The following is a 72,089-nucleotide window of genomic DNA, read 5'->3' as shown; positions in this document are numbered from 1 at the left end:
TAAAGACCACAACATACAGGGGTATACAATGTACGGTTAAAAGCGGACACACACACACATCATAGGTTGAACTGGATGGACTGATGTCTTTTTTCAACCTCACTAACTATGTAACTATGTAACTATGATTGTCTCCATATTTGATAGTCATTTCTTTTGCATGTGTACGCTATTCTTTTTTAATATATATATATATATATATATATATATATATATATATATATATATATATAGAGAGAGAGAGAGAGAGAGAGCAAGAGAGAATAATATCTGTTGCAAAAAACATGAAAACAATACAGATTACTAGCATTGTTTAACATAAAAAGGAATGAGAAGCAAAATAAAAAGCCAGCAAGGACAATTGTCTTTAGGAATTCAACAAATCATACCAAATTTAAAATGTATGCTTTTGTGTAAATAACAGTTGTACAATTTGAATCAATGGATAACACTTACTTTTTTATACCTTACGCCTATTTGTATGACCGCGTATGCGTATTTAACATTTGCAAATTACCAAATTCAATATACCGGCTGCTTAAGCTTCCCAAGGCGTAGTATTGAATTTTCATGGTATTATTATGAGTCTTGCGCTGTCCGGAGGATCTAATTCTATGTATATATACAGTATATATATATATCTCTATAGTGCCCCTTATTGCTGCAGATACCGGTTCTGTAGACCATACAGTTTCAGATATAAATAGATGGGGGAGGGGTATCGCGCTTCAGGGGGGTGATAATAATTTAGCTAAAAGATACTTTATATCCAGTGATCAATAAATTAATATATCAATATATAATTCATTAAAGTGTGCAGTGTTCCAATATTCAATCAAACCCTTTAAATATCTAAAACCTAATATTTGTTCATAAATCTAAAAAAGGTACACATGTGATAAACCATAAATACACATAAAAATCAAACAATCTTCAATCTTGGTAATAAATATATATAAACAAAGTGCTCTGTGCTCTAAAATATATATAGGTGAGTGATAGTCTCTCAATATCCAGTGCTTAATTTAAAAGTGCTAAATTGTCCAAAAAACAAGTTTCATCAAATGAGGTACAAATTCTTCTAAATCCAAGTGTTGGACCTCCACCATACACCGTGTATTCAAGCAAGGTGATTTTCTGCTCCTAATCACCCCTCTGGGTGTGCAAGCCGCTCACCTTCAATGATATGGTATTGCGCCTTTATTTAATCAATAGATCCTCCTCTCCTTCCTTTTCTTTCTATATCCTCTCAAAATGGTACTTGGCCTGAAGTGATGTGGGTGGACGTGACGACACGCGTAGGGACAGTGCCGGAAGTGACGTTTGTTTGCGGAAGTAGGTCCGCGATTCCCTGCAATATATGCAAAGCGGAGAAACCATGTTTGTTTGTAAGTGTATCTATTTACTTTAATAAAATATTGGAATGTATGGCAATATCTGGGACCCCGTTGAGAGGACAGATACCCCGATCCAGGGACTGAGGCCAAGTACCATTTTGAGAGGATATAGAAAGAAAAGGAAGGAGAGGAGGATCTATTGATTATAACAATAAAGGCGCAATACTATATGACATATGTACCTTTTCACATGTGTACCTTTTTTAGATTTATGCACAAATATTAGGTTTTAGATATTTAAAGGGTTTGGTTATATATTGGAACGCTGCACACTTTAATGATTTATATATTGATATATTAATTTATTGATTACTGGATATAAAGTATCTTTTAGCTAAATTATTATCACTCCCCTGAAGCGCGATACCCCTCCCCCATCTATTTATATTGAATTTTCATGGTCTGGGCATGCGCACATGTCCTGCTTCATAGTCGTAGGCTGTGGGAGAATTTTTTTTCTTCTCAGACTTTCCTTGAAATTTCTTTTTAGACATAACTTTTTGAAAATGTTTTAAAACAGATCATGTCCAAACAATATACCACATCTTTAAGAACCATTTCAGCTATGCTATCATCCTCAAAACATTTTTTCCATGTCAATAGTGGTACTTTTAGCACGACTACTTATTTACTCCCTCGCTGCCGTATATTGCCGATAGTGAATTTGCGTTCGCGATTACATTTTCCCGCACGCTATACTGAATTCGGATTAGGAGTAAATCTACGGCGCTTTCGCCATAGAAACTAAAAGTACGCATGTACGCCAGCGTGGCGTTATAGTGAATTAGACCCAATGCCTCAATATTTTAATTAAAGGTTTCTTTCTTTAAAAATAATTTTCACACTGAAACCTATCACTAAATAACCAGACCACATCATTAATAAAAATGAAGAGAACGACAAATGTGACAAATGGTACTTTTTCATATTAACATATGTCAGTTTGTATTATTGAATAATATATGTTTTAACTTGGGGGATCTCCAACCACTGGCCACGAACCAGTGCCAGTCCGCAGCCTCTCTGCAGCCAGGCCACAAAAGCTGCTCTGTCACAGGTGTGGCAGGCAAGCAGAGAGATGACATCATCTCTCACCACCCGCACTCACTCTGGGACCAAGCCAATGTGCATGTGCCAGTTTCCCGCTCAGAGGCTGTAATGGTTGGGAGAGACTGCCAGAAGCCTTTCTCTGCTGTCACTGTTGCCTGCCACCACTATTAAAAAAAGAAAAAAATTGAAAATTGAATTTACATTTGAAAAGTCACAAACTGCATTTCGTATTTTTTAGTGGCAGACAACAGTGGGAACCTTCAGCTGGTGGCAGAATAGTGACAATATGCATCTGGTGGCAGGTGACGTAGCAAGTGACAATCCGCATCTAGTGGCGGGTAACATGGCAAGTTACCACCTGCATCTGAAGGTAGGTGACGTAACAAGTTGCATCTGGTGGCAGACGACATGGCAAGTGACAAGCTGCATCTGAAGGCAGGCGACATGGCAAGTGACTAACTGCATCTGGTGGTAGGCGACATAGCAAGTGACAAGCTGCATCTGGTGCCAGGTGACATGGCAAGTGACAATCTGAATCTGGTGGTAGGCGATGTGAAAAGTGACAAGTTGCATCTGAAGGCATCTGGTGTCAAGCGATGGTGGCAAGTGCAAGCTGCATTTGGTGGCAAGCGACAAGTTGCATCTGGTGGCAGCTGACGTGGCAAGTGACAAGCTGCATGTGGTGGCAGGCGATGATGGCAAGTGACAAGCTTCATCTGGTGGCAGGTGACGTGGCAGATGACAAGCTGCATCTGGTGGAAGGCGACATGGCAAGTGACAATCTGCATCTGGTGGCAGGCGACAGGGCTCCTGCTGATTCTGCATTATGGTGAGATAAACTATTTTATTTTATATTACAATGTAATAATAGAAATAATGCGCTTCAGTCATCCTGACACCATATCAACCATAGTGCCATGCTGATTGAAGCGCCAACACCAGCCATTGCCCCGACACAAGTTGCCCGCAAACCCCCCAGCCCGGGCCTTGGCCCAGTTTTTAACCATGTAGCTGGTCCCCAGTGCCAAAAAGGTCAGGGGCCGTTGTAACCTATATAATTTGTAATACACAAATATAAAACAAAATACTTCAACTCAAACTGATATGATTCACCCTTAACAAATAGCTGCACTTTTCCTAAAAATATACATTTGCAAAAAAATTCAAACTAAATCCCTATCCACAGGCCAGCCATTAGGCCTACTGATGCCTTAATGTAGAATAGTAACTTACTGCAAGTCATACTTACACATTGATTTCCCCCGTACCCCCCAAACCAATCCACCACAGCCTGACATAGTTACCAGTCAAACTTCATCCCATGCTTTTGTTGTAGTTTTGCTAAGGCGGATATATGCACTCCTTCATCCAGGGAAATATCATGTTAGCCCTCCCACTAGTGAGTGTTATACCTATTTGGGGGTATAGCCCTCACGCCACTGGATGTGATGGCCTGTCTAGTGTGTGTTTTATTTTATTTTATCAGAATTGGCAGCGGCTGGGGAATTTGAATAGTGATGAAAAGAAAAGGCTTCAAATAGAGAAACCTTGCCTCGGCGCTTGCCTGATGATTAAACCAATGAGTTTCAAAGTGCTATTTGTGCTCATATGTGTAAATCAATAAATATGTGCAATAAGTACAGCTTCTATGTATAAATGAGTACAACATATAAATAAATGAAAAATTGTACAAGTGAATATGCAGAATAAATTAGTTACATAAATAAATAATACCAAGTGCAAATTGTGCAATATATTCCAAAAAGTGCTCTGTGCACATTAAGTGAACGAATGGATGAACAGTCCCAGCACAATTGTGCAATATATTGAAACCAAAAAAGGCTCTGTGTACAAAGAATTGTGATTAGACAACTCTGCTAAAATGTCCAAAAGATGTTATATATACATAGTCTTTATAATTAAAGTGCAGGTGCTTGAAATTTATAGTTGCTCCTCAGCTGGGAGCTGAGCTGGCTTCCATCCGTGATGCGTGATCCACACGTGAAAGAATTAAATCACTCACCAGACTTTGTGGGTCATACCTGTCATATGACAGTACAACCGTTAGCGCTTGTGTGGTGTCCCCCACTGAGTATGGTATAGTAGATCCAGTTCAGCAGGTCTGGCCTGTATCTGCTGAGTTCCTAGATGTCTTTTCCTACCATAGGGTCATGCAAGGAAGCAAACTCCAGATAGTGTAGTATTTCTCAAAAAAATGTTTATTTCCACTTCTGGTACACACACATAAATAATGTGGCATAAAAAAGTAAAATCTCATAAAAACTCCTAAAAATTGTATGCATGGCCGTCCTGGTGAAGGGTGAGCTAGAGCGGGACGCGGTACCACAGCAATGTGCGTGTACCTTTTCCGGTTTGCGTTCTACTCGTCTTCCCTCTTACGTGTTTCGTCAGCACGCTGATGTCCTCAAAGATCCTTCCACTACTGTCAACTGCTATTGATCCCAATCTGGCGATACAGTGACATATATGTCATCCAGAATATTTATTTCTCATAATTACACTTTACCTTTTTAGATCTTTTTGTAATTTCTGTTTCCAGCCCATTTCTCCCGATCCACCCCCCCCCCTCCCCTCTTTACATAATTATCACCCTGCTCTGCCATTATAACTGTGGTGCTTAATTTGGTTTCCCTTAATATACAAAAGACTATTAAATATCTTAGGTCCATAGGGACATAGCTTTTCTCCAGGAAACTCACTTTCCTCCACCTCCTTAACCAAAATTCCTAAGCTCGCAGTTTCAATCTGTTTTGCATTGGTGAAACCTTTTATATGTATATTGTGCTCTGTGCAGTAAGGCCCCTTTGACACTTGTGCAGCCTAAAAGTCACGTGATATTGCTGCAATTTTTTATGCGATTTTGACTGAACTTGAAGCAATACCTGTGTAATCTCGAGGTCTATGGACCACAAAACACATCAAAGTCTAACCAAAGTCATGCAGGGACTACTTTTAAAGTCACTGAGAATTGATGTCGCACAATTTTGAACGGTACTCATTGGAAATCATGGAGTACCAAGTCGCAGAACAAGTCGCACAAGTGTGAAAGGGGGCCTAACTCTTTATATATGGTGCTACTGGGCACTCCCAGAATTTGTAAAACTCAATAAAATATATATAAAGAAGAATGCATTCATATTTTTACCAGCAGCCTCTGAGAAATGTCAATATGAAGATAATTCCTGTTTTCAGCATTATTGCCTAGCTCTAGGTACATTCAGCTGTGCTGACAGAAATCAATCCAGATCAATAATTAATGCTGGCCAGGATTAGCTTGTTTCTAACAGAGATGTACCTACCAACCAGGGCAGACTATTGGAAACAAGTATTATTTTCAGGAAAGATATCCTATCACACTGGCTGCAGTTTAATGCAAATGTCCGATGTACATTAGGCCTTTTGCACACAGACATAAAAATGTACTGACATTTATACGCAGGATCTTGCTGGCAGAGGTATGGCACAAAATTCCTGAGTTAAAAAAAAGCAAGTTAAAGTAAGTTTTGTTCAATAAAGACATTTCATATACATACATACATACATACATACATACATACAAGTTCATAAATGTGCCTATGTGAATACATGCATGAAATTCTTCTTCAGCCTCTCCTGGCTGCCAGTGTTTCAATTATTGTGTATATGCAAATATGTACTTGTGTATACTCATGAACACATTGCTGCATATTGCCCTGAGGAAGTCACGTGACCAATGACGTAACACGTAGGAGGAGCCAGTGACATCAAACTTGTCTGTTTTACTACGATCCATGTCAGGTAGTCGAGGAGCTGAAGCCGCTCACGGCACATAAAGATTTTACCTGATTGGATTCCATGCATTTTTTTTAGCTATCTAAAATGTGAGTGTTCTGGATGAAGTTTTTAATTAATAAATGTCTTTTTAAACATACTACACTATGAAATCACTCTGTCCACAAACAATCGTGGACCTTTCCCACTCTGAATAAAGGAGGATTCAAAGGGAAGCCATTGCACTCCCCCAGGTGGATTGGTTTACTAAATACTGCCCAATACCATTGTGCTGCAGATGAGCACACATTGCATTCAAAAGTGGATAGCAGGTGGATGGATCTTGCACATTGAGCAATGAAGTTTTTTCATGAAGAGGCACTGCATGCTTAACAGACTCACACATTTATCTTTTCTATTATTGGAAGAACATTCCACAAATTTTTTCATATATTTACTTTATGAGTTCATCTTTTCACATTGTTTTTGGCATTTTTTAATTCACGATGCACGTCTGGCACCAATCTTTTTTTTAAAACGATTCATAATTTTATTTTTGGTTTTAGGCTGTTTATGCATTTTTTAAGGATATATATTTGTTTATTGATTGCAAAATGATCATGGATATTTAAATATTATATATTGTTTTTTTTACACAGAATAGCGCAGCACTCTAACACTATTATTTATTCATTTTTTCAAGATTATGAGTACTTGATTTGGTGGTAGCAGCTATTCACATATTTACCTATTCACATTTTTACATTACTTTATCCTTTGTGGTCATATTACCTAACTAGCCAGCCATAACAGCGCACCAGTGCTCCTAAATTACAGATCATTACTGCTGTGTACATTGTTCCATAGACAACAATGCACCTGTGTTCCAATCCGTAAATAGAAACACTACATGGCTATGAATGCAAATTTTTGTTTTAGTTTGTCTATATGCAAGAGGCCTTAGGGCTCTTGCACACAGCTGCACATTAGGGTACATGGCCATAGAGTGTGAAATGTGCCCATTGTTGTGGCGTCTTGGAGTTCAGTTAGATTATTTATATCGATACACTATTATCAGTTATTTTGTTTTATCTATAGCAGTGTAACATTTTTTAAAACTTTTTTTCTTAGGTGTCATCTACTTAAGTAACCAACACATTAGGTAACCAGCAGGTTTCCTTCTATTCATTAATTTGATGTTGTTGCCCTCTAGTGGTTTACTTTTATTCACACAATCTGATATTAGCGTTTCTGTCTCCTAAATCCAGAGCTCTTCTCAAATGAGTCAATACATTTAAATGGTGCATTGAGCTAATATGACGTACGACCTTCAGTTTGGCCGTACAGACAACTAAATCAGTTGTGAAACTATCAAATAAAGCTATATTTACAAGAATGTATAACTTGCACCTAAATTTGTAGCTACGCTGTAAGAAAATATAAGCTGAATTCCTACTGCAGCCCTGCATTTTTCTGTGAACTTAGGGTCCATTCACACCATTTACATTGTACTGCTCTGGGCAAGGCAAGGCAATTTGTGTCATTTGCTTCAAATTCAGTTCACATGACCTCAATGCAGTTGTGTGTGCAGCATGTTGCGATACAAATTCCTGCATCTCAATGCCCCTGTAGTGAATAAAAGGAAATGGAATGTAATTTGTGACATATCAATAAAGTTCTAATAATAAAACGAAAAGTAAACAGTGCAATGTGCCAGAATCAGAGCATCAGCATTTTTCCTCCTGGTGCACACCAGCAGCCTTGCGTTCAGCTGGGCTGCTGGTGTGAATGAACCCTTACACATCAAGGATCTTGACTTGTGGATAATAAACTAAAAAAAAAAACACAGTATTCCCAATATTTAATTTAAGTTTTAGAAATTATGTGATCCAGGAACTCTTGAAGTGGAAATATGTAAACTAAGCAATACCAGTTTTAAACATAGGGTATCCTATACCTTCTGCAAAGCTATCCACAAACCATAAGTTTTTGACTGTCCACATGAACAGAATTTACTAATAGCATGTGGTAGAAGAACCTATCTTAAACGGAAAAAAAATCCATACACATCCACTACTTGTTGGCCCTATATTCTATTTTTTATTAAATAATTTTTACTGTGTTTTTATTTGCCTCCTTGTAACATCCATTGTTTCCCAGCAGGTGCATGTATCTAAGCTGAGTGACCATTTGGCTGTAAAATATTGTCAGGATCCATGGCTTCTCTTAGGGGTCTTAAAGATAATGGTGGGAAAACAGGAAAACCGCTGCACCTCTAGTTGCACAGACAATTGTGGCTCATTATATTGGACAGGTTCTTCAGAAAACTCACCTCTAGGCCCCATTATAGGGTCTCAATGAGTTTGAGGTGTTAACTGTTTAGGTGCAGACTGGCACTCCTGGAATATGCTGTTGTAGGCCAAGTCCTTGCTGGTGTGTTTCATTACATTGGACTAGTACTCTGTCCCCTGGTCGAAGGTCAAAATCTAACGCTTCCAACTTCTCGCCTCTTTTGAACTGTTTTTATAGTAAATGCTTGGCCTGGTTGTTCCTTCCCCTTAGTACTATAGGATGAGTTAATCTTTTGAAGATGGTTTATTTACCTACATTTCTTTATTTCTTCAGACAAACCTCAGTTCCTTTCCCCAAGTCATTCTTTAATAGGTTGGATGGTATTGTGTCCTTGTTTCTTTGGGCTGGAAGAACTGCCAGATTGTCTCATTCTACGTTGTGCCTTCCTGTTAATTGTGTAGGTCTGGCGTGCCCCAAGTTCTTGTGGTATTATTGGGCAACAGTGTAGATTACAAAGAGATGGTGGTTTTCTCAGCCTTAAAATAACGCAGCAGTGATTTTTTCTAGGTGGCCTTGCTGGGCTCCTATGCTGAGATAAATAATCTTGCCTATAGAGGGTTGACCTCGAACCCTGCTATTACGATTTCAATGAAGACAACGTTACAAGTTTGGGCCCAGGCTTGGGTCTGATGATGTCTGCTCCCCACATACTCCACTGTGGGGCAACCCAACACTCCCACACCTATTTTCAATACCAGACCCCTCTATCTGGGCTCAACACAGTATCAAGGTGTTACGATTTATTATAGTTTTGTTTGATGATCCTAAATGTGTATATACTATACTCTGCTTAACTCTTTGTTCTTTTGTTTTCTGCAACTGAGACACGCTATTGTGGCCCAACTCCCTAGTTCGATTACCCTTCAGATGGATCCACTGATGGTCCTTGAAAACTTTGGTGGTCCCCAGGGGTTCTGCCGCAAAACAATAAACAATATTGTGGCGGATGAATACCACCCAATGTTGTTTACAGTGTTGTTCTCAATGCATGCTGACAGTTAATACTTTCAGTGGGCATTGAAACCTGATGCCTCCTCTGTAGTTCTGGCTCCCCGGAGGCGCTGGGAGTAGTGCAGAGAGTGGGAGGTGAAAACGGAGGGGATTTCCAATGGCAGCGCTGATCACAGACTGTGGGAGTGAGCATGGAGCTCGAGCACAGGGCTGGACAGGGCCAGACTGGGAATAAAATTCAGCCCTGGAAATAATTTCATACCAGCCCCATAGCATTATTATACCAGCCCAACAGCATAACGCCATTATTTTCTTGTTCATAATAGGGTAAACCATGAGTTTTAAAGCACATTTGAAGAGTGTATTATATATAGATAAGACAGACATGAAAGCACATAGGGCTTTATAAATATAAGAGCAAAATTCTTTCCAGGCTCCCTCTCAGAGACTGCAGACACGATAAAAGACAAGAGATGGTCAGAGGCTGCGGACATGTTACAGGAGCTCGTTAGAGGCTGCGGACATGTTACAGGAGCTTGTCAGAGGCTGCGGACATGTTACAGGTGCTCGTCAGAGGCTGCGGACATGTTACAGGAGCTCGTAAGAGGCTGCGGACATGTTACAGGTGCTCGTTAGAGGCTGCGGACATGTTACAGGAGCTTGTCAGAGGCTACAGACATGTTACAGGAGCTGGTCCGAGGCTACAGACATGTTACAGGAGCTGGTCAGAGGCTGCGGACACAGTACAGGAGATGTAAGAGACCACGGACAGGATACAGGAGATGGTCAGAGGTTGCAGACATGGTACAGGAAATGTCATGGGCTGCGGACATGGTACAGGAGATGTCATAGGCTGTAGACATGGTACAGAAGATGTCATAGGCTGCGGACATGGTACAGGAGATGTCATGGGCTGCGGACATGGTACAGGAGATGTCATGGGCTGCGGACATGGTACAGGAGATGTCATGGGCTGCGGACATGGTACAGGAGATGTCATGGGCTGCGGACATTGTACAGGAGATGTCATGGGCTGCGGACATGGTACAGGAGATGTCATGGGCTGCGGACATGGTACAGGAGATGTCATGGGCTGCGGACATGGTACAGGAGATGTCATGGGCTGCTGACATGATACAGGAGATGTCATGGGCAGCGGACATGGTACAGGAGATGTCATAGGCTGCGAACATGGTACAGGAGATGATCAGAGGTTGCGGACATGGTACAGGCGCCTGAGGAGGAGAGGGGGGCAACTAGAACATGTTACACCCTGAATACTGGGGGAGCTACACTCAGATTGAAATTCAGCTGTTCCCTGCTGAACTAGAGAAATCTCAATGTATGAGTAGCCAGCTTTACCTTATTCCTTGCTCCTGTAGCTCCCTCCAGTGCTGTAACCTGTCCCCTTCAGCTTCTATGTAGAGTACTGGCTGTGGTCACACTCCAGCATCCCCATCATACTATACAGGGTTAATGTCCCTGCATTGTATGTGATGATGTCAGGACCTTGTGTGGAGGAAGAGAGCACTGGAGCTGGCTGCAACATGGAATAAGGTAAAAGAGGCATTTCTCCCCCTCCCCCTCCCCCTCCCCACACCTACACTGCAAGGGTGCACTTTTTTTATACTTTCCTATAGTTGGCTCTGTTATGTAATTACATTCATTGCTGTTTATACTTAGATTTTTCTAATAGGTTAGGAATATGCTTAGACTTCTGAGGTGATACATAGATGTATTCCATATACATACTTTAACTTATTATAAAAGATGTGTGTGTGGAATACATCTATGTATCACCTCAGATGTCCCAGTATATACCTAACCTGTTCAAGAAAGTCTCTCTCTCTCTGTCTGTCTCAGTAAACCTGCAATGTAAGATGCAGGGCAGGTTTACAGACAGCATAGTAGAGGGTGGAAGGCAGAGAAGGTCAGGACTCACGGGGAGAAGATGAAGGCTGCCATCTGTCCTCTCAGATCTTCATTCAGGGAGAGTTAGAATGTGCTGGGCAGGAAGCAATGATCGGGACTGCTGTCTGTGTAACCTCTTCCAGCTCCGCCCACCTGTACTGGAGCTCTGTGAAAGCCCCGACTCAGCCAGCTGACAAAAAGAGGCGTGGCTGCACTGCAAAAGCATATCACTACACCAGACACTAATGAAGTGGGCGGCACCCAGCCGGCGGCCGCTGCTCTTGTGAGAAAAAAAAAACATCCCACAGCAGCTCAATAGCCGATAGCAGCCCCAGGGCAGCCGGCCTGCCGGGAAATTTCCCGCTATCCCGGCAGGCCAGTCCGGCCCTGGGGCTGGATAAGGAGGGGAGATCAAATGATGAGTGTGTAAGGCAGCAGTGTGATGCAAAGTGCAGAAGAGGGCTGGGACAAGCAGATAGGGCAGAGAACCAGAGCATTGTGTGTATAAGGCATGTAAAATTCATGTTGGTGGTCCTCAGGATTCAAACTTGTGAGTTTAGGGGACAGTGAGGTCCAAAAGGTTGGCAACCACTGTACGAAGGACGAATGGGAGAATTATTGCCTATTACAATTTGTCCCCACATTGATATCCCCGAGAAATTGGTTCCTCCAGCTGAAATTTGTTAACAGAGCATAATATACCCCGCAATGGCATGCTGCTATATATCCAAATAGACCAGATACCTGCTTCCCTTGTGATCTTAAGATTGGCTCCTAACTTCACGTTTTCTGGACATGCTCTAAACTTTAATCCTATTGGCAAGGTGTAGTAGACACCAAAAATATTTGTTTGCTTTTACTGCTTGTAACATGATCTGTGAATGGGGGAGAGTCTGATGAGTCACATGATTCTCTCTCACATTTACAGATTGTGTTACAGGAAGAAAGCAATCAAAGAAATGTTCTCAATGGAGGGGAATGAAGGAGATGGTGGGTCCCCATCTGGAACCCCCTGTGCACTGGAAATTCAACAGGAAGAGGCAGGGGCAGCCCAGCAGAGAAGATTTCTGCAGGATCCCTTCATGACGTGAAACATTCTTTATTATAGGAAAGTTACCTCACTAAGTTTTTAGAGCAAAAAAAATTGCTTTTTGCTACACTTAAAGTGATTGTAAAGTCTTTTTTTTTTTTTAAATAACATGTTATACTTATCTCCTCAGTGCAGTTGGTTTTGCACAGAGTGGCCCTGATCCTCCTCTTCTCAGGTCACTCTTCTGTGCTCCTGGCCCCTCCCTCCTGTTGAGTGTACTTACAGCAAGCAGCTTGTTGTGGTTGCACCCGAGCCGAGTTACAGCTCCCTGTATCCATTAAGACACAGAGCCGTCACCTGGCCACGTTCCCTCTCTTTTCTGTTTGGTTGACTGACTTTGACAGCAGCCAGAGCCAATCGCGCCACGTTGCTGTCTCCATTCCAGGTCCAGGGCAGCTGAGACACTCCTGCAACATCGCCGGATAGAGCTAGGCTCAGGTAATTACAGTGAGGGACAAAAGTATTTGATCCCCTGCTGATTTTGTACGTTTGCCCACTGACAAAGAAATGATCAGTCTATAATTTTAATGGTAGGTTAATTTTACCAGTGAGAGACAGAATAACAACAAAAATATCCAGAAAAACGCATTTAAAAAAAGTTATAAATTGATTTGCATTTCAGTGACTGAAATAAGTATTTGACCCCTACGTAAAACATGACTTGTTGGCAAAACCCTTTTTGGCAATCACAGAGGTCAGACGTTTCTTGTAGTTGGCCACCAGGTTTGCACACATCTCAGGAGGGATTTTGTCCCACTCCTCTTTTCAGAGCCTCTTCAAGTCATTAAGGTTTTGAGGCTGAAACTCAGCTCCCCCACATATATTCTATGGGATTAGGTCTGGAGACTGGCTAGGCCACTCCAGGACATTAATGTGCTTCTTCTTGAGCCACTCCTTTATTGCCTTGGCCATGGGTTTTGGGGTCATTGTCATGCTGGAATACCCATCCATGACCCATTTTCAATGCCCTGGCTGAGGGAAGGAGGTTCTCATCCAAGATTTGTAGACATGGCCCTGTCCATCATCCCTTTGATGCGGTGAAGTTGTCCTGTCCCCTTAGCAGAAAAACACCCCCAAAACATAATTTTTCCACCTCTATGTTTGACCGTGGGATGGTGTTCTTGAGGTCATAGGCAGCATTCTTCCTCCTCCAAACATGAGCTGAGTTGATGCCAAAAAACTTGATTTTGGGCTCATCTGCTCACAACACTTTCACCCAGTTCTCCTCTGAATCATTTAGATGTTCATTAGCAAACTTCAGATGGGCCTGTACATGTGCTTTCTTGAGCAGGGGAACCTTGCAGGCGCTCCACGGTGTAGTGTGTTACCAATTGTTTTCTTGGTGACTTTGGCCCTCTTTGCCTTGAGACCATTGACAAAATTCTCCCGTGTAGTTCTGGGCTGATTCCTCACCATTCTCATGATCATTGAAACTCCACGAGGTGAGATCTTGCATGGAGCCCCAGACCAAGGGAGATTGACAGTCATTTTGTGTTTCTTCCATTTGCGAATAACCAACTGTTGTCACCCTCTTACCAAGCTGCTTGGCGATGGTCTTGTAGCCCATTCCAGCCTTGTGTACATTCTTGTCCCTGACATCCTTGAAAAGCTCTTTGGACTTGGCCATGATGGAGAGATTGGAATCTGATTGATTGATTGATTGCTTCTGTGGACAGGTGTCTTTTATATACAGTAGATAACAAGCTAAGATTAGGAGCACTTTAACCACCTCCCATCCGGCAATAGTATATATGCGTCCAGAGTTTAAAGCTAAATACCGGTGTTATGGCAGCAGATAGCTGCCATAACCCTGGTATTTTTTTAAATTGCAGGCGATCGGCTTTCCGAAAAGGGTGGTCCCAGCGGCGGATTCGCCGCGAGATCACCCTCCGGGATGGCGGAAGGGGTGCCCCCCCCTCCTGCCGCGTCCCGGTCCTTTTCCCCACTTACCGGACCCGCCGGCAGCGGGGAAAACGATCGGGTCCCGGATCCTCACAGACAGGATGTCGAGTGAGGGCAAGCTTGCCCTCACTTGACTCTATTGTCTTGGAGGACCGGAGCGACGGCTTAAAGGTCCCCTTTTTTTTTTTTTTTGTCATTTTTTTTTCCTTTCTATCTTTATTAGTGTACTTGTGAGATCTGAGGACTTTTTGACCCCAGATCTCACAAAAAAGAGGTCCTGTCATGCCTATTTCTATTACAAGGAATGTTTACATTCCTTGTATTAGAAATAAAAATGATCATTTTTTTTTTAAAAAAAAAAAACGGTGTAAAAATAAAAAATAATAAATAAAATAAATAGTAAAAAAAATAAAATAAAGCGCCCTGTCCCCGTTAGCTCGCGCGCAGAAGCGAACTCACATGGAAACCCCGCCCACATATGTAAACGGTGTTCAAACCACACATGTGAGGTATCGCCGCGATCGTTAGAGCGAGAGCAATAATTTGAGCCCTCCTCTGTAACTCTAAGATGGCAACCTCTAGAAATTTTTAAAGTGTCGCCTATGGGGATTTTTAAGTACCAAAGTTCGTCGCCATTCCGTGAGCGTGCGCAATTTTGAAGCATGACATGTTGGTATCTATTTACTCGGCGTAATATTATCTTTCACATTATGGAAAAAAATTGGGCTAACTTTACTGGATTCTTATTTTTTTATTAAAAAAAGTGAATTTTTTCCAAAACAATTGCGTTTGGAAGACCGCTGCGCAAATACGGTGCGATAAAAAATATTACAATAATCTCCATTTTATTCTCTAGGGTCTCTGCTAAAAAAAAATATATACTGTTTGGGGGTTCTAAGTAGTTTTCTAGCAAAAACAACTGATTTTAGCTTATAAACACCAAATGTCAAAAATAGGCCTAGTAGGCAAGTGGTTAAAAGAGTGCTCCTAATCTCAGCTCGTTACCTGTATAGAAGACACCTGGGAGCTAGAAATCTATTTCACTCATTAACATGCAAATCAATTTATAACTTTTTTTAAATGCATTTTTTGGAATATTTTGTTGTTATTCTGTCTCTCACTGTTAAAATAAACCTATCATTAAAATTATAGACTGATCATTTCTTTGTCAGTGGGCAAACGTACAAAATCAGCAGGGGACCAAATACTTTTTTCCCTCACTGCATTAGGGGGGGCTGCTGCACCCAGAATGTTTTTATCTTAATGCATAGAATGCATTAAGATAAAAAAAAAATATTCTGCCTTTACAATGCCTTTAAGCTTTAACCACTTTACCACTAGAGGATTTTGCTGTCTTACGTCTGGGCCACTTTTTGCGATTCGGCACTGTGCGACTTTAACTGACAATTGTGCGGTCATGCGACGCCGTACCCAAACTAAATTTACGTCCTTTTTTTCCCACAAAGAGAGCTTTCTTTTGGTGGTATTTGATCATCTGTGCGATTTTTACTTTTTGTGCTATTAACAAAAAAAAAAGAGCGTTTATTTTGAAAAAATAACAATATTTTTAACATTTTTTTTTATATGAAATTCCCCCCAAAAAATGTAAAAATCAAATTTTTTTTAAATGTTTGGCCAATTTGTTTTATGCTACCTATGTTTGGTAAAAAAAAAATCACAATAAGCGTATTTTGATTGGTTTGCGCAAAAGTTATTGCGTTTACTAACAAAGGGAAAGATTTCTGTAATTTTTGGTGTTTTTTTTTTAACGTGTAATGGCGGCGATCTGCGATTTTTTTTTGCGGGACTGCGACATTGCGGCGGACAGATCGGACCCTTGACTGACATTTTTGACACTTTTAGGGGTACCAGTGACATTACTGCAGTAATCAGTGCTATATATATGCACTGTTACTGTAAAAATGACACTGGCAGGGAAGGGGTTAATTTTATTGGAGAGGGAGGGGTTAATGTATGCCTGCTGCTTACTAACGTGTGTGGGGGAAGGTGACTGTGTGACACAAGGACAGATCGAGGGTTCAACTATGCTGAACCCTGCAATCTGACCCTGCCTGTCACTTAGGAGATCCGCCCGCTTGTGTTTACACAAGCAGGCGGATCTCCACACTCGATTCCCCGACGATCGGGGAAGAGCAGCGGCGATCGCCGCTGCTCCTCCCCTGGCCCGACTCCCGCTGTGACTGAATACAGCGGGAGCGAGCCTCCGGTGGCGCGCGCGCGCCACCGAGAGAGGGGAGTGTCTGGCGACGTAGGTCTACGTCGCCAGACGATAACTAACCACTTTGCCGCAGTAGGCTCAACGTGAGCAGACGGCAAGTGGTTAAATTGAATCTGTACATAGACTACGAGTACAGTACAGGACAAAGGACTGGTATTGTTAGACCATGGGTTTTATGATGCTACTTTGGAAAATGGCAAAATGATTTGCTAGTTTAGAAACATGCCTGACAGATGTGAAGAAGGCAACCTTTTACTGCCAGGCCTGTATGGTGTATGGACCTACAGCACTGCTTGCATCTGGCAAGGTCTGTACACCGTACGGACCTAATTTCTCCCTCTGCTATAAGCTCATGGTCACTTCAAAGACCATAAACTTATAACAGAATTGTTCAGAAGACTCTGCTAAACAATTCTTTAACTCTGATCACCGGATTACAATTTACTGATCAGAGTTATAAACCTAAAATGTGACTGACCCTGCATGCTGCCGCTTCCCTGTCCCCTCCCTTTCCACCTCTCGCTGCTTCCTGTCACCTAAAACTACTCCCCACATTCTCATTTCCTACCCCCTTCATCCCCCTTCTTCCTTACCAGCACTGATTCCCCCCCCCCCCCCACATCCGATCTGACCCCCTCCCCGCAAACCGGATCCCCTGCAGCTAACTTTAGAAGGTGTGACAGAACCATCTGACTTTGTATTATATTGTTGCTGCCTCCTTTTGTCTGTTTGTTCGGCTGTTCCTCGGCCCGTACAGCCCCCCTTTGTTCCCCTATGTTTTAGCCGCTACGCTCCAAATTCCTTTAAAGAGGTTGAGAGACACCATGTCTGCAAATTCAATGTGTATTAGCTACAGAGAGAGGGGGGGGGGGGATTGTTTCCAGCAGCCCCCTCCTAAAGAATGTCTACTGATTAACTAAGTGCTTTTGTCTAAAATAGGACAGTATGTTAATTGGGTCTGAGACTATTGATAAGTATGTTAATGAGCTCACCTGGCTGTAATTACACAGTCATTGTTCATGTGGTATTCTCAAAGTATATATAAGTGTTGTGTTTCTTGCAATAAAAGAGAAGAGAGTTACTCTTGATCGAACCTCACTACAGAGCCTTGTCTCGTACTTGGGGGGGAATAATTGACGTGCTTCATGTATGGCGGATTGGAGTGGTCGATAGCTGTTCGGGAGTGGATTATCCTAGACGACTGTAACCCCTTTCATACTTTGGGGTGTCGTAACAATTGGTGGCAAGCGACGGGATGAGTCCCACCGCCCAGAACAGTTACCGATGCAGTATGAGGAGCTGAAACGGATTACCCTCAAAAAAGTTATTGCGACGTAGAGAACGACCAGCAGGTAATTTAAAGAAACAAGAGATTATTGCTCAATTGTTGGAGATGGATGCAGCACAAGAAAGGGAGAGAGCTAATGTGACCGGCATCTTGGATTTAACACCCGAGGAAATACAATTTAACCGGGCAGTGCAAATAAGGCTGGCACATTTTGGCCCCAACCCTACAGCTGACATTGTGGAACGAGGGCAAGCAGCGGTAACAGCCCAACTGCAAGGAAGAGGAGCGGCAGCAGCGGAGGTACCCCATAATAATGTGGGAAGAAAGAAGGTACCTTTTGCTGCGTTTAAAACTTTTGTGGAATCTGAGGGGGAGATTAATGGATTCTTGGCAGACTTTGAAAGGCAGTGTACCTTACACAGGGTGCCCACGGACGAATGGGTCACCATCCTCTCTGGGAAATTGTCCAGCCGGGCCAGTGATGCTTTTCGGGCCATCCCGGAGGAGGAAATTATAGATTACCGGGCCGTTAAAGATGGCCTATTGGCCAGGTATGCAGTAACGCCAGAAGTATACCGGTGGAGGTTCAGAGAGACCCCCAAGCAAGCGAGTGACTCCTATATGGAGTGGGCATGCAGAGTACATCGTGCAGCAACCCACTGGATGGCAGGATGCCAAGCTGTATCTGGGGAGGAGATCTTACAAGTGTTTTTGTTGGAACATTGCTTCAACAAGTTACCTGCCGGGGTCAGAGAATGGGTCCGGGACCGTAAACCCTCCACTTTCCCGGAAGCCGCTCGATTGGCAGATGAATATACCGACGCTCGTAAGCTGGATGATAATGTGCCCAAAGCCCCTGCCAGGGTGGAGTACCGACAAGCAACACCCACCAGTACTACTATTTACCAGGCTCCAGCACACCGCACCCCGGCTTTGCCTGCAACCAACAGCTATGCCCAGCCACCCCGTTTTAACTCCAGGGATTATTCGCAACCCATCCGGTGCTTTGGATGCAAACAGCTTGGGCACAAAAGGCCGGAGTGCCCGTTGAACACAGCCAACCATGCGCAGTCATGGAGACGGCCAGCCGGCGGAAATCCACGCAACTTCCCGCCTGCTGCTCACTGCATTGAGCAGGAGGAATGTTGGGGCGTCCTCCATGAAGCAGACCCGGTCCAAGCCGCTCATCAAGACAACAGGCAGCAGCACCGGCAGATGGTTAAGCTGAACGGAAGGGAAGTCAGCGGGTTACGAGACACTGGTGCCACTATGACTTTGCTGCAGAAAGATTTGGTGTCTGAACATCAACACACCGGAAACGCTGTGGCTGTGAAGGTAGCAGGGGGTGCTGTTTTTTGCCTACCTGTTGCCCGAGTACACTTGGATTGGGGAGTGGGGGCTAGACATGTTAATGTGGGGGTTATGAAAGACTTGCCTGCGGATGTTCTTCTTGGGAATGACTTGGCCCCCCTTGTTTCTGCATATGCTCCCATGGGCCCCAATGAAGTTAATGCTGTGACCACTCGTGCCCAGACCCGCGCTGCAGGAACCGACCCACCTGCTACTGAGACCCAGGTAAGACCTTGTTCCCCGACGATTCCCTCAGATCAGGCCCCTTTGAGTTGGGATACCCCAGAGGAGTTTGGGAGGGAAACCCGGGCAGATCCAACCCTACAGAAGTATAGAGCTAAGGCAGATGCTAGAGAGGAAGGACCAGATGGGGAGCGGTATGAGTGGGTGGGGGATAGGTTATACAGGATCCCTAAACCGTCCCAGAAAAGTTTGGCCCCTTCTCCGAATCGACAACTGGTGGTACCTGCTAAGTACAGTCAGGAGATTCTGCGAATTGGGCATGATGTACCGTTAGCTGGACATCTAGGGTCCCGTCGCACAGCCCATAGAATTACGCAGAATTTCTTTTGGCCCAGTCTTAATCAGGCTGTGCGGGTATATTGTAATACGTGTGACACTTGTCAACGGGTAGGGAAGCGGGGGGACCACCCAAAAGCTAGGCTTATGTCTATGCCTATCATTGGGGAGCCCTTTGCCCGCATAGCTGTTGACATAGTGGGTCCACTGGCCAGAGCTAGTCCATCCGGTAAGAAATATATTCTTACCGTGGTGGACTACGCCACACGCTATCCAGAGGCAGTAGCGCTGTCTAATATAGAGGCAGAGACGGTTGCTGATGCCCTGGTTAAGGTTTTCACTAGAGTGGGGTTCCCTAAGGAGATTCTCTCCGATCAGGGGACCCAGTTTACTGCTGTGGTTACCCAGCAGCTGTGGAAGGTGTGTGGCATCAAACCGCTACTTAGCTCACCTTATCACCCACAGACTAACGGTCTCTGCGAGCGCTTTAACGGCACCCTCAAGCAAATGCTGAGGACCTTTACTGACGCTTGCAGAGACTGGGAGAGGTTCCTGCCTCATCTGTTTGCGTACAGAGAGGTGCCCCAGGAATCTACTGGGTTCTTTCCTTTTGAGTTACTCTACGGGAGAAGGGTCCGTGGACCTCTTGATCTCATCCGAGGACACTGGGAGGGAGAGACAGAGCAGGAGGGGACCCCCATAGTGCCGTATGTTCTGGAACTCTGGGACCGCATGGAGAGTCTGTCTCTGATGGTAAGGGAGAGCCTCCAGGCGGCCCAGGGGAGACAGAAGAGATGGTACGATCCGGGTGCCCGGCAGCGAGTCTTCCAGGTTGGGCAGAAAGTGCTAGTGCTCAAGCCTGTGAAGACAGATAAGATGCAAGCAGCTTGGCAGGGACCGTATAAAGTGTTAGCTCAGATGTGTGATACTACCTATGTCATAGCCAGCTGTGCAGATGAAAGGATTCAGCGATCCTTTCATGTAAACATGCTCAAGGAGTATCAGGAGAGACCAGAGGATGTCGCTGCAGTATGCGCTCCTGCTGCAGACGACCCAGAGAATCTACCCCTACCAGACTTGTTAGAAAGGGACCCCCAGACTGACCTTACTGCCTTAGTACCGCTGGGGGACCGGTTAAACCCCACGGAAAGGGCTCAGGCTCAACAGCTTCTGTGGGAGAAACAGGCGACGTTCTCCCAAGAACCGGGTTACACTACGCTAGCTGTACATAAGGTAGAGACCCCCGGACAGAACCCCCTACAACAGCCCCCCTAGCGCATCCCGGAAGCAGTCCGAGAAAGAATGCGGAAGGAAATACAGGAGATGACCCAGCTTGGGGTTATCGAGCCCTCCAATAGTCCTTGGGCCTCGCCTGTAGTCCTAGTGCCTAAGAAAGATGGAACTACACGGTTCTGTGTGGACTACAGGCGACTCAACGAGCGGACCACCACTGACGCCTATCCGATGCCCCGGGTAGACGACTTACTTGATCGTATTGCTAGGGGACGTTATCTGACCACCATAGACCTGTGTAAAGGCTACTGGCAGATTCCCCTGGCCGAGGATGCTATCCCCAAGTCGGCATTTATCACCCCGTTTGGCCTGTACCAATTTAAGGTCATGCCATTCGGGATGAAAAACGCCCCGGCTACCTTCCAACGTATGGTGGATGAACTCCTTGATGGCTTCCAGGAATTTGCTTGCGCATACCTGGATGACATTGCGATATTCAGTGAGTCCTGGGAGGAACACCTGGTTCATGTAGGGGTGGTGCTGGATAAGATTCGGGCCACTGGCCTGACATTGAAGCCAGAGAAGTGCCATCTAGGTATGGCAGAGGTACAGTACTTGGGTCACCGAGTGGGGTGTGGGAGCCAGAGACCAGAGCCAGCCAAGGTAGAGGCAGTAGCTAACTGGCCCACACCTATCACTAAGACCCAGGTGCTAGCCTTCTTGGGGACAGCAGGGTACTACCGACGTTTTGTCCCTGACTACAGCGCTATTGCTAAACCCCTGACTGACCTAACTAAAAAGAACCTCCCTAAGCAGGTCCTGTGGTCTCCAGCTTGTGAAGCCGCGTTCCAGCATTAAAACAAGCTCTTGTGAATGCCCCTGTCTTGGCTGCCCCAGTCCCTAACGAACGCTTTCTTGTCCACACAGATGCTTCCATGTATGGACTGGGGGCTGTGCTGAGCCAAGTCGGGGAGGATGGAGGAGAGCACCCTGTCGCATATCTCAGCAGAAAGCTGTTACCCCGGGAAGTGAGTTATGCGGCAGTGGAGAAGGAGTGTTTGGCCCTGGTCTGGGCCCTGAAAAAGTTGAGTCCCTATCTGTACGGGCAGGAGTTCTCCCTCGTGACTGATCACAACCCATTGGTGTGGCTTAACCGGGTTTCTGGGGACAATGGCAGGTTGCTACGCTGGAGTCTAGCCCTGCAACCGTATAACTTTACCATCACTTACAGACCCGGTAAGTACAATGGCAATGCTGATGGGTTGTCCCGACAAACAGACATCACTCCGGCTTCCTAGTCCTGGTCATCCCCACGTTGACCCGCAAGGGTCAAGCCGGGTCTGCTGGAGTGTCCCACAAGGAGGGAGCCATGTGACAGAACCATCTGACTTTGTATTATATTGTTGCTGCCTCCTTTGGTCTGTTTGTTCGGCTGTTCCACGGCCCGTACAGCCCCCCTTTGTTCCCCTATGTTTTAGCCGCTACACTCCAAATTCCTTTAAAGAGGTTGAGATACACCATGTCTGCAAATTCAATGTGTATTAGCTACAGAGAGAGGGGGGGGGGGGATTGTTTCCAGCAGCCTCCTCCTAAAGAATGTCTACTGATTAACTAAGTGCTTTTGTCTAAAATAGGACAGTATGTTAATTGGGCCTGAGACTATTGATAAGTATGTTAATGAGCTCACCTGGCTGTAATTACACAGTCATTGTTCATGTGGTATTCTCAAAGTATATATAAGTGTTGTGTTTCTTGCAATAAAAGAGAAGAGAATTACTCTTGATCGAACCTCACTACAGAGCCTTGTCTCGTACTTGGGGGGGAATTATTGATGTGCTTCATGTATGGCGGATTGGAGTGGTCAATAGCTGTCCGGGTGTTCGGGAGTGGATTATCCTAGACGACTGTAACCCCTTTCATACTTTGGGGTGTCGTAACAGAAGGGATCAAAGTGTTTCCCCCACCCTGTACCGGCCCCGCACCTCAGGATCCATCACTGCTCCTGCAGCATCCTCCCTCCCCTCTTGCTGGCTGCTGCTGAGCTCCGGCAGTGAGCTGCCAAGTTGAGAGCTGCGGGGGGAGGGGGGGGGTGTTAGCAGTGGGGGTGAAGCTGGGGCTTGGTAAACATGTTTTTACCAGCCCCTGTCCTGTAGTACTGCTGATATAGGCAGGGATCACTACGGATCTCTCTTATATTCCACTGACAGCTGATCATAGTAAATGGAGTGTTTACTATGTGTCAGACTGTCAGTTTATGAATGCATGGGGGTCTGTTTAGACCTCTGATAAACCACCAAAGATCCCCCCCCCCAAAAAAAAAAAAAGAAAAACACAAAAAAAAAATATGAAATATAATTGTAAAATTAAAAAAAAAAGAAAAACAACATGGAGCAGACTCTGTCAAGGAGATCCGCCTGCTCAGCGGTTAATCTGTCTGCTGATCCCCACTGAGCAGCTGGGTTACAGGTCCACATCTGCTCTGCATTAGCCTGCTGTTGGGATGAATGAGGGCCCCATCCATTTGTTTTTAGTGGACCTGATCGGATCGGATGCAGGCAGGTGCAAACGAACACATGTCCATTTCCATCAGCCTCTCCATAAAAAACAATGGGTGATCCGATTGGACCCATCTGAAAAAACAGACAGGCAGACCTGATCGGTCTGTTTGTGTGAAAGGGGCCTAAAGGCCCGTACACACGTACGGATCGTCGTCATACAAACGTCGGCGGACGAAAGATCTGCCGATTGTACGCGTGTTAGTATGGTGCCTCCGACAGCTGTCTGCGCACAATCCGCGGACAAGAGTCTTTCTTGCAAACATGAAAATTTTTGTCTGCGGACACCAGAACGGACGATTGTTCGCCTGTCAGTACAGAAATCAGCCGACAGACCGCAGATTTGCAAGACTGGGCATGCTCAGAAAATAAAAAACACAGGGAAAGTTAACCATTACATGACATCACTTCTGCAGTTAGCTGAAGTCTGCGGACAAAATTCTTGTGCTGTCCTTGTGCTGTCTTTGCACTTTTCAACAGACACCGACATCCCGGGGAGAAAAGACGAACGTTTGTATGACGACGATCCGTACGTGTGTACGGGCCTTAAGGCCTTGTTTACCCCGGGCATACACAGCATTCCTTTACATGGATGGACAGATGTTCATTAACAGGGGTTCCATGCATTTCTGTGCAGGCAGTCCCATTGATGTAATTTGGGACGTAGCAACTGCACGAACAGTGCCATTGCTCCCAATTTGACATTCATGTAGGTCCGCGTGCATGTCCCTGAACTTGCACTCTCTGCGTTTGGGTTCATGCACCCACACACGTCAGATTGGGAACAGAAGCTATGTCTGTACAGCAGTTGCCTCCCAATTGACATAAATGGGACTGCCTGTATGGGGGTGCACGGAACATCTGTGCATCCCTGTGCAGGTAAATATGGCCCTCCATGGGCGCATACACGTTAGTATGCCACATGTGAACCATGCTTTAGTAGTAATTTAGCAGGAATTGTGTAAGTTATGTTTATGTGCACTATTAATGATTTTAGTATACTTTTAGTGAAAATAACAATATGATAAACATTTGCGCAATTACTGCGGAGCCCAAAAAAAATCAGTAGCACTTTTATTTATTCTACAGGTCATGTGCTTTCAGAAAATGTATGGTTTGAAGGGTCTTTTTAAATTCTGAAAGCTGTAAGTGAAAAATGGTAACCTCTGGATTTTTAGAGTAAATTGTTTTTGTTTACAGTTATCACCATTTCACAATAAGGCGCAATTTAATAATGTACACATATTTGTTATTTATTAACCACTTGCCGACCGCTCACTGAGCTGGTACTGCGGCAAAGTGGCTCGTTATCGTCCAGCGATGTAGACCTACGCTGTATTCAGACACAGCGGGAGTCGGCCAGGGGAGGAGAGGCGGTGATCACCGCCGCTCTTCCCCGATCGTCGGGTGAGGAAATCCGTCCACTTGTGTAAACAAAGGGGGCGGATCTCCTCTGTGACAGACAGTGACAGATTACAGGATTCAGCATAGCTGAACCTGCGATCTGTGTCTGTGTCACACAATCCCCTCCCCCCACACACATCAGTAAGCATGAGGCATACATTTAACCCCTTGATCACCAATAAAGTTAACCCCTCCCCTGCCAGTGTCAGTATTACAGTAACAGTGCATATTTATAGCATTGATTACTGTAGTAATGTCACTGGTACCCCCAAAAGTGTCAAAAATGTCAGTCAGGGGTCCGATCTGTCTGCCGCAATGTCGTAGTCCCGCAAAAAAAAAAAAAAACGCAGATCGCCGCCATAAATAGTAAAAAAAAATAAACAATAAAAATGACAAATCTTTCCCGTAGTTAGTAAACACGATAACTTTTGTGCAAACCAATCAAAATATGCCCATTGCGATTTTTTTGTAGCAGAAAACAAATTGGCCTAAAATGTTAAAAAAATGTTAAAAAAATTTTGATTTTTAAATTTTTTTGGGATTGTTATATATCAGAATGTAAAAAATATTTTTTTTTTTTCAAAATTGTCGCTCTTTTTTTCAAAAAATAAAAAAAAATCGCACAGGTGATCAAATACCACCAAAATATATGACAAAAATTGAATATATTGGATATTTTTTACCTGTCAAAGTAGAAAATGTCAAATTTTTTCACAAAATTTTCGCAATTTTTTTATTAATATCGCAAAAAATGAAAAGCGCAGAAGTGATCAGATACCAACAAAAGGAAGCTCTGTTTGTGGGGAAAAAAAGGACGTAAATTTAGTTTGGGTACGGCGTTGCATGACAGCGCAATTGTCAGTTAAAGTCACGCAGTGCCAAATTGCAAAAAGTGGCCTGGACGTAAAGCAGGAAAATCCTCCGGTGGTAAAGTGGTTAACTCAATACAGTTTTAACTTTTATTATTGAGTAGGAATTTAGCAGGGACATTTTGCCACCTAAGAATCCACTATTAATGATTTTAGTGTATTAGCGAAAATATTGGTTTGGTAAACAGATTTTAACCACTTAAGCCCCGAAGGATTTGGCTGCTCAAAGACCAGGGCCTATTTTGCTATTCGGCACTGCGTGACTTTAATGGACAATTTCGCGGTCGTGCGACGCTGTACCCAAATGAAATTGATGTCCTTTTTTTCCCACAGACATAGCTTTCTTTTGGTGGTATTTGATCACCTGTGCGATTTTTACTTTTTGCGCTATAAACAAAAAAAGAGCGACAATTTTGAAAAAATAACAATATTTTTCACATTTTTTTATATGAAATTCCCCCCCCAAAATAATTTAAAAATCAAAATTTTTTAACATTTTAGGCCAATTTGTTTTCTGCTACATATTTTTGGTAAAAAAATAAAAATCGTAATAAGCGTATTTTGATTGGTTTGCGCAAAAGTTATTTCGTTTACTAACTATGGGAAAGATTTATGTAATTTTTACTGTTTTTTTTAACTAGTAATGGCGGTGATCTGCCATTTTATTTTGCGGGACTGCGACATTGCGGCGGACAGATTGGACCCTTGACTAACATTTTTGACACTTTTGGGAGTACCAGTGACATTACTACAGTAATCAGTGCTATACATATTCACTGTTACTGTAAAAATGACACTGGCAGGGAAGGGGTTAACTTTATTAGTGATCAGTGGGTTAAATGTATCCCTAGGGGCGTGATTCTAACTGTGGGGGGGGCGTGGCTTGTGATGTAACCACAGAGACATACAATCCTACATAGCAGGATCGTGTAGTCTCTGCAGTTAGATCAGGGAGAATGACAGACGGCTTTATTTACATTAGCCGCCTGCCTTTCTCCCTCTCCAGTGGGAGATCGTGAGTGACCGGCGGACATCAGAGACGCTGGTCACTCGCGCGAGGATGTCAGGAAACGAGCAGGGGTGGGAGCATGCCTCCGGCGGCACGCGCTCGCCCCCTAGAGGCTCCTGGGCGAGCGACGTAGCTCTACGTCGGTTTGCCCAGGAGAGCCAGACTGCCGCAGTAAATAGTCGTGCGGCGGTCGTCAAGTGGTTAAAGAAATTTCTGCGTACGTACGATTTTCACCATTTCGCAAAAAGGCGCAATTGAAAATGTACAAATATTTGTTATTTATTACCTCAATATAGGTTTAGCTTTTACATTTAGAAAGAACTTAGCAGGAACTCTGTAAATTTGCTCTGTATCTGCTAATAATGATTTTAGTGCATTTTTAGCGAAAATATTGTTTTGGTAAAAATTTACGCAAATATTGCGGGGCCTTAAAAATCAGTAGCACCATTCTACTGGTCTTATTCTTTCAGAAAACATATGGTTTGGGGGGGGGGGGGTCTTCAACAAACTCTGAAAGCTGTAAGGGAACAATAACAATGAAACCCTGTAGATTTTTAGAGAAATTTGGATATTTCCGTCTTTGCGCATGTTCGATTTTCACCATTTCGCAAAAAGGCTCAATCTAAAATTTACAAATAGTGGTTATTTATTAACTCAATACAGGCTAGCTTTTATATTTCGCAGGGATTTTGTGAAAGCTGTAAGGGAACAATGAAAACCTTCAGATTTTTGGAGAAATGTGGTTATATACATTTTCGTTCAGTTTTCACCATTTTGCAAAAAGGCATAATTTAAAAATGACAAATATTTGTTATTAACAGGTTTAGCTTTTATATTTAATTGTATATTTAAAAGGAACATAGCAGGAATTTTGTAAAATTGCTGTGAGAATTTTTAGCAAATATTTTGTTTTGATTAACGCAGGGTATTAAAACCAGTAGCACCTTCTTTTTATTCTACAGGTCATTTTTTGCTTTCAGAAAATATATGGCTTGGGGGGGTCTTAAACTCTGAAAGCTATAAGGGAACAATGAAAACCTCTGTTTAGAGAAATTAGGATATTTTCATTTTTGCGTATGTTCGTATTTCGCATTTCGCAGAAAAGCCCAATCTAAATAGTGGTTATTTATTAACTCAATACAGGTTAGCTTTTATATTTGTAAAATGTGCTGTGTTTTTGTTTGCTAATAATGATTTTAGCATATTTTTAGCAAAAAAATGTTTCGATAAACATTTGCACATGTGTCTTTGGGCCCTAAAAATTAGTAGCACCTTATTTGTATTCTACTGGTCATGTGCTTTCAGAAAATGTATGGCATGGGGGTCTTTAACTCTGAAAGTTGTAAGGGAAAAATAAAAAAGTAATGGAAAAATTGCAAAAATGGCCTGGCCAGCTAAGTTTAACCTCCCTGGCGATATGATTATTTTAGATTTTAGGTGCTGAAAGCGGTACCATTATTTTGCATGTAATTCTTAAGGATGAGCAGCGTTCTTCTTTAGAACATCTCAGGTATGATAAAATTTGAAACACAAAACCATAAATTATAATATAATCTAACTATAAATAATAACAAATAATAATAATAATACTTTTTATTCAATAAATAATAGTAAAAAACCTAATCAAAAACACTATTTTTTTTGGCCAAACAAGGATGCAATATTAGTAGTCATATTGCTTCAGTAAACGTCTGGGTATGGAAAATTTTAAAACAGGGTACAGCACAAATCAGGACAATAGTACCGCGTTTCTTTACAGATTGTCCTTCCAGTGTCGTCACGTTTAGAGCACGTTTAGAGCAGCAAACCACACACATACTTGTGGGTGCAGACTTCTTTTCCGTTGGTGGAATGTAGTCCATAAAGTGACGACGAGTCAAGCGTTCGGGGTTCACAACACCAGCAGCACGACATCCGGATCTATTTACAGCCGTTGGTGTTTGGTGCCTGAGAAATATCAGTTCGCCAACTTTACAAAGTCCACATGAACCACAGGCCTGTCACTTTTTTTTTAGTAGAATGAATGCGTTCCACAAACATTGTTCAAGAAGATGCCTGAAGATGTTTTAGTAATATTTTTTTTGTTGTTTCCGCATTGCCGGATAAAAAGTAATGGCCTGGTCAGCTCTGTCCACACCTCCCATGGTGTTATTGTAATCCATTACCAGTTGTGGTTTCATTATGTCTTTTCCAGCTTTTGTGTGTACCGTGAGAGTAGAGATGTTGTGAATGGTACTCATTAGGCACACATCTTGTTTGTCGCGCCATCTCAGTGCCATCATTTTGCCTTTCTGCCAGGCGACTATTTCTCCTGCTTTGAGCTTTTTATTGGCAAAGGTTGGCGGCATGTCTCGCCGGTTAGGTCTAACGGTCCCATATGCATCCATCTTGTTTTGAAGAAGGAACTCAGAGTTCTGGAGACGTATAAAAATTGTCTGTGGTTACACAGTACCCCTGATTCAGCAATGGCTCAATCAACGTAAGAACCAAAGCGGTTGCCATTCCATAACTGCTGAATCGTTGGTTGAATTTGGTTCCTTTCCCGGTGTATAGGACCGAACGCTATATACTGTATCCAGCCGAGTCATCCTTTGTAGGCCATTAGACTTTCGTTGATACAAATGTCTCTATCTGGTACATAGGACTGCTGGAATTTTTTTTAAATAATTTGATAAACGTCCCAAATCTTTTTGAGTTTTGGAGCTGGATGAGAAGTCTCATCAAATCCATCATTATTTGCAAAGTGCAAATACTTCATAAGGAGCGAAAATTTGTATTCCGACATGATCGTGCCAAAAAAAAAAAAAAAAGGAGTGGCCAGTAATTTGTTGGTGATCCAATACCACTTCTGCAGGGGTTTCCCCACCACTCCCTGCAGAATAATTAGGCCCAGAAACTTCCAGATGTCCGCTTTGGTCACTTGTTCCCACATTCTGCTCCTTGAAAACCACTGCAGCTTGTTGCTCCTGGTACCGATTTGTTTCCATAACAATCTTTCCAATAACCTCATTGGTCAAATAGAGTTGGAGGTATGCCAAGGGGTTGTCATCCTCAACATCCACTTTGATACCAGGTGCTCCAGTAAACGGGAACCTTGGGGGCGCTACGTGCTCCGTACCGCAGTCAATCGAGCACCAAGTCCGCACATCTCTGGGCACAGTCGCAGGATCATCGCTGAAATCGCTTTCTACGTCTGATGACGAACTTCCCCACGAATCGCTATCACTCCATTCTGCAAGCGATTCTGTGTCGCTGCCGCTGTTTTCCAGCAGGTCATATACCGCTTTTGAGGTGGCGGAGAGCTTTTTTGATGCCATGGTCGCTCTGCAGTTTCCAGACACAAAGTACAGGAAAAATGCAGGAAGGGCACTGGGGAAAGGTCAATTTATTTTATTTTAGTAATGTAATCAAATAGGATTACAATATATCATTGTGTTTGTGTTTTTAAATGTTTTAATTTGCCGCTGGTTCCACCCCCCTGTGACGTGACGCTCGCAGGAGACGGAAGCCAGGGCTCACAGCATCAGGCGGAAGATCCGGCTGCTGTATGCTGCAGGGACACATCGCGGGATCCCCGGACAAGGTAAGTACCCTCTCTTCCAGGATCCAGCGATGCTCCCTGGCGGTACCCCGGGGTTATCGCTAATGGCAGTGAAATTCCACCCCGAGTCACACTCGGGAATACCGCCAGGGAGGTTAAAAGTGGAACACAGGGCCTGGCAGTGAAAGGGTTAAAGGAAAGGTCTTCCAAAAAAAGTTGGTTAAGGGCGAGTTGGTCTCTGAAGAGCAGAGAGCACCAGATTGAGGTCCCAAGTGGAAACAGGAGAGTTGCCAGATAGTCTGAGGTGGGGTGGAATCAACGTTTGGTATGTGTTTATTGTTAGGTATGTCTCTCCTATTGTGTGCCTCCTATATGGTAATTCCCATTGTTAATTGAGTCACTTATTGTTTCTGTCTGTTGGCGAACTCTTGGAGGTTCCTATAATGGGATTAGCCTTGTGTCAGCTCTACCTCGTTATCTAAACCATTGAGTGATGTTTTGGGTAATATTTTGTTTTATTGTTCAGGTGGTGACTGACCTACTTTTGAAGTGTGTAAAAACCTGTATTTTCAAGAAACAGTTCAACAGTCTTTCCTTTCGATTTTACTTTAACATCTTGTCTGTGTATGATGCTTGGGGTAAAATGGTATTAGCAGGTCTGCTGGAACGGTTTGGAGAGCAGGAGGCACTGTTTGGCGAAAGCACCTAAGCAGGGTGCCAAGCGTTTTGTCACATTTGGTGGCAGCAGTGGGATGCTTCCTGCAGTCTGGGACATCCAAACCAGAACCCTAGGTCCGGATAGCAGAAGAGGAGAGGTACAGATACCAGCCGCCGTGGAAGAGGAATTTGTAAGGAGGCTGCAAGAGATGCGGATACAGCACAGAGGACCAGTGTCGGTACAAGTCCTTTTGGAATGGTATGACTCTGTCCGACGGCAACTCTGGAAGAAAGTGCTAGCCCGTGAGCAGTGCCACTAGGGAAAAAGTCTCCTCTCCATCCAGGAAAGGTGCTGGTCGCAGTGTGAAATGCAGGAGTTGTTATTGAGGGAACAACTGAACAAGAAGTGGACCGCTGAGTTAAGCAAGCTGGTCCAGGCAGAGATGCAGTTGGACAAGAGCTACAGAACACTCTGCTGGTATCTAGAAAAAGTGTGCCCATGGACAGCGGACAACAAATAGGGTGACTAGAAGTTGCCTATTCAGGGGGCATCTTCTGAAGATTTGGCGGAGTTTCTTCGAGCCCTGTGTTTTGTGGTAAATGCCCTTAAGGATTCTATCCAACAGATTTCCCGAGTTGTTCTTCTGTGCATATGTGAACACTATGGTTTAGGAATTGGTCAGCAGAATTTCCATGTAAGAAACTACTGACAGCTTTTCCTTGCCATGGGAAACGTCTCTTTGGTGAGGATCTGGATAAATACATCCAGAAATTTTAGGTGGAAAAATTGCATTTTTGCTGGTAAAAGAAGGATTAAACATCCATCTTTTAAAGTGTTACCGTACCTCCTAACACGTCAGCTTCTAGGCAGTTCCGACGGCCTATGCCGGCAGGGGTTAGAAGACCTCAAAATCAAGGTCAAAAACCATGGGTCCAAAGGTCCATTTAATCAGGTTCCAAATCCACCTTATGAGGGGGCGTTCCTACAATTCTCAGAAACTTGGGTAGGAGTGGTGCAGGACAGGTGGGTCTTGTCCGCTACATGATAGGGTTTCGAGAGTTTCCTCCTTCTCGGTTTCTGGGTTCAAATGTCCCTGTTTGCCCAGTAATAAGGAAGTCCTTTTTCCAGGCTCTGGAACATTTGTGGGTACAGGGCGTGATTGTGGAGGTTCCAACTAGCAAAAGGTTCACATGTTTTCTACTCAAATCTCTTTACAGAGCCAAAACCAAATGGCGAGGTAAGACCCATTCTAGATTTCAAATCTCTGAACCAGTATCTGACCATTCTTAATCAATCTGCTCTGTGGTAGCCTCTCTAGAAGGGGAGATTTTCTGGCTTCCATAGGAGGTCAAGGTTGCATACCTCCATGTACCAATTTTTCAGGCTCCTTCCGAGGTTCTGCGGTGTTCAGTAGGACAATGCCATTTCCAGTTTTAGCTCTACCATTTGGTCTGGCTACAGCTTCCCGTGTGTTTACAAAAATCTTGGCCCCCAGTGTTAGCCTTTCTAAGGCCCCAAGGCGTCTGTCATGGGTTACCTGGACTACCTACTGTTAAAGAATAGTTCAGGCTTAGGGCGAACACAAGATGTGTCCCTAACGATCCAGTGCCTTGAGGCTTTGGGTTACATAGTTACATAGTTTGTGAGGTTGAAAAAAGACATCAGTCCATCCAGTTCAACCTATGATGTGTGTGTGTGTGTTAGTACATTGTATACCCCTGTATGTTGTGGTCTTTAAGGTGCCCATCTAATAGTTTTTTGAAACTATCGATGCTCCCTGCTGATTCGACTGCTTGTGGAAGCGAATTTCACATCCTTACTGCACTGATAGTGAAGAACCCCTTACGTATTTTAAAGGTTAAACCATTTTTCCTCTAGTTTTAGTGAGTGGCCACGTGTCTTATTGGATTCCCTTTCTCTAAAAAGTTTGTTCCTTATGCTAGGGTCCTCACCAGTACAGTATTTGTACATTGATATAATTTCCCTCCTCAAGCGTCTCTTCTCCAGAGAGAATAATTTCAATGCTTGTAGTCTTTCCTCATAGCCGATGCCCTCCATTCCTCTAATTATTTTTGTTGCCCTTCTCTGGACTCACTCCAGTTCCAGCACATCCTTCCTGAGGACCGGTGACCAGAACTGGACAGCATACTCCAGATGTGGCCGGACCAGAGTCTTGTAGAGTGGGAGAATAATCTCTTTATTTCTGGAGTGAATCCCCTATTTTGTACATGCCAGTATTCTGTTGGCTTTGCTTGCAGCGGCTTGGCATTGCATGCCACTGCCAAGCCTGTTGTCCACTAGGACCCCCAGGTCCTTTTCCATCTTAGATTCACCCAGAGGTTTCCCCCCCCTAGTGAGTAGTTTGCTTTCGTGTTTCTGACGCCCAAGTGCATTACTTTACATTTTTCAACATTAAACCTCATCTGCCATGTAGTTGCCCACCCCATTATTTTGTTCAGGTCTGCTTGTATGATTTCCACATCCTGCATAGAAGATATTGGCATGCTTAGTTTAGTATCATCCGCAAATACTGAGATTGTGCTAGATATCCCCTCTTGATCATTTATGAATAAATAAATTAAACGAGATTGGTCCCAGGACAGAACCTTGGGGGACCTCATTTTCCACACCCGCCCAATCCCAGTACTCCCCATTTATCACCACCCTCTGGACTCTCCCCTGGAGCCAGTTCTCTATCCAGGTACTCACCCTATGGTCCATACCTACATTCCTTAGTTTGTACAGTAAGCGTTTGTGGGCAACGGTGTCAAAGGCCTTTGCAAAGTCCAGATACACCACATCCACAGGCTTACCTTTATCTAGGTGGTAGCTCACTTCATCGTAGAAGGTTAATAGATTGGTTTGGCAAGAACGATTTTTCATGAATCCATGATGATTTACTACTAATAATACCGTTTTCATTACTATAGTCTTGTATATGGTCCCTTAACATCCCCTCCAAAATCTTGCAGACTACTGATGTTAGGCTAACCGCCCTATAGTTTCCTGGGATATATCTCGATCATTTTTTTAAATATTGGTACCACATTGGCTTTTTTCCAATCAGCTGGCACCATACCCGTCTGTAGACTATCCTTAAAGATCAGGAATAATGGTCTGGCAATCACCTGGCTGAGCTCTTTAAGAACCCTCGGGTGCAAGCCATAAATCACCGGTCCCGGTGATTTATTTATGTGAAGTTTCTCTTGTTTAGTTCTAAGTCTATCTTCTGTTAGCCATGGCGGTACTTCCTGAGGTATATTATTTAGTTTAGCCTTACAAGCTGGGTTAGTGTAGCCCCCCAAATCTTTTGTGTTCTTTTTGGGTTGGATTATCAATCTAGAGAAATCGACCTTAAAGCCTGTTTCAGTCTTGGAATATTTGGGTCTTATTCTCGACACAGTTCAGGTAAATGTTTTTTTGCTGTCAAAAAAGGTTGTAGCCCTAAAAAGTCTGGTTCAGTTCATAGGGAGGAAAAAGTTTCCCTCCATACGACTATGCATGATACTATTGGGCAAAATGGTGGCCTCTTTCAAGGCAGTCCCTTATGCTCAATTCCACTCCAGACTGTTTTAGAGCAGTATTCTCTCTATTTGGAACAAGAAGGTCCAAGCATTGGATTCCCCTATGTCGCTTGCTCCAGGGGTCAGGCAGGATCTGTCTTGGTGGATGGTTCTCATCAACCTAAGCAAAGGAAAATCTTGCCAGTAACCTGGAAGGTTGTAACCACAGACGCCAGCCTGGGGACTTGGTCTTGGGTAGAGAATCTCTTGCCCATCAACATCTTGGAAACCAGGGCAGCCCATTTGGCGCTGTGCCATTGGACAACCAAGTTGCGGGTGTGTCCTGTCGGTATTCAGTCCGACAATGCGACCCTGGTGGCTTATATCAACCATTAAGGGGGCACCAGGAGCCAATTGGTTCAGAGAGAGGTGAACCACATACTGAAATGAGCAAAGAGGGATGTTCCATGTTTGATAGCAGTATTCATCCCGGATGTGGACAATTGTCAGGCAGACTTTCTAAGTCGCCAGCAATTGTATCCAGGGGAATGGTCCTTGCATCCCGAGGTGTTTCAGCTGATATGTCAACATTGGGGTACCCCCGACTTCGATCTATTGGCATCCACGTTCAACAACAAGCTGGACAATTTTGTGTCCAGAACCTGTAATGTTCCGGTACCTTTGGTACCCTAAATTACACTTTCCACAAGTGTATGCGCCCTACCATTTACTTTTGGAAATGTGCGCATACACCTTTAAGACTGGAGCTGTCATCACTCAGCGCCGGACTAGATGGCTATTTAAGGCGTCGGTTCTCACTCACATGTGTTCGTTCAAACACCCTTATCTGGATGCTAACCTTGCTTGAAGCTTCCATGCTTGCAAGCTTACTTCGCTGATGGAACCTCGCTGCGCTGATCCCTGTATCCCGCTACTGGATCATCCGCCTCTCCTGAACCACCCTTCGGCTGTATCGCTAATAGTGCTAAGTACCCCGCAGGAGAATTCTCTATAAACTTATACTAAGCTTACACTATCTAGCTCTGCATAGTAGAGACTGTTTATCACATCTACATAAACTAGATTGCTAGCTCTTGAGACTACTGCTACTTTTCTGCACTGGGTTGATCTCTTTTGTATGTCCACCTGCTATTCTATCATCTGCTATCATACAACATTGCTAAACCTTCCTGCATCCATCTGCTACTGTCTCACCTTCAAGTGTCTATCACCTACCACCTCCACTCAACCTATCCCTCAACCTTCATCATTGTGTTACCACATGCATAAAGTCACTCTAAGAACCAGCTTGCTAATTGTGTGTATTTACTGGCTGAAATAAGACCTTCCACACATGATGAGTCATTGAGGTTGGGAATGGTATCTCAGCATATCTCTTACATGACTGCTGACGTGGAACTATTTCTGCAGCTGAAAATCCACACCATATAAAAACGCAGGAGCGTTACAGATTGAACGAACCCAAAAATGGATTCAGCAGAAATAGTTCCAGAAATAACCACTCAGGTGACACAATTAAAACAGCAAGTATCTGCGTTAATACACGACTTGCTGAATTAAAAGAAGACAATCAGGCTCTGTCGCAGCAGGTAATTAGACTGACACAACTTACCTCTGCTCAGTCCCCTGAACCCAAGATAAATCCCCCTTTGGTATTTACAGGCGATCGCAAAAAATTTCGCGAATTTAAAAACGCATGTGAGTTACTTTTTTTGCTAAAACCTCATACCTACCTTACTGATCACATTAAGGTTTGTACTATTATTTCTTACCTATCAAGCGATCCTCGAGCCTGGGCAGATTCTCTTTTTGAGAAAAACGACCAGCTTCTCAACTCCTATGCCTTGTTCCTGGCAGAGCTCACTAGCCTATATGATGACCCCAATAGGCAGAGTACTGCTGATCTTCAGTTAAGATCCTTGAAACAAGGAAGGAGGCCTGTGGAAGACTTTGTCGCAGAGTTCAAGAGATGGACCCTTGATTCAGAATGGAATGATGCATCTCTGAAAACCCAATTTAGGCTTGGCCTATCAGAAGCCGTTAAGGACGAGCTCGCCCGAGCGGATCTGCCAAAAACCCTGGATGCATTAATACAACTCAGTATTACCATAGATAGAAGACTACGAGAAAGAAAGGCTGAAAAGATGGGAATGCCATTATCCATTTCCTCTCGGAGTCTGGCCGTTCCTATGGAGGTAGGAACCATACGCCCACCGCTATCAACTATGGAAAAAGCCAAAAGACGAAATGAAAATCTCTGCTTGTACTGTGCATCCCCGGATCACAAGATAAACGTCTGTCCCCTAGTCAACAAAAAGAAGGGTGAGTGTTCACATGTCTCTCTAGGAGGATTGACAACTTCATTCACTAACCCCTACATTTCTGTTTTTTTGACATTACAGTGGGACCAGAACAGGATTACTACTAAGGCCATGATTGACACAGGATCTTGTGGAAATTATATGGATATATGTTTTGCTGCTTTAAATAAAATTCCTATTATTTCTAAACTCAAACCTGTCTCAGTAAGTCTTATTACCGGTGTTCCGTTATCCTCTGGTCCGATCACCGATCAGACACAAGCACTTCTAGTCACTATTAACGAGTCTCATAGGGAGACTTCTACCTTCGATTTAATACCATCACCCCACTTTCCCATTGTGTTGGGACTTCCCTGGTTGCACACACACCAACCAACCATAGATTGGAAGAAACGGTCCTTGACCTTCCCTTCTTGTTATTGCGAGGAAACGTGTAACCTCCCGTTTTCCGGGAAGATTCTGTCTGTGGTGACAGATGAGATTGCACCACTATGTTATTAGGATCTTTCTGAGGTTTTTCTTGAGAAAAATGCTCAAGCATTACCTCCTCATCGAGACTATGATTGTAGCATTGATCTACTCCCAAATAGCAAATTGCCGTTCGGTCATGTTTATCCTCTTTCACAGGATGAACTTGCCCATCTCAAAACCTATTTGGATGAGAACTTGGAAAAAGGTTTTATTAGACCTTCCACTTCTTCCACAGCAGCAGGACTCTTTTTTGTTCGCAATAAAGATTCAAGTCTCAGACCTATCATCGACTACAGGAAATTGAATGCTATCACAATAAAAGATCGCTATCCTCTACCGCTTATCCCTGAGCTCATTGAGCAGGTGCGTGGAGCTACCTATTTTTCAAAATTAGACCTGAAAGGAGCATACAATCTCATTCGAATCCGTGATGGACATGAGTGGAAGACTGCGTTCAGAACTAGATACGGATTGTTCGAATATCTTGTGATGCCATTCGGCCTATGCAATGCCCCTGCAGTTTTCCAACGATTTATAAACGATATTTTTAAAGACTTACTAGATGTCTGTGTTGTGGTATATCTGGACGATATACTTATATATTCATGGACCCTGTCTGAACACATAAGACATGTAAGACTTGTATTATCGAGATTGCTTGCACATAATCTTTATGTGAAGCTGAAGAAATGCTTGTTCCATAAAGATGAGGTACTCTTTCTAGGCTACATCATATCCAAAACAGGAATCGAGATGGACATGAGTAAAATATCCTGCATTCAGGATTGGCCTACACCAACTACACGCAAGGCGCTACAGCGATTCCTGGGATTTTCAAATTTCTACAGGAAGTTCATAAAAAACTTTTCTGCTATTGTGAGACCCCCTCACACAGCTCACTAGCATAAAAATACCTTTTAAATGGTCAGAAGAAGCAAATAAGGCTTTCCACTTGTTAAAGACAAGGTTTACTTCCGCTCCCATATTACGCCATCCAGACCCATCCCTCCAATACATTCTGGAGCTAGATGCGTCAAACCTGGCAGTAGGAGCAATACTCTCCCAACGACCTACCCCCACTTCACCACTTCATCCAGTCGCCTTTTTTTCTAAATCCCTGAGCAGTCCCGAGATAAATTACCCCGTGGGTGAGAAGGAACTGCTTGCTATAAAATTGGCTCTGGAGAATTGGCGACATTTACTCGAAGGCACCCAATTACCAATAATTATATACACGGACCATAAAAACCTCCAATATCTTCAGACTAGCAAAACTCTCTCGCATCGACAGGTACGATGGTCACTATTCTTTCTAAGGTTTAACTTCCTAGTGACCTACACACCTGCAGATAAGAACAAAAAGGCGGATGCACTATCACGACTAACTGAAGAAAACTACTTTGAAATTCCTTCCGTTCCTATAATACCTCACAAACGCATTATTGGAGTTGTCCGTTCCTTGAAGGAAGAGGTTCTGCATGGTATAAGGTTGGATTCACCCCCACCACAACTAACTACCGATGCAGAAGGCTTCCTCTACTACAACGACAAACTTTACATACCACCTACCCTACGCACCAAGATCTTGGAATTATCGCATGATGTGCCTATGGCAGGACATATGGGTATGACAAAGACTTTCAATTTGATTTCTCGGCAATTCTGGTGGCCTGACATGAAAACATCTATACAAAAATTTGTCTCTTCATGCAATGTCTGTGCCAAGTCCAAAATTGACACTACGAGACCATCCGGTCTACTATGCAGTCTACCAATACCCCAAACTCCATGGGAGGTTCTGTCATTGGACTTCATCGTAGAATTGCCTCCTTCCAAAGGATTTAATACCATCTTGGTGTCAGTGGACCATCTGACAAAGATGGCACATTTCATTGCTATTCGCAGACTACCTTCGTCCAAACAAACAGCAGAACTCCTGATGAAACATGTCTTCAGATTACATGGTATCCCAAAAACTCTTTTGTCTGACCGTGGATCCCAATTTATTTCTAAATTCTGGCAAGAACTATGTCACATACTACGGATTGAGCGGAAGCTCACTTCTCCTTACCATCCGCAGACCAACGGACAGACTGAAAGAGTCAACCAATGCATCGAGCAGTATTTACGTTGTTACACTTCTTACCAACAGGATGATTGGTTGGATCTTCTCCCCCTGGCAGAATTTGCCTACAACAACGCAACTCACAGTACAACCAAGCAGAGTCCGTTCTACTTGAACTATGGGTTCCATCCCTCTATTCTCCCTCCACGCATCCTTCCTTCAAATAACCCAGTAGCCTCAGACTATCTTTCCCAAATAAAGGATTCTCTGGGTTTACTAAATACTACCATTGCACACGCTCACAGTCAACAAAAGAAGTACTATGATCTTCGTAGAAGACCTTCTCCACAGTATACTATCGGTATTCCATGCTTGCAAGCTTACTTCGCTGACGGAACCTCGCTGCGCTGATCCCTGTATCCCGCTACTGGATCATCCGCCTCTCCTGAACCACCCTTCGGCTGTATCGCTAATAGTGCTAAGTACCCCGCAGGGGAATTCTCTATAAACTTATACTAAGCTTACACTATCTAGCTCTATTATAGTAGAGACTGTTTATCACATCTGCATAAACTAGATTGCTAGCTCTTGAGACTACTGCTACTTTTCTGCACTGGGTTGATCTCTTTTGTATGTCCACCTGCTATTCTATCATCTGCTATCATACAACATTGCTAAACCTTCCTGCATCCATCTGCTACTGTCTCACCTTCAAGTGTCTATCACCTACCACCTCCACTCAACCTATCCCTCAACCTTCATCATTGTGTTACCACATGCATAAAGTCACTCTAAGAACCAGCTTGCTAATTGTGTGTATTTACTGGCTGAAATAAGACCTTCCACACATGATGAGTCATTGAGGTTGGGAATGGTATCTCAGCATATCTCTTACATGACTGCTGACGTGGAACTATTTCTGCAGCTGAAAATCCACACCATATAAAAACGCAGGAGCGTTACAGAACCATAGATCATGACACTATCGGAACAGATGCCTTAGTGACCCCTTGGTCACAATTCAGCCTGATGTATGCATTTCCTACGATCCAACTTCTGCCACGGTTGTTAAGCAGAATTCAGATGGAAGGGAAGCCAGTGATCCTGGTGGCTCCTGCGTGGCCCAGGAGGCCTTGGTTTTCAGAGGTTGTGAGGTTAGCTGTGGGGGAGACATGGTTGCTTCCTTGACAACCAAGATCTGCTCTCCCAAGGTCCCATATTCCATCCTGCTTTAAGGTTGCTGAATTTGACAGCCTGGCTATTGAAACCAGAATCTTGAAGGAGCAGGATATCTCGGGCTCGGTTTTGGCTACATTGATTAATGCCAGAAAACCTGTCTCTAGGAGAATCTATTATAGAGCTTGGAAATCATATATCTCTTGGTGTGAATCCAAGAAATGGCATCCTCGTAAGGATGTCATTGGTAGAATTCTTGCTTTTTTTTTTAGGTTGGGGTGCTCTTAAAATTGGCATTAGGGACCATTAAAGATCAAGTCTCAGCCTTGTCGGTTTTTTCCAGAAACCTTTAGCGACGCACTCTTTGGTGTGGACATTTTTGCAAGGTGTGATTTGCATTGTTCTGCCAATTAGGCCACCTCCTTGGGATCTGAATCTTGTACTCTCGGCACTGCAGAGGCAGCCCTTTGAACCTATCAGGCAGATTCCCTTGGTATTATTGGTAAGGGAATTGTTTTTTTTTTGGTTGCTATAACCTTGGCCAGGAGGGTCTCAGAGTTAGCGGCTTTCTTCCTGTAGAGAGACATTTTTGATCCTTCATCCGGATAATGTGATCTTTCGGCCTTATCCATCCTTTTTGCCTAAACCGACACACACTGACCTAAGTCAGTGAGTCAGCGCTCACTGGACCACTCTGGAGGGGACCACATGACCAGTGGTGCCACAGATGAAATCACAAATTAAATGTAAATAACATTAAATGGATAAATGAATGAATTAAATAAATAATAAAAAAAAATAATAATTGAGTGACAATGGAAATATTACAGGGCAAACAAGATACAAGAACCTCAAATGTATAGAAGTCCTATTCAATCATGCGATGATCCCGAGTGGATGGATCCTTGCTGATGAAAGAGTACAAAAAGTCCAAATCAGAGTACTGGGGTGAAGATTAGACAGGCAGCTCCTCAAGAGGTAGGGATACCCTCCAAATATGTAACAAAGAAAAAGTACAAGGGCGCCAAGTCATAAAGGTAGATGAACAGCTGTATAATTTAATGTAGTAACTTACATGTTAAAAACAGGTATTCCAATAAGACAGAATGCATGGTGCAAAAGGACAGTCCCCACAGTGGATCCTATGGAAGATGCAAGATGAAGGATAATTGCATCTGGGTCCTGTATGGCGGGTCTAGTATAATGGTGAAGGCAGTCCTGGATACCAGCAATACCGGGTGATGCCGCAAATGGCGTGGGCTCCCTGGCTGGGCAGCCTCACCGCAATCCGCCATGCAGCAGGGAGGTAATGACCCGGAAACCGGAAGTAGAAAGGACAAGTCTGTCGGTTCCTCCACGGAAGCCGACAGGAACGAACACTGAACCAAGAGTGGAGGGCGGGCCATTATGCTCACAAGAGGATGGAGAGTATAATCAGACGCCACTGGGGGATTTTAATGCAGGATCCAAAATTGGCTCCTGTTTTACCTAAGTATCCCCGAGTCATTTATAGGAGGCCCAGAAATGTAAAAAACATAATAGCCCCGAGCAGGTTTAAAAAGCCCAAAATTTCCACACAGCCCCTTCTTACCTTTTGTAACTTAGTGGGCATGCATCAATGTAAAAAAAATCTTATGCAAGATGTGCCCCTTTGTTACACACAGACAGAAGTGGTTTCAGGGTCCATTAGGGAAAAAATACATCCACAAATCTATAGTTGCTCCACTGAGTTTGTGGTGTATTGCCTGACGTGTCCCTGTGGTCTCCTTTACATGGGATGCATCATCCGCACAGTGCGTGCCCGCTTTGGAGACCACAGAAGATTAATTGAAAAGGGGTCTGTGGAGCATAGTGTCCCCAGACATTTTCGTCTCCATCACAATCAGTCGACTGAGGGACTATGGGTTTGGGTCATCGAGACCATCCCCCCCTGCGATTCAGTGGCAGAGCATTTCCAGACCCTCTGCCATAGGGAAACTTTCTGGATTTTCACTCTTAATTCCTTGGCCCCCGGGGGGTTAAATGAGGAGCTTGAAATTAACACCATTTTATAGTGAGCACCATGGATGTGATTATGTACTGTTGCTAATTTTGGTATTTTTGGTAATTTTATGCATTTCTCTTCTTTTTACAACGAGTCCTGCTGACATTTGCTGTTCTTTGCCCCCCCCTTTTTTTGTCCTTGCCAGCGGTTAATTGGTTAACCCCCAGTGAGGTTGTTTGCCTTTTATGTATGTTTTATCAATCGATTTTTTATAGAGCCAAAGTTTTGAGGTGTATTTTATTATTCTTCTACTGATGCTATATAATTACTAATATTCAGGTTTTTATAATAGAGTCCCATATTTATATCTACATTTATATGTACATACACATCCTCTATATGTGACACGTTCACATAAGATAGGTTATACCACTTTTGCAGTTGGGGTTCTATTAATTTAATGTTTTAATTATATTCCATGTATTTATATTTTTAAATGAATCCAATGGGGAGGTGTCTTTTCTATGTTCCACACTGAGTTAGTCACTCCGCTCTTATATAGGGTTTTATATATGCTAATTAATGTGATGTTCCTTTAATATGTATTGCCTCTGTTGCTGCTGGGAGGTGTTTGTCCCTCCCCTCTCTCTCTTTTTTCCTCTTTGTTAATTTCTCTTCCGTTTTTATAGGTGTCACCTGAGGTTTGTCCAATCCTCAGCAGTGTAATTGTTTCCTATGATTATAAATACTTTCCATGGTGGAGGGGCGGGCCTGCCTGATGAAGGAGGAACACTCTTGGTTCAGTGTTCGTTCCTGTCGGCTTCCGTGGAGGAACCGACAGACTTGTCCTTTCTACTTCCGGTTTCCGGGTCATTACCTCCCTGCTGCACGGCAGATTGCGGTGAGGCTGCCCAGCCAGGGAGCCCACGCCATTTGCGGCATCACCCGGTATTGCTGGTATCCAGGACTGCCTTCACCATTATACAGGACTCGCCATACAGGACCCAGATGCGATTATCCTTCATCTTGCATCTTCCATCGGATCCACTGTGGGGACTGTCCTTTTGCACCATGCATGCTGTCTTATTGGAATACCTGTTTTTAACATGTAAGTTACTACATTAAATTATACAGCTGTTCATCTACCTTTATGACTTGGCGCCCTTGTTCTTTTTCTTTGTTACTTTTTGCCTAAACCACTTATTGCCTTTTCACCTAAACCAGGATATAGTTCTGCCTTCCTTTTTCAAAATCCTCAGACTCCAGAGGAAAGATTGTTGCATTCACTAGATGTGGTCCATGCAGTTAAAGTCTATTTGAAGTCATCTGCACTAATCTGTAGTACTGATGCCTTTTTTGTATTGCCAGAAGGGCCTAGGAAAGGCCAAGCGGCAACTACTTCCACTATCTCCAGGTGGATTTGTCAAATCATTGTTCAAGCTTATGGCTTAAAGAGTAAGATTTCGCATTTTTCACTGCCTCGGGTGAGTGCTTCTTGGGCAGTGCATCATCAAATATCTAAGGCTCAGATTTGCAAAGCTGCTACTTGGTCTTCAGTTCATACAGTCACAAGGTTTTATCAGGTGGATGTTAGAGCCCGAGAAGGGGCTCTGGTTGGTATTAGCGTGTTGCAAGCAACACTATAAGTTCCAATTGTTCTTTGTCCAGGGGCAGTTATGGGATTCTGTGTCCCCTCCCCTCAAGGGCATTGCTTTAGGACATCCCAGATAGTCATTATTACCTGCTCTGTGTCCTATGATGTACGATAAAGAAAATAGGATTTTTCCTACAGCTTACCTGTAAAATCCTTTTCTTGGAGTACATTACGGGACACAGAGGTCCCTGCCCTCTTTTTCTGGGATCTTCCTTGCTTGCTTCAAAAACTGAGGTTCTTCCTGTATGGGAGGGGTTATATGGGTGGAACTTCCTGTCTATTGGTTGCCAGTGTCCATTCACCTAAAGGTAGCGTATAACCCAGATAGTCATTATTACCTGCTCTGTGTCCCGTGATGTACTCCAAGAAAAGGATTTTACAGGTAAGCTGTAGGAAAAGTCCTATTTTTTGCAAAATGTCAAAGAAATTTCGAGAAAAGGTGGATTGCCCTTTATTTGGGCCATAAACATTTGCTATGGTAACTTCACGGCCTGCTAAAATACCTTTATCAATAAGAAATCTACTATCATTGTCCTTGTAAACATGTTGGACTTGCAAAGCTAATGAATGATGAAGAAAAATGGTGACCACCTTAACCTTACCAGGATTGAGAGTATAGAAAGATTGGTTGTAAGATTTAAGGAAATAGGAGGGGTGATTATTTTGCGAGAATTGCGTTTCCTGATGGAGGATTATTTTTGCTCCCAGATATTTATAGTGCAAAAATGCCTTTTGTTTGGGGAATTAAAATCCTGAACATTATGAGGATATACATGTTATGTTCATGTTTGTTGAGATAAAATTTACTTTTAGTTAAATGGTTTAGGTTTGCATTTCTCTGCAACATCAAAGCACATCTGTTGTGCAAGAGAACCATATAGTGTCAAAAAGACTGAAATCCAACAAGAGATTAGAACATTAAAAGTAAATTACAAGAAAATAGAAAAAAAAAAAAAACTTACAATCAAAATTGGTGTTGAAAAAACAGCATAAAATAGATATGCAAAATAACAGTCAGGACCAGAAGATAAAAACATCTTTGGTCTACAAAAACAACCAACCGATATCTATAGATCTCAAACTCAGTGCTCCAGAACCGAAGGGCTCGAAAAAGGCTATGTGTCCTAGAAAACTGAGTATCCTTTCTAGGAAATGGACACGTTTCTAAGAAATGAGTCTGAAGGAGTCAGAGACCAACTATTTTATTCAGGACGGGAGGACTGAGTGGGGGGGAAGAATGTGCGGACATAGGCAGGTTAGGTCTGCTTACAGATGAATCCAAAAAAAAGTTTAACTGTGTATGCCAGACTATAGTAGCAGAAACTTCTATGAACAATTGTTCTGTCTCTAGAACAGAGAGCTAAATCTTCCTGCTCCATAAACTTCCGATACCATATTTCTTTGAGTTTTGCCTAATAAAACAGTGTTTTGAACCACTACTACTACGCTCACTTTCATGCAAGATAGGCACAAGTTAATAAATGGCAAAACAATTGATTACATTTATTGTAATAATAATAATTCTAACATTCAATGATTAGTTACAGAATCAATAGATATAGCAACAAAGAACTAGCATCAATACATCACCGGATATTGTAGCATCACCCGTTGCCTCTACAATTGGGGGAGTCCAGCAATCAGCAAGGGGAACACCGGGAAATCGACTCAAGGCACGTCTGCTGCGTCTTCAGAAAAGTCCAGATTTTCCCCAGAGAATCCCCTTCATTTATACCATAATTCTATCAAGTCATTCTTGCCACGCATGCGTAATAAATATTTGCTGTGTTAGCAGCATGCATGGATATGCGCAGTCCATAGATCCGGCGCATGGACGACTCATGCGGACATGTGCAATAACTTGTTTTTAATGACTGCTCATCTTATTCCCACAAGACTGCTCCTTTTCATTCCCACAAGTCATATCTATGATAACAACAGGTTCTCAACCTGAAGCGGCCTTGATTCCCATGAAATCATTTGATAACAACCGGCTTATTCCAACCATCAACTCTATTTGTCTGAACTGAAATAATCCTTGTTCATATGAAAATGGCATCCATTATTTGATGAAGATTCAATTATTTTTAACTATTCACTCTTTCTGATACAACCGTATCACAATCGTATCACACTTTGATCTCAAATTTATTAGAACAAGCCAGGTGAAACTACAAATTGATAAAAATTAACATCAATCAGTACAAAATTGCATACAATAAAGAAACAATGCTCTGAAATACAGGATGAGGTAACAAAAACTCACTTTTTAAGCTCTCTCAGGGGTGATGGTGAGAGATTGAGAAAACATGGCTTGATGCCCTGCTGTATTTTCTCAAAATGGTGGCTGATTCGCTTCCTTTGGAAACCCTACCCAGAATGCTCTGGTTCCTAACAACTTTATTTAATACATGCTGAGTTTACAATACATAACACAGCAGAACAACTGAAGCTATACCAAAAAAGAACAGTAGGTGGCACCTGCGCTCTGCACATAACTAATTTGTGTGAATCAAGAAAACCCAAAATGTTATTTTAAGCAACATAAACACAAGTAATCAGAATAAAAGTCTGGTGGACAGAATAACAATAATGAAATCAAACAGAGGTAGAATTCCTAACGTATTTATGCGTAGCCATAAACACTACAGGGGGAAGATCTGAAGTCAGATTCTAGGAAAAATAACCTTGTTCTAAAAAAAAAAAATATTTTTGGCATATGATGTCTCTTGTATAGTAATAAAAAAAAGGTAAGCATGAGGCAGTCAAAGTGGAGCCATTCATATTAGGTATGTCTCTGATTAAAGTAAAACTAGCCAGTAGAGGGCAGCATTGGCATAAACGTGAAAAAAGAAAACTAGTTCATAAATTGGGCGGCACAGTGGTGTAGTGGTTAGCACTTTCACCTAGCAGCAAGAGGGTTGCTGGTTCGAATCCCAACCACGACACTACCTGCCTGGAGTTTGCATGTTTTCCCTGTGCCTGCGTGGGTTTCCTCTGGGTACTCCGGTTTCCTCCCACACTCCAAAGACATGCTGGTAGGTTAATTGGATCCTGTATAAAATTGGCCCTACTATGTATGAATGAATGTGAGTTAGGGACCTTAGGTTGTAAGCTCCTTGAGGGCAGGGACTGATGTGAATGTGCAATGTATATGTAAAGCGCTGCGTAAATTGACAGCGCTATATAAGAACCTGAAATAAATAAATAAAATAAACCAGAACTGCCTGATTGTTACTGAATTTTTATGGAGCAAATGTCTCTTTTGTTCCCAGTTGCTATGAAGGGGTGAGAAGTGTAAAAAGGAGAAGAAAAAAAATTAAAGGTTTTTTGGCTATTTACAGTTTGGAGGGTCCAGATTTCCCACTTCATGGCGTGTTCTACGGTGGTCGCATCGTGGAGAAGGGGTGTTCCACAAGGGTGAAATCCGAGGAGTTGATGAAAGTCTTTGTGGATTTCCAGCTTCCACGAGGCCCAACTTCACTAAGATGTCTTGAACTTCAGCTAAGGTGGTTGCAATATATACGTGGAACTGTTGTGGGGAATAATTAGCTTGAATGGGAAATTCTATCTGTAACAGATGTGGGCAGCTGCCAATGCAGAGGTAATCTCTTTGAATTTCCTCTTTCTCTCCAGTGTGGCCTTTGAAATGTCATTGTATATTTTTAGCGTAATGCCATCCAGGTTAATGGTTTAGGAATTTCTTGCCGCTCTCAGAATCTCTTCTTTGGTAAGAAAGTCCTTCATACACAATACGATATCTCTAGGGGGTTTGTCAGGGTGCGGTTTAGCCCTGAGTATACGATTGCACGTGAATGAGGAGGCAGCCATATTCGGTAGAAGAAACTTGAAGAGCCTCATAGTGTATGATGTGAGATCTGTTACTGATTCTGGGGCCCCTCTGATTCGCAAATTTCTCCTCCTATTGCAGTTGTCTAAGTCCTCTACATGGGCTTGTAGTTGAAGAAAGGCAGCTGAAAGAGCTTTGTGTTCTCTGGAGAGATCATTGTAAGCAATAGAAAGCTCATCGTGTTTGGTTTCAAGCATGTTGGTGCGAGAGCCCAAAGAAGCAATTTCCTGGGGCAAGATGTTGGTGGATTTTTGTAGTTGAAAATATGTGAATAAACTGCACTAACTTAAAACTAATCTGTAAAGTAAAACACAATATAAAGCTGCTAACACTCCAACTGACAGTGATGGTGATCAAAATATTAAGAAAAATAGTGCAGTGCTAAAAATGTGTGAGTAAATGTGCACGAAGTAAAACATGAACAATCAAACCAAAATGCAAAAAAATGCAAAAAATCTAAGTCCAGAATGTCCATAAAGTTTAAACTGTGACTTGAAAAAGGTGTTGACTCCAGCATGTGAAATAACTGCAACAAACGATAAATCCCACACAAAAGGAATAAAGGAATCAAGATGTGCTCACCAGATGGTATGGACCCAAAGTACTGTACAGCAAATGGGTCATACACACTGTATATGTAGATGTCCTCGGTACCGAATAGGCAGGAACCTCAGCAGCACCTCTGGATCATAGGTGGTGATGAATATCTTCCAAACCGGTCTGCACAGGAATGCCTAGGAGTCCCCACTCATGGGATTGTGGAGAGGGATAAACCAAAAGGACACCATAGCATAATACCGTATGGGCAATTTATTGGAAGATAAAGGAATACACTTACAATTTCACAGGTGGTAAGAAGCATTCAGAAAAGATAGGCACTCACGATACTCCTAATGCGTTTCCTTAAAAATAACATCCTCAAAGGAATTAGCCTGGTGCCTGAATCTACATACATTATATTTATAGTCTTGATGTTCAGAGATAACAGCTGATGTGACTTCTAAATTAACAACACACCATGCCCATCCAACATGGCGCCTGCGTGCATGTCAAGCCTCCCTCTCAATAGCCAATCCCTGACAGCCATGTCACTATGGGGGGGGGGGGGAGTCAAAACTGTATACACCTCCATATTCACAAAGTGATTGGGCAATCTCATAGCATGTCCATACAGGCAGGAAATTACGTCATCACATCGTCCAATGGTGGTGATGATTACATCCAAGCCTCCTTGTGAAAACAGGAAGTGATCTAATAGACACATAGACATATCTATGAACAATATAGGGAAACAACTAAGTGTCTGCACACTATGTAATTAGCATTCTATGAATGGAAAAAGGTTGTAAGTGTAAATTAAAACTACAAACTGCAAGCAAAGACCTTTAAAAGGAGTTTTAAAAGGTAATAGAAAAAATACTAGGTTAAAATTAAAAGTGCAAACATATGAGCACATATGTGGAGCGGGAACAAAACTGTACATTATTAAGCACACTGTAAATATGATTAAAATTTACATTAAAATTATTAAAATTTTAAAATTGTGTATAATATAATTAAATATATGAAAAATTTAAATTGGAAGAGCGAAAGATAGGGGCGTAATATAACTCATTATGAAAGGCATATTAATTAAAAATACTAAAGGAGATATTAGCCATGATTCCATAATTATCAATTGTAAAAGGGGGGCAAATATTTAGTGATGAAGGAAGGGGGAAAAAAACAGACTTATTTCAATAAGTGTTACACCTAAAGACAAAAAAAGTGTGGAGGGGACATCCATATGCTTCACGAAGTGTTAATAAAGGCATTGATGTCCCAATCCACATTTAACCCATAGGGGACATATGTCTGTAAGGTGTATATCCAGTAGGTCTCGAGACGGGAAACTCCACGTTTACTGGACCCACCCCTCCACGGAACTGTATATTTGTCTATGACTTGAAACACCGTGCCTTTAGGGTCTTTGTTGTGGTGGCATAGGTAGTGTTTAGGCACGCTATGATTAGTCTTTCCTGCAATTATGTTGGAAATGTGCTCATTCACTCAAACCGTGAATGTTCTAATGGTCTGACCGATATACTGTTTTTTGCATGGACATGTAATTAAATACACCACGTGCGTGGTGGTACATGTGGCAAAAAATTTGATATGGTATATTGTGTCCGTGGCGGTAGATTGGAAATTCAAAAATTTCCTTCTACTGTCTCCATTCCATTTGCGCACATTACATTTCTTGCATGGAAAAAACCCGATAAAATTGTGAAAAAAAGTCAGTTTAACCGGTGGATTAATGATATTGGGGGCAAATTGGCCCCTAAAAGACGGAGCTCCTCTAAATGTGACCATGGCCCGTTCAAGAAGACAGCATTTAAAACTCTGTCATTTCTGAGTATATCACAATATTTGCTGATGATATTTTTAATGCATTTGTGTTGCAAGGAAAATTCCGTAAAAAGGACCATTTGGCATAGTCGGAATTGTCTCGTTTTCGGGACTCTAATAAGGAAGTCCTCTCAATCTGAGACACCTTTGAGATATCTACCTCTAGATCAGTAGATTTATATCCCTTGGCTATAAACCTTTTCTTAACCACTTATTGCATTCTAACGTACCGGTACGTTGGTACACTTTGCGGGGTTATACCGGGATGATGCCTCTAGTTAGTGGTTTGAAGCCGACAGTCGGCTTTCCGTTGGTAATGACCGATGCGGCTCGGGAGCCGCTGGATCGTTACCCGGGGGGGCGGGAGGGGACGTCCCCCCCTCCCGCCGCCTTCTGTGGCTTTGCTCGGGGCTCCCGTCCCACCGGGAGCCCCGAGCACCCAGCCGGCACGTCCGCCGGCTGGATGGAGTCCCGATGAATGCCGGAAACTGCATCGATCGGGTCTCCGATGATGTAACCCGGAGGCGGCGTCCATGACGTCACTTCCGGGTTACTGTGCTGCAAAAGGCGGCAAATTTGAAAAACGGCTGTATGCAAAAATGCTGTTTTCGGCGTTTTGCATACAGGGAAGTGTAGTCGAGGGGTCTATTGGGATGTTTACATTGCTTGTGACAGCAATAAAAGTGATCAGATTTTTTTTTTTTTTAAAACCTGTAATAAAGTTTAAAAAAAAATAAAAAATAAATAGGAAAAAAAAAAAAAATGTAGCCGCCCCCGTCACTGTTAGCTCGCGCACAAAAAAAAACGTATACGCAAGTCGAGCCGCGAATGAAATCGCTGTTCAAACCCCACATGTGAGGTATCGCCGCGATCGCCAGAGCGTGGGCAATAATTAAAAAAAAAAGAGCTACACTCTACATCTAAACTGGTAACCGTTTCATAAATTTAAAGCGTCGCAGATTGAGATCTCTATTGACCGAAGTTTGTCGCCATCCCACGGGGGGGCGCAATTTTAAACCATAACATGTTGGGTATCTATTTACTCGGCGTGACATCATCTTTCACAATATATAAAAAAATGGGCTAACTTTACTGTTTAGTATTTTTTAAATGCAGTGAAATGTGATTTTTCAAATTTTTTCCAAAAAAATGGCGTTTTAAAGACCGCTGCGCAAATACCGCGTGACAAAATTTTTTGCAATGACCGACATTTTATTCTCCAGAGTCTTTGCTAAAAAAATATATATAATGTTTGGGGGTTCTAAGTAGTTTTCTAGGAAAAAATACTGGTTTTAACTTGTAAACAAAAAGTGTCCGAAATATGGCTGGGGCTTAAGTGGTTAAGGATCTCAAACTGTTTGAGGAAGTCCTCATTCCGAGTACAATTCCATTTGAGCCGGGTAAACTGGCTTTTGGGTATTGAGCTAAGCCAAGTTTTATGGTGGCAACTATCGATGGGAAGATATGAGCTGCGGTCAGTGGTTAAAGTAAGTATTGGTAATTATTTGATTGTTGATTAAAGATATCTCGAGATCCAAAAAATGAATAACTTTATCGCTCGCCTCATAGGACAACTGAATGCCCCTATCATTCTGATTGAGGAAGCTCATAATAAGAATCCAGAGATATCCTGTCGCCTTTCCATAGGCGAGGATGTCATCTATGTAGTGAACCCACAAGGTAAGTTCCGACCTAGCTTGGGGATAGACGACATCCTCCTCCCACTTGGCCATGAACAAATTGGCCAAGCTTGGAGCGAATTTCGCTCCCATCGCAACACCTCGCTGCTGCAAATAAAAATGCCATCAAACCAAAAATAATTGTGACTGGTAGCAAATAATAATAAATCTAAAATAAAGTCAAAATGGGGGAGAAGAGATGGAAGTATCCATCCTCAGATAATGACTCACTGCTTCAAAACCATGAGTATGTGGAATACAGGTTTAGAGGGAGGCAACATCTGCTGTCACTAGCAGATGCTCCCCCTCCAGCACCAAATCTTGAAGAATATTGATTACATTTTTTGTAACCCGCAAGTACGAAGGTGTTAACTGTATGAGCGGTTGCAAGTAGAAATCAATATATCTCCCTATTCTCGAGGTAATGGAATCAATTCCGCTCACTATAGGACGACCTGGTGGGTGAGCGGAATCCTTATGCACCTTAGGTAAATAATATAAAATAGGTGTCCTAGGTGCTGTGGGTATAAGGTAGGCTTTCTCCTTTTTGTCTAACATTTGTTCTTTAAAACCCCTATCATTAGGTTTAGTGAGTTCTTTCCTATAAGATACAACCGCATTGCTCAATAATTGAATATACTGTATGTATCCTTATCACTAAGGATTCTCATCATTTCAGTCTCATAAATCAGATTTATCCAAAATGATGATACCGCCCCCTTATCAGCAGGGCGGATAACCAGATCTTTCTTGTCAGAGCGATTTGAGACCGTTTTTATCTCTGGCTTGAGAGATCCCTTTTTCGGGGGTAATTGAGCTAAATCTTTTAAAACAAGTTCTTTAAAAACATTAACTGAAGAAGATACAGGGAGGAGGATTGAACACTGAAGGGTTACAAAGTCCAAGTGTTTAATGCTCGAGATGGATCTGTGTGAAGAGACACCTCAAGGATTAGACAAAATGTATCTCTGGACATTAAGTTTGCGGACAAACTTATGCACGTCTATAAAAGCATTAAACTTGTTTTGGAGTTCACATTGGAATTTATTAGGCAGTTTTGTGCATAAAGTCTCTAGACTCTGATCCAGATCAGCTTTTGTTACAATACATTGGGCCCTGGTATAGGGCTATGTATTCAAGAGGGAGGCTGTTACTTATTCTATAGAATTTCACAATTCTGTCCAATTGCTGGAGCCTGAGGAAGCAACTCCTGCGAAACGCGTAGTTCCAGCCTCCCTCTTGAATACATAGCCCTATACCAGGGCCCAATGTATCGTAATTCTCTGTATAATGTTCATATATGTATTCATGATATATATATATATATATATATATATATATATATAGATTGTTCCCTTTTGTAACCCTGTAACAAATAAATACATTTTTGTATTTATCTTTTTATATTGTCTGAAGTGTGGAAATATTTTTTGCATCAGTGGCACATTTAAATCCCCTGGTTTGAGTCGGCCTGCACCATTTAGGTTGCAGACTTACACAAACCTCCTCTACTTTGTAACGCTCCTGCGTTTCTTATATGGTGTGGATTTTCAGCTGCAGAAATAGTTCCACGTCAGTTGTCATGTAAGAGATATGCTGAGATACCATTCCCAACCTCAATGACTCATCATGTGTGGAAGGTCTTATTTCAGCCAGTAAATACACACAATTAGCAAGCTGGTTCCTAGAGTGACTTTATATATGTGGTATCACAATGATGAAGGTTTGAGGGATAGGTTTAGTGGAGGTGGTAGGTGATAGACACTTGAAGGTGAGACAGTAGCAGATGGATGCAGGAAGGTTTAACAATGTTGTATGATAGCAGATGATAGAATAGCAGGTGGACATACAAAAGAGATCAACCCAGTGCAGAAAAGTAGCAGTAGTCTCAAGAGCTAGCAATCTAGTTTATGCAGATGTGATAAACAGTCTCTACTATGCAGAGCTAGATAGTGTAAGCTTAGTATAAGTTTATAGAGAATTCCCCTGCGGGGTACTTAGCACTATTAGCGATACAGCCGAAGGGTGGTTCAGGAGAGGCGGATGATCCAGTAGCGGGATACAGGGATCAGCGCAGCGAGGTTCCGTCAGCGAAGTAAGCTTGCAAGCATGGAAGCTTCAAGCAAGGTTAGCATCCAGATAAGGGTGTTTGAACGAACACATGTGAGTGAGAGCCGACGCCTTAAATAGTCATCTAGTCCGGCGCTGAGTGATGACAGCTCCAGTCTTAAAGGTGTATGCGCACCTTTCCAAAAGTAAATGGTAGGGCGCATACACTTGTGGAAAGTGTAATTTAGGGTACCAAAGGTACCGGAACATTACAATACCCCCCCTTTAAGGCCTGCTCCTGAAGGCCTCTGGAGCTGGTTTGTCTGGGTATCTCGCATGAAAATTGCGGATTAATCTAGGGGCATGTATGTCAGAGGTGTTTAGCCAGGTGTCGTCTTGGGGCCCATAGTTCTTCCATCTAACCAAGTACTGAAGTCTTCTTCTGTAGATACAAGAATCCAGAATCTCTTTTATCTCGTATTCTTCTCCACCTTCAACTTGTACAGGAGGGGGAGGTGGAATATTAGGCCTTATTCCTTGGTCCGGAACATGGGGTTTTAGTAGCGACACATGGAAAATGGGATGGATTTTTAGGTCCATTGGCAATGTAAGCTGCACTGCAGCTTTTCCAATAAGTTTCTTGATTGGGAAAGGTCCCAAGAACAGAGGTCCAAGCTTTTTGCTAGGGATCTTCAGTCTCAAGTTTTTTGTTGAGAGCCAAACGAGGTCCCCGATAGTATACTGTGGAGAAGGTCTTCTACGAAGATCATAGTACTTCTTTTGTTGACTGTGAGCGTGTGCAATGGTAGTATTTAGTAAACCCAGAGAATCCTTTATTTGGGAAAGATAGTCTGAGGCTACTGGGTTATTTGAAGGAAGGATGCGTGGAGGGAGAATAGAGGGATGGAACCCATAGTTCAAGTAGAACGGACTCTGCTTGGTTGTACTGTGAGTTGCGTTGTTGTAGGCAAATTCTGCCAGGGGGAGAAGATCCAACCAATCATCCTGTTGGTAAGAAGTGTAACAACGTAAATACTGCTCGATGCATTGGTTGACTCTTTCAGTCTGTCCGTTGGTCTGCGGATGGTAAGGAGAAGTGAGCTTCCGCTCAATCCGTAGTATGTGACATAGTTCTTGCCAGAATTTAGAAATAAATTGGGATCCACGGTCAGACAAAAGAGTTTTTGGGATACCATGTAATCTGAAGACATGTTTCATCAGGAGTTCTGCCGTTTGTTTGGACGAAGGTAGTCTGCGAATAGCAATGAAATGTGCCATCTTTGTCAGATGGTCCACTGACACCAAGATGGTATTAAATCCTTTGGAAGGAGGCAATTCTACGATGAAGTCCAATGACAGAACCTCCCATGGAGTTTGGGGTATTGGTAGACTGCATAGTAGGCCGAATGGTTTCGTAGTGTCAATTTTGGACCTGGCACAGACATTGCATGAAGAGACGAATTTTTGTATAGATGTTTTCATGTCAGGCCACCAGAATTGCCGAGAAATCAAATTGAAAGTCTTTGTCATACCCATATGTCCTGCCATAGGCACATCATGCGATAATTCCAAGATCTTGGTGCGTAGGGTAGGTGGTATGTAAAGTTTGTCGTTGTAGTAGAGGAAGCCTTCTGCATCGGTATTTAGTTGTGGTGGGGGTGAATCCAACCTTATACCATGCAGAACCTCTTCCTTCAAGGAACGGACAACTCCAATAATGCGTTTGTGAGGTATTATAGGAACGGAAGGAATTTCAAAGTAATTTTCTTCAGTTAGTCGTGATAGTGCAACCGCCTTTTTGTTCTTATCTGCAGGTGTGTAGGTCACTAGGAAGTTAAACCTTAGAAAGAATAGTGACCATCGTACCTGTCGATGCGAGAGAGTTTTGCTAGTCTGAAGATATTGGAGGTTTTTATGGTCCGTGTATATAATTATTGGTAATTGGGTGCCTTCGAGTAAATGTCGCCAATTCTCCAGAGCCAATTTTATAGCAAGCAGTTCCTTCTCACCCACGGGGTAATTTATCTCGGGACTGCTCAGGGATTTAGAAAAAAAGGCGACTGGATGAAGTGGTGAAGTGGGGGTAGGTCGTTGGGAGAGTATTGCTCCTACTGCCAGGTTTGACGCATCTACCTCCAGAATGTATTGGAGGGATGGGTCTGGATGGCGTAATATGGGAGCGGAAGTAAACCTTGTCTTTAACAAGTGGAAAGCCTTATTTGCTTCTTCTGACCATTTAAATGGTATTTTTATGCTAGTGAGCTGTGTGAGGGGTCTCACAATAGCAGAAAAGTTTTTTATGAACTTCCTGTAGAAATTTGAAAATCCCAGGAATCGCTGTAGCGCCTTGCGTGTAGTTGGTGTAGGCCAATCCTGAATGCAGGATATTTTACTCATGTCCATCTCGATTCCTGTTTTGGATATGATGTAGCCTAGAAAGAGTACCTCATCTTTATGGAACAAGCATTTCTTCAGCTTCACATAAAGATTATGTGCAAGCAATCTCGATAATGCAAGTCTTACATGTCTTATGTGTTCAGACAGGGTCCGTGAATATATAAATATATCGTCCAGATGTACCACAACACAGACATCTAGTAAGTCTTTAAAAATATCGTTTATAAATCGTTGGAAAACTGCAGGGGCATTGCATAGGCCGAATGGCATCACAAGATACTCGAACAATCCGTATCTAGTTCTGAACGCAGTCTTCCACTCGTGTCCATCACGGATTCGAATGAGATTGTATGCTCCTTTCAGGTCTAATTTTGAAAAATAGGTAGCTCCACGCACCTGCTCAATGAGCTCAGGGATAAGTGGTAGAGGATAGCGATCTTTTATTGTGATAGCATTCAATTTCCTGTAGTCGATGATAGGTCTGAGACTTGAATCTTTAAAAAAGAGTCCTGCTGCTGTGGAAGAAGTGGAAGGTCTAATAAAACCTTTTTCCAAGTTCTCATCCAAATAGGTTTTGAGATGGGCAAGTTCATCCTGTGAAAGAGGATAAACATGACCGAACGGCAATTTGCTATTTGGGAGTAGATCAATGCTACAATCATAGTCTCGATGAGGAGGTAATGCTTGAGCATTTTTCTCAAGAAAAACCTCAGAAAGATCCTGATAACATAGTGGTGCAATCTCATCTGTCACCACAGACAGAATCTTCCCGGAAAACGGGAGGTTACACGTTTCCTCGCAATAACAAGAAGGGAAGGTCAAGGACCGTTTCTTCCAATCTATGGTTGGTTGGTGTGTGTGCAACCAGGGAAGTCCCAACACAATGGGAAAGTGGGGTGATGGTATTAAATCAAAGGTAGAAGTCTCCCTATGAGACTCGTTAATAGTGACTAGAAGTGCTTGTGTCTGATCGGTGATCGGACCAGAGGATAACGGAACACCGGTAATAAGACTTACTGAGACAGGTTTGAGTTTAGAAATAATAGGAATTTTATTTAAAGCAGCAAAACATATATCCATATAATTTCCACAAGATCCTGTGTCAATCATGGCCTTAGTAGTAATCCTGTTCTGGTCCCACTGTAATGTCAAAAAAACAGAAATGTAGGGGTTAGTGAATGAAGTTGTCAATCCTCCTAGAGAGACATGTGAACACTCACCCTTCTTTTTGTTGACTAGGGGACAGACGTTTATCTTGTGATCCGGGGATGCACAGTACAAGCAGAGATTTTCATTTTGTCTTTTGGCTTTTTCCATAGTTGATAGCGGTGGGCGTATGGTTCCTATCTCCATAGGAACGGGGTCAACGGCCAGACTCCGAGAGGAAACGGATAATGGCATTCCCATCTTTTCAGCCTTTCTTTCTCGTAGTCTTCTATCTATGGTAATACTGAGTTGTATTAATGCATCCAGGGTTTTTGGCAGATCCGCTCGGGCGAGCTCGTCCTTAACGGCTTCTGATAGGCCAAGCCTAAATTGGGTTTTCAGAGATGCATCATTCCATTCTGAATCAAGGGTCCATCTCTTGAACTCTGCGACAAAGTCTTCCACAGGCCTCCTTCCTTGTTTCAAGGATCTTAACTGAAGATCAGCAGTACTCTGCCTATTGGGGTCATCATATAGGCTAGTGAGCTCTGCCAGGAACAAGGCATAGGAGTTGAGAAGCTGGTCGTTTTTCTCAAAAAGAGAATCTGCCCAGGCTCGAGGATCGCTTGATAGGTAAGAAATAATAGTACAAACCTTAATGTGATCAGTAAGGTAGGTACGAGGTTTTAGCAAAAAAAGTAACTCACATGCGTTTTTAAATTCGCGAAATTTTTTGCGATCGCCTGTAAATACCAAAGGGGGATTTATCTTGGGTTCAGGGGACTGAGCAGAGGTAAGTTGTGTCAGTCTAATTACCTGCTGCGACAGAGCCTGATTGTCTTCTTTTAATTCAGCAAGTGCGTGTATTAACGCAGATACTTGCTGTTTTAATTGTGTCACCTGAGTGGCTATTTCTGCTGAATCCATTTTTTAGGTTCGTTCAATCTGTAACGCTCCTGCGTTTCTTATATGGTGTGGATTTTCAGCTGCAGAAATAGTTCCACGTCAGTTGTCATGTAAGAGATATGCTGAGATACCATTCCCAACCTCAATGACTCATCATGTGTGGAAGGTCTTATTTCAGCCAGTAAATACACACAATTAGCAAGCTGGTTCCTAGAGTGACTTTATATATGTGGTATCACAATGATGAAGGTTTGAGGGATAGGTTTAGTGGAGGTGGTAGGTGATAGACACTTGAAGGTGAGACAGTAGCAGATGGATGCAGGAAGGTTTAACAATGTTGTATGATAGCAGATGATAGAATAGCAGGTGGACATACAAAAGAGATCAACCCAGTGCAGAAAAGTAGCAGTAGTCTCAAGAGCTAGCAATCTAGTTTATGCAGATGTGATAAACAGTCTCTACTATGCAGAGCTAGATAGTGTAAGCTTAGTATAAGTTTATAGAGAATTCCCCTGCGGGGTACTTAGCACTATTAGCGATACAGCCGAAGGGTGGTTCAGGAGAGGCGGATGATCCAGTAGCGGGAACCAAGTGAGCATTTATTTTGAAATGGTCCTTCAGGCATTTTCCCTCAGACAGGTCCAAAATGGGCTTCCTAATCTTGTTGCTCTCGGACAAGGCCTTGGCCAAGTCGAATCCCTTATGGGAGAATGATAATCCTGTGATACTCAATTACCCGAGTTTTGTTGCCTCCTTCTGTAGGGTATTCGATGTGCCTGCTCGCTCTGTCTCTGCTGCCAAGCTGTTCCTGTCCATTCAAAGGGTATACGAACCGTTGCCGCATATGCCACATTTTTTTATCTTGGCAGCAGAGGAGGGCTGGAATAGCGAGGCTCTGGTGTCTGTCTTCTCTCATGGTCTCTCCGATGCATTGAAGGAAAAAATTGCAGCCTAGGATCTCCCTGACAAGCTCGAGGCTCTCATTTCTTTCCTGATTTTGATCGATACAAGGCTCAGGGAGAGACCATCATTTAAAGAGTGCCTGCGGAGGCCTCCTACCAGATTGGCTCCTACATTTTCTTCCATACCCATCCTCCCTCACCTCCCAATCCTCCTGGGGATGGTGCATCTGGCTGTAAACCCATGCAGCTGGGGTTCACTTGCCTTTCCAAGGCTGAGCAGGCCTTTAGGAGGAGGGAGAGCCGGTGCCTGTATTGCGGCCTTGGTGGTCATTTTCTGAAATCTTTCCTACCCATCCGGGAAACACTCGCACCTAAGATCCTGTCAGGGGCAGATCTTAGGTGGAATTTCATTTGTCCCTGGTTTCCCATAGAGATAGACCACTAATCACAGTTGTCCTCTCATGGGCAGCAGGTTCGGTGGTTACTCAGGCGTTGGTAGACTCCAGTGCTGGTGGTTACTTTATTGACCGTACGTTTGCTGCTGCAAATTTCATACCCTTGCAGCCCCGTGTTTCTCCACTAGTCATCGAGGCAATTGATTGCAGACCCCTGCAACTGGTACAGGTTTCCCACGAGACTGTTCTGATTGACATGGAGATAGGGGCTGTTCACAGGGAGTCAACCTGTTTCCAGGTTATATCGTCCCCACACTACTCACTGTTGTTTTGGGGTACCCTTGGCTTCAGAAACACAATCCGACCTTTGATTGGCAGTCGGTCGAGATCCTCTCTTGGTCTCCACAGTGTGGTGCTGTTTGCATCCATGGGCCTGTTTAGGTACTTTGTACCTCCTCGAATTCAGTGTTGCCTACTGAATATCATGAGTATCAAAATATATTTGACAAGGTGCATGCTGGTACTCTTCCCCCTCATCGTCAGTACGATTGTGCCATGGACTTGCGCCATTCCCCCTCGTGGCAGGGTTTACCCTCTCTCGGTTGCAGAGAATAAGTCCATGGAGGAGTATGTGGTGGATGAGTTTGGCCGGGGGCACATTCGCAAGTCCACTTCTTCAGCGGGTGCTGGTTTTTTTTCTGTAAAGAAGGGGGGTGAGTTGAGACCTTGCATTGATTATAGGGGCCTCAACCACATCAAGGTTTAGAATGCATACCCCATTCTGTTGATTACTGAATTGTTCGACCGCCTCAAGGAAGCAACGGTTTTTACCAAGCTTAACCTAAGGGCCGCGTATAACCTCATAAGGATCAAGGAGGGCGATGAGTGGAAGAATGCATTTAATACCAGAACCGGTCATTACGAATATCTAGTTATGCTCTTTGGCTTGTGCAATGCGCCTGCTGTCTTCCAGGAGTTCATCAATTATGTCATTCATGATATGTTGCAGCAATGCGTGGTAGTCTATTTGGACGACATCTTGATTTACATGGACTCTATTGAATCACACTACCTGGATGTCAGACGGGTGCTGCAACGGCTATGTCAAAATGGGCTTTTCTGTAAGCTTGAAAAAAATGTGAATTCCACCTGTCTCGAGTTTCGGCTGTTCTACAATTGCCTCGCCCTACTGGTCTCTGTTCCATTCATCGTTTCCTTGGGTTTGCCAACTACTATCGGAAATTTATCAGGAACTTTACCTCCTTGGTCAAACCTATTTCAGAAGGGCAGCGATCCCCACAATTTGACGCCTGCTGCCATCCAAGCTTTTAAAACCCTCAAGTCTGCTTTCGCTTCGGCTCCCATTCTGTCTCATCCCAATCCTGGTTTGCCCTTTGTCCTAGAAGTGGATGCGTCTGAGAAGGGAGCAGGAGCCCTCCTGTCTCAGCGTCAGACACCTGATGGAGCCTTACTTTCTTCTGGGTTCTACTTCAAGAAGCTGTCTCCAGCTGAATGCATCTATGAGATTGGAGACAAAGAGCTCTTGACCATTATCCTGGCTCTCAAGGAGTGGAGACACTTATTTGAAGATTCTGTGGTTCCAGTTCTCATTCTCACTGATCAAAAGAATCTGACGTTGCCGCTTCCTCCGCTTCCACACCCGTGTGTGTTCGGCTGTGGGAGAGGGATTTGGGACTACAGCTCTCCGACACTCAGTTTTCATAACTTTACCAACTAACCAACTCGAGCTCGGTTGACTCTAAAATGCAAGAGACTAACTACAAACACTTGAAGCGCTGGTACCGGGTCCCGGCGGACTTGGCCTGCATTTATGCCTCGGCCACCTCTGCATGTTGGCGGAATTGTGGAGGCACTGATACCCTGCTCCACTTGTGGTGGGACTGCCCAGTCATTGCCCCCTTTTGGCATGACATCCAGGAGCAGATCAAGTCCGTTATTGACCTGGATGTACCCTTTAACCCCCTCCACTTTCTCCTGCACGATCCCTGTATGCCGCTCAGCCGCTACCGGCGTAGCTTACTACCTCCCCTTCTCAACGCTGCTAGGAGGCTGATCCCGATTTAATGGAAGCGGCCGCAGGTCCCGGCCCGGTCGGAGTGGAGGCGGATGGTAGACAACATAAGGGATGCAGAGGACTAGGTGGCTAAATGCAGAGGGACGCGGGAACGTAATGATACAAAGTGGAGACCGTGGCTCGATTATTCAGGTGACCCGGCTGTACTGCCTTCGAGCCTTGTTCAGGCCCTGTTGGTGCTGGCCGACCCGTCCTTAGGTGATCTCCCCCTACCCAACCCTTAACCCCTCTTCAGTAGGGTATCTTTAACTTCCAGACGGGCAGGAGGACCTCATGGAGGCGTGGTGCACGGTGCGCTCCAGATCCCGGCAGGTACGACATTCTTTCTCTTTCTCCCACCCTAGTGTCTTCCCCCTACCCCTCTTTCCTTTTCTTTTTTCTACTCCCACTTTCTTTCGCTACTCTTCCCTTCACTTTTCCCGTTTTTCTTCCTCTACCACATGCAGCCCAGCCTACCTCAGGTGCGACGCTTTAAGATTGTGTTGGGTGGATTGCCGGAGCTCTATACATTTTCCCCCGACTCTCTCAGGTCGCTAGGGTTGCCTGGAGGCTACGCAGGTTTCCCATGGAGACCGACCTGCTGTTGGGTGCCTCCCTCCTGCCCGCTTTGGGTGGGTGGGTGAGCTCGGAGGGGCCCCTGGTCACGGTGCCGCGTTGGGAGAGGTCTGATGGAGGCCGTAGGCCCCCTTTCCCGTGGTGGACTTTGGCTTGGGGTTCCCCAAGCTGGGCTCTGTGCCAGATAGACACCTGAGGCTATCATCTGTCAATCATAGCTGGTGACCTCCGGCATCCTGCCCTTTGTCAAATGTTGGTTTTGCAATGCACTACGCCAATTCGCACACACGCACGCAGGACGTGACGGCGCTCGGCGCCCAGAGATGTATAGTAACGAAGTAGAACTACTTAAGTACTGTACTTAAGTACCGAAATGCGGTATCTGTACTTTCCTAGAGTAGAATTTTTTTCTCCTACTTCTACTTTTACTTTACTACATTTTTTCGATGATTTCGATACTTCTACTCAAGTATTTTTTTTTTGTGCTGCATAGTTACTCGTTACTTTTAAAAAAATTACCACTGCCAGAACAGTAGATGGCAGGTTACATAAAGCTCAAAAAAATGTGTATAATGTCATTTGTAAATCAGCGCATACGAAAATAAAGGCTGTGTATAATAAAAGCTGCTATACCAAATCTTTCCAATAAAAAGAAAATATGAAACAAACAAATAAATTGTGCTACAGCGCTTAAAGTGCATCAAGAAACTACTAACAAACACAACTTGGCTGTGCGAATAAAGTGCCTGTGCAATCGATATAATATCATTGTTGCCCCCAGTGCCCTGCCCACACTCCACACAGTATCAAAAATAAAGTGACATGAATGTGCTTAAGCCTAAATGCAGTGAAAATAATTATTCCCACAATGTAACAGTAAATTCAATTCATATAAAATATGACAATAAATCACAATAAAATAAGTTATGAAATAAGTTAGGTCAGGTGCGTGCAACAAGTTGAAGTGTGTAAACCTATCTATAACTAAAAGTCCATAAATGAATTCCAGTGTGCAAATCTAAAGTGTCACTTCACTTGTCAGATGCTTCCACCTCCTTCAGTGCTCGAGTGACCGACCAACACACTTAATGGTGGTGGCACTGGTGGATAGCGTCTGGGTGGCACTGGCACTGACTGCACTGGTTCAAAAAGCCATATATATTTAATTATTTCAATTCTCAATCACATAGGGCCTCTCCTCATAAGATATTAATAACTTAAGATTAGGTGATGAACTTCTTGGCGGCCCTGGCAGGATGACGGGGACACCTGCCACTTCTGGAGCCGAGCCGCTGTGATTCCCCAACATGTGACAAAGTGACAGCCAGGAGATCTAGTGGCTAGTAGTGCTCAACAATACCGCTTTTATATATAAAAATTAAATAAAATATACCGACTCACAATTTAGTAGTAGGTAGCGTGTAGCAGTAGGCAGCACAACTCAATTCAATCAATCCCACAGCCTCGCTCGCGCCGCGGCCCGCGGAATCACTGTCATGATCATGAAGTTAAGACCGCACTGGAGGAGCCATGCTGCCGTCTTCCCGCTCGAGGTCTCTGCCTCTTGACGTGTTGTGTGTCACTCAGACTCCACCCCTTAGGGCCCTTACTGAGAGGAGTTGTGACACGGGCGGCGGGACTCGGAGCATTTTCTTCGTTATCTCATCTTCTTCTCTATGAGGTGAGTGAGGTGGACCGTGGAGAGGGCCTAATCCTTGCCATGGCAAATGTGCCATTTGAAAATCAAATAATCAATATAAAATATTAATATATTATATACACACGGGTCATGGGTGGCTTTTTTGAACCAAGAAGAGTGAGACTGACGGCTATGATGATTATCCGACCATCCATGGTCCATGGACCATAAGTGTTGTGTTGTGGTGGTGCCTGTGCTTCCTGCGGCCTGCCTCTGCCTGTGCGGCTGTGCCTGCACTGTAGTGGCCACTGGCAGTGGCACTTGACTTGAGCAAAGCAAATGAGCACTAGTGTGAAGGACAGGTGGTGGAAGCATGTTCTGACAAGTTCTTATAATGAAAATAATATAGACAGCTTTTTGAACCAGTGCAGTGCCAGTGCTACTAAGGTGAGAGGCAGAGAGAGAGGCTATCCAGTCCACCACTTTACTTGAGCAGATCACAGAAGAAAGGTGGAAGCATCTGACAGCAAGTGACAAGCACTTCTTAGATTGCACACTGGAATTCAGTTATGGACTTTTCGTTATAAAGTTTAGTTTACACACTTAATCTTGCACGTAACTTATTCACAATCACAACTTATTTTATTGTGGTATTGTCATATATATTTTATATGAATTAAATTTACATTGTGGGAATAATTTGCACTGCATTTAGCACAGACATGTCACTTTATTTTTGATACGGTGGGCGATGATTTTGAATGCAAGAAGAATATATATATATATAATTGCAGGCACTTTATTAGCATTTTTAGCACAGCCACTTTGTTAGTAGTTTTTGATGCATTTTTCACTTTAAGCGTTGTAGGTTTGATGAAGCTGGCCTGGCACATCATCATCAATTGAGCAAATCAAATGAAACCACGATTAAGAAGACTGCGCATGCTCCTGTTCTGCCTTTTGATCAGCTGAAAAGATGGACGAACCAAAAACACCACCTTCCACCCCTGGCCCTTCAACTTCAAGTGATCTGCCTGGCTGGGAGAGTGAGGAAGCTCAGGAAGGAGACCACCCCTGGCTTTAAAAGGTGGATGCTTTAAAAGGGGAAGGGAGGGACATACTTTATCTGTTTTTTGTTTACAAAAAGTTACAGCCTAAGGAATTGTGATTGTCCTTTAGGTTAATCATTTAAATAAATAATTTGAAATAATAAAAAACAATATGATGTTCAAACTTTTGACTTCTTTCTTTAATAACTACATAACACAGTACTTGTACTTCTACTTTCAGTACTTGAGTAGAAATTTTTTTTCAAAACTACTGGTACTTTTTACTTTTAGTACTTAAGTAGCAAATTTTTTGAAAAAACTACTTGCAATACTTAAGTAAAAAAAATGTTGAATACTTTAGTACTTCTACTTAAGTAACTTTTTCTGCGAGCACTTCCACTTCTACTCAAGTCACTTTTTGATCGAGCACTTGTACTTTTACTCAAGTAGAAATTTTGAATACTTTATACAAGTCTGTCGGCGCCAAACGGCCTATTTAAACTCAGCAGTGACAGGTACTAGTTGCTGGATGATCTTCAGCTCCCTGTGTCCCTTGAGCCTTGTTTGCCTTTACCTTGGATTTCCTGTTGCCGACCCGGATTGCTTGACCATCGTCTCTTCTTGATACCTCTGGCTTTTGACCCTTTGGCTTGTCCCTGGACTTTCCCAGTTTTCTCCAGTGTCTGACCCGGCTTGGCTATTTGACTCCGCTTCCCGTGTTCCTGCAGCACACCTGCCTGGCTTATCAAGTCTTCCAGATCCACCCTGGACCTACCATCCATTGGCCTCAGCCACCATCTGGCCATCCCAGCCGGCAACCCGTGCTACTTCAGGCACAGCACTCCCTGTCTCACCTCCAGGGGTGTTCTGCACCTAGCCGCAAGGGGAGCCCTCTCTACACTCCGGCTTCGGATCAGGTACGTGACAGTATCATCCAGCCATGTCAGAAGCCGAGAGAGGTGCCTCCCCGCTGGAAGCCTTTTGCCAGCAAGTTGCAGCTTTAACCCAGGCTGTGAAGAATCTTCAGGAGGGCTACTTCCAACTGGAAGGTCGCCTGCAGTATCTGTCTACACCGCCTCCGGCGGGCCCTGCAGATCCATCTACTGCAGCCTCTAACCCTGCTCCTTCAGCTTCGGGACTACCAGCTGCTATTCCCACCATGATGGCTCCTTCTCCTGAACCCAGAGTACCTCTGCCTGAACGTTTCTCTGGTGATCGCAGGAAGTTTAAATCCTTTAAAAACGCCTGCTCATTATATCTGGCTCTGCAACCCAGAACTTTTTCCTTGGAAGCAGTCAAAGTAGGGTTTATCATCTCCCTGCTGTCTGATGAACCCCAGTCCTGGGCCCACCATTTGCTGGAACAGAAAGATCCTGCTCTGGACTCTGTAGAGGTCTTCTTTAAAGCAATGGCCCAGCTATACGATGACCCACAACGCACAGCCACTGCCGAGGCAACACTTCATAAGTTACAGCAAGGTCGACGCCCCGTGGAAGATTACACAGGCTGGAACGAGGCCACCCTCAAACATCAATATCGGCTAGGTATGTTGGAAACTCTCAAGGATGAGTTAGCACGGGTTGAAACCCCCACTACTTTAGAGGAGCTCATTCAACTGGCCATCCAATTAGACAGACGTTTTCGGGAACGCCGATCTGAACGTGCTCAGTCTTTTCGGCCTGCTTGGATGCTACCCAGGGTGCCACCACCTCCTACACCTTTACAGACTGCTGCCAGCCCAATGCCACCCGAGGAGCCTATGCAGATCGGGGTGGTTCGTTCAGCCTTAACCCCTGCAGAAAGACTTTGTCGCAGGCAACAGAACTTATGTCTGTACTGTGGGGACAATGGACATTTCCTTCGTGACTGCCCAGTCAGACCAAGTAAGTCTTTCATTTCCCGTCATATGCATCTTCAAACCCCTGGGTCTTCCCCCACTCACCTGGTCCTCCTTGTTTCGTTGCAGGTGGCAGGAGGGGAGATCAGGCTGCCAGCCATTATTGACTCTGGAGCCTGCAGTTGTTTCCTGGATATCTCACTGGCAAGAGAACATCACTTACCTCTCCAGACCAAGAACCGTAAGCTAGAAATCCACCTTGCAGATGGCACAACTCCCAGATCCGGGCCCATCATCCAGGAGACCTTACCTATTCTTGCCACAACCGGCCCTGGCCATCACGAACTTCTTCACTTTGACGTTCTTCCTTCACCCATGTTCCCTGTTATTTTGGGAATCCCCTGGCTCCGGGCACACAACCCATTGATAGACTGGTCAACAGGGGAAGTATCCTTTAAGTCAGCATACTGCCTACAACATTGTGTGGCTCCTGAGACCCCGTCTCCTGCTGGTTGTTTCTCTATTCAGCCGGTTTCCAATACCAGCCAAGATGTTCCTTCTGTATACCACAACTTCCTTGATGTCTTTGATAAAAAGAAAGCGGACTCATTACCACCTCATCTTCCCTATGATTGCCCGATAGAGCTGCTACCTGGGGCCGAAATTCCTTTCGGCCGTATCTTCCCGCTCTCAGAGACTGAGCTTGAAGCCCTACGGCAATACATTGACGAGAACCTCAAAAAAGGGTTCATTCGTCCCTCTTCCTCTCCGGCTGGAGCCGGCATCTTTTTCGTAGAGAAGAAGGACCATACCCTAAGGCCTTGTGTGGACTACAGAGACTTAAATAAAATCACTATAAAGAACCGGTACCCACTCCCTCTTGTGCCTGAGCTTTTCCAGAGGTTCTGCTCCGCTCAAGTCTTCACCAAATTAGACCTACGAGGTGCTTATAACTTGGTACGGATCCGTGAAGGTGACGAATGGAAGACTGCTTTTTGAACCCGTTTCGGGCACTTCGAGTATCTGGTTATGCCCTTTGGGCTCTGCAATGCCCCTGCCACCTTCCAACATCTAGTAAACGACATTTTCAGAGAATTCCTGGATAATTTCCTTATTGTTTACTTAGATGATATTTTGATTTTTTCTGCCAACTTGGAGTCCCACAGAATACACGTGCAAAAGGTATTGGCCACTCTCAGAAAACACAGGCTTTATGCAAAGGCGGAAAAGTGTGAATTTGAGAAGTCATCAATACAGTTTCTAGGTCTGATCATTTCCACGAATGGAATAGCTATGGACCCTCAAAAAGTGTCTGCCATCCTGGAGTGGCCTGCTCCCACGGACAAGAAGGGTATCCAGAGGTTTGTGGGTTTTGCGAATTTTTATCGCAGATTTATTAAAGACTTTTCCCACATCATTGCCCCCATTACTCAGATGACCCGGCAACACACTCGCTTCCTCTGGTCTTCAGAGGCTCAAGAAGCGTTTGACAGACTTAAGGCTGTATTCACCAGTGCCCCCATGCTACAACATCCGGACCCGGCCTTGCCTTATGTCCTTGAAGTTGATGCCTCAGAAGTAGCCACGGGAGCAATCCTCTCGCAACGCCAGGGACCTAAAGCTCTGCTCCACCCAGTAGCTATTTTCTCCCGAAAACTCACTCAGCCTGAAAGAAATTATGATGTAGGGGACCGAGAACTGCTGGCCATCAAAGCAGCACTTGAGGAGTGGCGGTACTTGTTGGAAGGCGCAGCCCATCCAATTATGATCTTTACCGATCATAAAAATCTCGAGTATCTCAGATCTGCCAGACGCTTGAGACCACGACAAGCCAGATGGGCCCTGTTCTTTTCTAGATTCAATTTTCATCTTACGTACCGGCCAGGATCCAAGAACGGGAAAGCAGACGCCCTCTCACAGATGTTCCCGGAAACTCCTATTGATGTCACCCCTAGCACAATCTTGTCTGCCCAAAATTTTTTGTTAATCCAGCCGGATCTCAGGACTACCCTTGAACGGGCCTCTGCCCAATGCACTGCCTCTGAGACTTCTTCACTCCAGAAACAGGGCAATTTTTTTTTACATGAAAATACAATTTTTGTTCCCCAGGAGGCCAGACTCACGGTCCTTAAAGCATGCCATGACCATCAATTAGCAGGTCACTTTGGGGTCCGTAAGACCCTGGAACTCATCCAACGGTCCTATTGGTGGCCGAATGTCAGACAAGACTGTAAGGAGTATGTGAGTTCCTGCACAACCTGCCTTTGGAGTAAGGGCAGCCATGTCCAAGCCTGGGGTCTATTGAGACCACTTCCTGTTCCTAAGCAACCTTGGGAAATGCTATCCATGGACTTTATAGTGGATCTACCTTCTCCAGAGGGATTTTCTACAATTATGGTGGTAGTAGATCGCCTATCTAAAATGGCTCACTTTGTGCCCATGGTTGGCACTCCTTCGGCCGTAGACACGGCGCATACCTTTATCAAGGAAATTGTGAGGTTACATGGTTTGCCCAGCAGCATCGTGTCCGACCGAGGAGTACAATTTACCTCCAGATTCTGGAGGGCTCTTTGCAAGATCTTCAATATCGAGGTCTGTCTATCATCAGCGTACCATCCGCAAAGTAACGGCCAGACAGAGAGGACAAATCAAACCCTTGAACAATACCTCCGCTGTTTCTCTACATTCTCACAGGACAATTGGGTAGCTTTGCTCCCGTGTGCCGAGTTCGCATACAATAACTCCATTCACGCTTCTACACATCAGTCTCCGTTTTTTGCGAACTATGGGTTTCATCCATCTTTTCTGTCCAGTCCGATGCCTGAATCTACGGTACCTGCTGTGCAAGATAGGATAACATTCCTCCAAGAAAATTTCCTGCTCCTACAAAGGACTATGCAAAAGGCACAAGAAGACTACAAACAGTTTTATGACAAAAGGAAGAAGGACAGTCCTGCTTTGAAGGTAGGAGATAAGGTGTGGCTGTCCACCCTTAACCTCAAGTTGCCCTGCCCTTCTAAAAAGTTGGGGCCAAGGTTCATTGGTCCCTTCCCTATCAAGAAAATGATTAACCCTGTGGCCTTTGAACTGTGCCTCCCTAATACGTACAAAATCCATCCAGTGTTCCACGTATCCCTGCTCAAACCAGCCAATCCTGGTCCCTTTCCAAATAGAGACGATTTGCCTCCACCTCCAGTTCTAGTTCATGGCGAAACGGAGTATGAGGTTGAATCCATTCTGGATTGCCGTAGAAGGGGGAGACAAACCCAATATCTGGTAAAATGGAAAGGCTACCCTCTGGAGGAAAGTTCTTGGGAACCTGCCCAAAGCATACATGCTCCCAGGCTGTTACGGGACTTTTTTAAAAGATTTCCTGGAAAACAAGCTCTCTTGGGCATCCGGAGGCTGCCCCTCAGTGGGGGGCACTGTCAGGTAAACAGTTTGGCTAATCAGCGAAATCGCGCATTGGCGCGAATACGCATGCGCGGCCAACTCCGGGCAAGATCAGCTAAGAACGTGCGTGCGCCAATTCGCACACACGCACGCAGGACGTGACGGCGCTCGGCGCCAAACGGCCTATTTAAACTCAGCAGTGACAGGTACTAGTTGCTGGATGATCTTCAGCTACCTGTGTCCCTTGAGCCTTGTTTGCCTTTACCTTGGATTTCCTGTTGCCGACCCGGATTGCTTGACCATCGTCTCTTCTTGATACCTCTGGCTTTTGACCCTTTGGCTTGTCCCTGGACTTTCCCAGTTTTCTCCAGTGTCTGACCCGGCTTGGCTATTTGACTCCGCTTCCCGTGTTCCTGCAGCACACCTGCCTGGCTTATCAAGTCTTCCAGATCCACCCTGGACCTACCATCCATTGGCCTCAGCCACCATCTGGCCATCCCAGCCGGAAACCCGTGCTACTTCGGGCACAGCACTCCCTGTCTCACCTCCAGGGGTGTTCTGCACCTAGCCGCAAGGGGAGCCCTCTCTACACTCCGGCTTCGGATCAGGTACGTGACAGCGTCCCTCCCCAAAACTTAGCTGGAGAAGATGATGTGGGATCCCCAGCAGAAGCGCTTGCATCAGGGCAGAGTGCTACCACCCTCTGCCCAGCACAGGCAATAACTCCGGAATTCCAGGGACTAGGGTTGAGCGGACACCTAGATGTCCGTGTTCGACGGGTTCGGCCGAACTTTAAAAAAAAGTCCGGGTCCGTGTCCCAGACTTTTACCGAACTTTTCCCGGACACCGAACCCCATTGAAGTCAATGGGGACCCGAACTTTAAGGCACTAAAATGGCTCTAAAACACCAATGGAAAGGGCTAGAGTGCTGCAAATGGCAGCAAAACGTAGTTAAGAGCATGGCAAGTGCTCTGCAAACAAATGTGGATAGGGAAATAACTTAAAACAACAAAAAAAAAACAGAAAAATAAAACAATGTTCTTCATCTCTGAAGGACGAGGCCCATATGGAGTAGGAGGGAGGTTGAGGTGGTGGTGGATGTGGCGGTGTCATAGGCGTGCGCACAGGGTGTGCCGGGTGTACCTGGGCACACCCTAATCACCTAGGGCACATAGCATTATCGCTCTGTTTGCCAGTGAGGAGATGGGAAAGATCTCCCTCGGACCTGCTCTGCTCTATTTCTCTTTGCCAGCAGGGAGAGTAATGTATCGGGGCCATGTACATGTAGGCAAACACATGCATGTGTATTTCAACTTTGGGGTGCACACCCTAATGCAATAGGCTGCGCACACCTATGGGCGGTGTAGGTGGAAGCGGCGGTGGAGGAGGACCAGGGCCGGATTAAGAGCATCATGGTCTTGGTGCTGAGGATTTTGAAGGGCCTTAAGGGCCGTGCCTTGGCATGCACCCAGAGGAGGAAGGGTGCAGCCATGCATGCCTAATTCAACATGGGATGCTGTCTCTG

This window comes from Pelophylax lessonae, assembly GCF_965119305.1.
Source record: "Pelophylax lessonae genome assembly, chromosome: 3".
Taxonomy (NCBI): Eukaryota; Metazoa; Chordata; class Amphibia; order Anura; family Ranidae; genus Pelophylax; species Pelophylax lessonae.
Note: the sequence above shows the minus strand (reverse complement) of the source record.